General features: G+C 35.2%; 8 protein-coding genes across 14 annotated transcripts; 2 read left to right on the top strand and 6 right to left on the bottom strand.

Annotated features, from left to right (window-relative positions):
• Window positions 1-11,794: 11,794 nt before the first annotated feature.
• On the bottom strand, window positions 11,795-28,650 carry LOC115971124 (signal peptide peptidase). 2 transcript variants are annotated; one of them, XM_031090819.1, is made up of 12 exons: window positions 28,421-28,633; window positions 28,123-28,248; window positions 26,472-26,587; window positions 26,217-26,368; window positions 26,027-26,112; window positions 25,035-25,162; window positions 15,689-15,739; window positions 14,757-14,843; window positions 14,542-14,611; window positions 13,429-13,565; window positions 13,239-13,316; window positions 11,795-12,178 (listed from the first exon to the last, which is right to left on the bottom strand). In XM_031090819.1, the coding sequence occupies exons 2-12, from the start codon at window positions 28,160-28,162 to the stop codon at window positions 12,092-12,094; spliced, it is 1,032 nt and encodes a 343-aa protein (XP_030946679.1). In that variant the 5' UTR covers window positions 28,163-28,248; window positions 28,421-28,633; the 3' UTR covers window positions 11,795-12,091. The 2 variants fall into 2 exon arrangements, with proteins under 2 accessions (XP_030946679.1, XP_030946680.1); XM_031090820.1 differs by lacking the exon at window positions 13,239-13,316 and having other exon boundaries at window positions 11,803-12,178; window positions 28,421-28,650.
• Window positions 28,651-30,303: 1,653 nt separating this feature from the next.
• LOC115970764 (rhomboid-like protein 11, chloroplastic) lies at window positions 30,304-32,701 on the top strand. Its single transcript, XM_031090367.1, has 7 exons — window positions 30,304-30,670; window positions 31,091-31,215; window positions 31,457-31,542; window positions 31,647-31,687; window positions 31,788-31,954; window positions 32,041-32,103; window positions 32,434-32,701. Exons 1-7 carry the CDS (start codon window positions 30,427-30,429, stop codon window positions 32,632-32,634), a joined length of 927 nt encoding a protein of 308 aa, XP_030946227.1. The 5' UTR covers window positions 30,304-30,426; the 3' UTR covers window positions 32,635-32,701.
• Window positions 32,702-34,192: 1,491 nt separating this feature from the next.
• On the bottom strand, window positions 34,193-40,084 carry LOC115970788 (pentatricopeptide repeat-containing protein At5g25630). Of its 5 annotated transcripts, none has more exons than XM_031090397.1 (5): window positions 39,863-40,084; window positions 39,351-39,461; window positions 38,238-38,476; window positions 36,674-37,585; window positions 34,193-35,314 (listed from the first exon to the last, which is right to left on the bottom strand). In XM_031090397.1, exons 3-5 carry the CDS (start codon window positions 38,340-38,342, stop codon window positions 34,418-34,420), a joined length of 1,914 nt encoding a protein of 637 aa, XP_030946257.1. In that variant the 5' UTR covers window positions 38,343-38,476; window positions 39,351-39,461; window positions 39,863-40,084; the 3' UTR covers window positions 34,193-34,417. The 5 variants fall into 5 exon arrangements, with proteins under 5 accessions (XP_030946257.1, XP_030946256.1, XP_030946259.1 ...); XM_031090396.1 differs by having other exon boundaries at window positions 38,238-38,461; XM_031090399.1 differs by lacking the exon at window positions 39,351-39,461 and having other exon boundaries at window positions 38,238-38,461; window positions 39,846-40,084.
• A 1,026-nt stretch (window positions 40,085-41,110) lies between these two features.
• On the top strand, window positions 41,111-45,932 carry LOC115971457 (protein Mpv17). The gene is made up of 3 exons (XM_031091386.1): window positions 41,111-41,472; window positions 44,378-44,469; window positions 45,326-45,932. The coding sequence occupies exons 1-3, from the start codon at window positions 41,323-41,325 to the stop codon at window positions 45,732-45,734; spliced, it is 651 nt and encodes a 216-aa protein (XP_030947246.1). The 5' UTR covers window positions 41,111-41,322; the 3' UTR covers window positions 45,735-45,932.
• Window positions 45,933-47,249: 1,317 nt separating this feature from the next.
• LOC115972342 (proline-rich receptor-like protein kinase PERK1) lies at window positions 47,250-53,976 on the bottom strand. 2 transcript variants are annotated; one of them, XM_031092605.1, is made up of 8 exons: window positions 53,293-53,976; window positions 51,091-51,573; window positions 50,895-50,981; window positions 49,685-49,755; window positions 49,300-49,385; window positions 48,793-48,940; window positions 48,100-48,261; window positions 47,420-47,713 (listed from the first exon to the last, which is right to left on the bottom strand). In XM_031092605.1, exons 1-8 carry the CDS (start codon window positions 53,948-53,950, stop codon window positions 47,510-47,512), a joined length of 1,899 nt encoding a protein of 632 aa, XP_030948465.1. In that variant the 5' UTR covers window positions 53,951-53,976; the 3' UTR covers window positions 47,420-47,509. The 2 variants fall into 2 exon arrangements, with proteins under 2 accessions (XP_030948466.1, XP_030948465.1); XM_031092606.1 differs by lacking the exon at window positions 48,100-48,261 and having other exon boundaries at window positions 47,250-47,713.
• Window positions 53,977-58,092: 4,116 nt separating this feature from the next.
• On the bottom strand, window positions 58,093-65,608 carry LOC115970942. Its single transcript, XM_031090580.1, has 8 exons — window positions 65,397-65,608; window positions 61,438-61,645; window positions 60,971-61,061; window positions 60,541-60,879; window positions 60,339-60,431; window positions 60,136-60,240; window positions 58,906-59,250; window positions 58,093-58,228 (listed from the first exon to the last, which is right to left on the bottom strand). The coding sequence occupies exons 4-8, from the start codon at window positions 60,559-60,561 to the stop codon at window positions 58,142-58,144; spliced, it is 651 nt and encodes a 216-aa protein (XP_030946440.1). The 5' UTR covers window positions 60,562-60,879; window positions 60,971-61,061; window positions 61,438-61,645; window positions 65,397-65,608; the 3' UTR covers window positions 58,093-58,141.
• LOC115970452 lies at window positions 62,476-63,708 on the bottom strand. The gene is made up of 3 exons (XM_031090085.1): window positions 63,496-63,708; window positions 63,354-63,445; window positions 62,476-63,265 (listed from the first exon to the last, which is right to left on the bottom strand). The coding sequence occupies exons 1-3, from the start codon at window positions 63,706-63,708 to the stop codon at window positions 62,617-62,619; spliced, it is 954 nt and encodes a 317-aa protein (XP_030945945.1). The 3' UTR covers window positions 62,476-62,616.
• On the bottom strand, window positions 63,784-65,148 carry LOC115970451. Its single transcript, XM_031090084.1, has 2 exons — window positions 65,111-65,148; window positions 63,784-64,979 (listed from the first exon to the last, which is right to left on the bottom strand). Exon 2 carries the CDS (start codon window positions 64,951-64,953, stop codon window positions 63,784-63,786), a length of 1,170 nt encoding a protein of 389 aa, XP_030945944.1. The 5' UTR covers window positions 64,954-64,979; window positions 65,111-65,148.
• Window positions 65,609-69,846: the final 4,238 nt, after the last annotated feature.

Genomic DNA, 69,846 nt, shown 5'->3' with positions numbered 1-69,846 from the left:
TAGGCTTACATTTATTTCTATATATTAAAAAAGCACAAATGCGCAAATGCGCAAATCCATAGTAGTTACAGTGTTTTTTTGGTTTGTTCAATTGGTATTGTAACTACAGTAGCTATATGGTCCATTTGGATTGAACTTATTGTTGCTAAAATTGAAAACTGAAACTGAAAATTGAAAACACTGTAGCAAAATAATTTTTAAATGTGTGAAAAGTACTGTGGGACCCTTTTTAATATTTTTAAATGCATGAACAGTGCTGCTACAATACGTGAACAGTGATTTTTGTCTCTGCACAGTTATTCACTGTTCATGCGCTGAAAAAAAAAAAGGGAAGGAAACATGAAATGAAAACGTAGACGCAGGTTTCAGTCATATCCAAACACATACATAGATTTTTTGTTTTTGTTTTTGTTTTTTTTTTTTTTTTTTTTTTTTTTTTTTGTTTTTTTTTTTTTTTTTTTTTTTTTTTTTTTTTTTTCAATCATCAGTTTCTACTTATTTTTTCTTTTAAATATTTATATGAGCTAACATATATATTGTTATACTGACACAACAAATTTCACAATTATTGAGGTGTCAATTTCTTATAAATCAAAATATAATAATAAAATATGAGACTGTGATCAACTACAACTAAAAATAAATGTATTGTAAAAATGTTGTAACACTTGTTATGTGAATGTATAAGAGCTACAGTATTTTTGGGTTAGTTCAATATGCACTGTTCATCACTTCATTGGCTTTTTTTTTTTCTTCAGTCATTGGTTTGCTTTTTTATTTTTTATTTTTTTTATAATATTTATATGAACTGGCATATATATTGTTATACTGATACAACAAATTTCACAATATTTTCATAATTATTAAGGAGTCAATTTCTTATAAGTCGAAATAAAATAATAAAATATGAGACTGTGACCAACCACAACTGAAAATAAATATTTTGTGAAAATGTTGTAACACTTGTTATTATCACAATTGTTGAAATCTTGGTTTCTTATAGATCAAATAAAAAAAAATGCTAAGTCCACAACATTTTCTTATTAATTTCACAACAAATCATAGGTAAGTTACTATTGATGGATAAAAAAGTGATATCAGTCGTGGATCCATTTTGAAATCAATAACAACTTGTCATCTATAATTTGTTATGAATATATTATGGAGATATCATTTCTACAAAATAAATAATAATATATCAGACTGAAACTTACCACGGCTGAAAATAAAGATATTGTGAAAATATTGTGACATTTTATTGTATTCCTAGACTTCTTTTTTGGTTTAGTCAAATTTAGTGAGCAAAAATTCACTGTTTCACGGACAATTTTCTTCTGCTGGTTTTTTGTTTGTTGTTTTTTTTTAATGCATAGTTTAAAGTGGTTGTCCTAATTAAAAACCAATAATAATTCACTACATAGGATTTGTTGTAAAAATATTGTGGATGTAGTATTACTCTAAAATAAAATTATAAAATATCACACTAGGGCCCATCATAGCTAAAATAAAGGTATTGAGAAAATATTGTGATATTTATTGTGTTCCTAACTTTTTTTTTTAGCCAATTTGTTGAGCCAAAATTCATAATTTTATGGACAATTTTCTTGAGTTGGCTTTTTTTTTTTTTTTTTTTAATTTTTAAAATTTTTTAAACACATTGTTTAAAAAAAAAAAAAACACATAGTTTTACCAACAAAAAAGAATTATGGAAAAAAAGTACTTTTCCCCTTTATGTTTGGGATAGTTTCACCACCCCCAACTTTAAAGTTGAATAATTTTCTCATTTATATTTTGTAGACAGGTATATAGTCTCTGTTGTTACTCTCTTAGTCAAACCCTAACAAACTCTTCTGATTCTTAGAATATTTCATTGTGCAATATTTAAAATGCCTCACTAAATTTTAATGTCCCAAAAATGTTCTTCGTATATTTTGAGTTTTATGTGTTAGTCATACTTAGAAAGTAAAAATGGTGATGTGTGATATTCTATTTGTTACCTAGAGAACACTAATTTATTAGTGGTTTAAATCTTCTAAATTTATAATTTTATCTAATAGAAACTTCAATGACATATGTCTTTTGTTTGTTTTTCTTGTTTTGTTTTTTTTTTTTCTTAAAAAGGTATTCATTAAAAATTAAGTAGGCTAAGCATCGTAGTTAGGCTTATAAAATAAAATGATAAAGAAGGAAGTATAAATAACAAAATATTCATTGCAAATGGTTGTAGGTATTTAATTTGATGAAGAGTTTTAATTGTAACATATGTCATCATTTATTGCAAAAATTTAAATATTGTAACACTGTTTTATTAAAACTTAGTTATTTATTATTGGAAGATGACGACATTTGTTGTCATTCTTAGTAGAATCTTTAAGTGAGTAGATACTGTCTTTAATAAATAGGTTCTAAGAAATGAAAAAGTATTTTGTATCAAATGATACTATGTTATCCATATCAAAATCCAATAAATGAGAGATATGTGTGCAAAAATAACTATCCACTAACACATGTCTTTCAATTAGTAGTGGATTAGTTATTTTTTACTGATATGTTTCACACTTATTGGATTTTGATACCGCTGACATGGTATCATTTGATATCGAATACTTTTTCCTAACAAACTATCATACTAAATAGATAGTCATATGCTAAATAACTATTCTAAATTTAAATACATGGTTTGATACTACTTTAGGGTTTGATTCTACTTCAATATATATATATATATATATATATCTTAAATCTTCTCACTCAAGTGGTAGCACGCTTCTTGCACGTGGAACCCTTACCAGTAAAATATAAAATGTAGAAGTTTGGTTTGGTTTGTACTTAATTCCAGAGTTAAAGCTATATGTATCCCTTGAGTTTAGGGTTTAACTTGTTACGTTTTTTAAACTTCAAGATTCAATCAATTACTTCTTAAACTATACGATTTATTTAATTCATAAGTTATAACACACCCTCAAACTATTGGGTTTTTTTATTTTTAAGTTACAAGCTTCTACCTTTGTAGATGGCAATAGATAAAAAGAAATCATCCTTCATTTGGAGCCTACCCTTCTCATATAAATTAAGGTAAACCCACTCAGGGGTCTCACATATTGAATACACCCTAATGTGAAAGGGAATTGGAGGGGGAGGACTTCAACACAATGTAATAATTTCTTGTACTTCGAAAGAAATGGTTAAGATCAATGCACATCCAAATGCTGTTATTTTTATAGGATTTTCAAACATTTGATTAGTTGCTCTCTTTTTATAAAGAGTATTAAGATCTAAATTATCATTCATCATTGTTGTAACTATTGAATTATTGGAAAAAAAGAAGAAGAATATTTAGATACTCCATAAATAATTTAGATTTGTAAACACCATGATGGACTTAGTTTAATACAACTTAAATGAATCTCAATCCATTCAATGGCTTCTTAAAGCAATAATAAAATTACCAACGTTTTTAGCTTTATCAGGATCAAAATGTGAAGTAATGATAGCTAGTTAGTTTTCACATGAATCATGCCGGGAATGTTTAATGACAATTTGATACCATCTTGAGTGATCACCAATATCCATCATTGCTAAATTAACCATGAGACAAAAGAAAAATGTTAGCCACATCTGCGCTGTACCTCAAAATGACTAGTCACAATTGAGGCTCCTTGTAGTTGTTAATAAAGCCTAGTTCAACCCAGTAAATACCTGATGTGAGACTCATCACACACCCACACACATCAAACAATCAATCAAATTGGGGCATCACAATAATTGTGTTCAAAGTCAAAGATTTCAACTTTCGGCTGCACTTTTAGACTCTACTCTGCGTGTGTTCAAATTGTGCCATCCACTCCGCCATTGATTGTCCATAAAATAATAATGTAGTGTATATATATATATATATATATATTTTGCTTATTAAAACGTGGTCAGTAAAAATAAAAAGATTGTTTACATCTCCTAATAACATTTTATTTTTTTTTTAATAAATAAAAAATATCATCATTGGATTATATATCCTTTATGTTCTATACAAATTTTATGTCAATCTAACTACGTTTATTATTTAATCTATATACTCATCTTTGATGCATATTTAAACTATTAAACCTTGAACTTTAAAACATTTAATTGATTATATAGTTATTGACTTTTGATTGTCTTGAAATTTTGCAAGCATAGAAAATATTTGAACATAATATAATCCAATGATGAATTTGTTAAAATTTTCCTTCAATATATTTAAACCATTTCTATAAGTATATATATGCACCTATTCTAACTCCCCCTCCCCCCCAAAAAAAGGTAGGTTTGTTCGTGTAGGGACACGACTTTTACGACCCTGACGTTGGGCTCGTATGTAATGGGCCCTAACAATATGATTTGTAGAGAGTGGGCTTGAAAGGCAGGACCTTGGGCACAGGTGAGCGGTCTGGTCGTAGTTCTTATAGAAGCTTATACATGGGCGGACTTGGTTTGACTAGCTAAGCCCTCCATTAGTGCGGGTTGTAAGATTTTAGTCCTCGGACGCTGTCCGAGGAGCATTGTCTCCTTCCTTTTCTCCCTTTTTCAGGATTTTTCCTCCACCTGGGGCCTTCTTTCCCCTTCGCTTTCTTTCCCTTTTATACTAGTGTTCCTTTCCCCCTTTAGGGTCCACGTGTAAGTTTTACTTTCTAGGGTGCAAACCTGTCCTGTCAACCCATACCTAGAGTGGTTAGGGGTCGTTGGAAAAGTTAAATGGTTTAGAGTATGGACTTGTCAGATACAGGGTTCTGTATTACGATGTTGGCAGCTTTCTCTCTTGTTCTGCCCCTATACTGAGTTTGCCGCTTTCTTCAGGCATTTTGTGAGGTGCTGAGCATGAGGTCGTCCTCGGCAATAGCTTTCCTCGGCTTAGGCCTTGGGCCCTAATGTAGAGTGGGCCTGAGCCATGAATTCTCTGGCCCCACAATAACCCCTCAAAATCCTGCTGCCCGACTTTTTAGTTAGAGATGAGGGTTTTGGTGATGTTGGGCCCACATCATGGCTCGCTCAAATTTTGTACTCTACTAATATTTGTGTTTTTCTATTTACATGGGAGACGTGCCAAATTAAGAGGCATTCCTTTATTTTTCACTCACGCGGAGTCCTTTAACGTTTCGGTACTCGAGGCGCGCCTTCACGAGGATCTTCAGATCTTACTGTTGCAGATGGTGTTGGAAATTGAGCCAAATCTGCCTTGTTCGTAGCATTCCTTGGAAAGCTGCACAAATTAAATGCCACCACCTTACCCTTTATATAAGTAGGATAGGAGGTTATTCTCCTTATATACAAACCCTTTGGCTCTCTTCAAAATCATAATCCTTCAGCTATAATCACAGTCTCTATATCCAGTGCTATCCACCCTTAATGCAATATGTTTGAGACATGGGCAGGGGTAAAGGAACTACACCTGCCACAGAGGCGCCGGGTCCTTCCGAGACTCAAGGTGGTGTGGTCTGGACAGGGGAGGTACAGATTCAAGATAATCTTCCGTTTTGACAAGGGGGAAATGGTATTCCTCCCTCTTTCAGTCAAAATCCGAAGCAGGTACTGGTCGCATCAGATTCTTGATGCGTCAGAAGTAAGGTTTTCCACCATCAGCGCCGTCTGCTCTATCGCAGGCGTGGTTACGTGGAGGCTCATCAACTTCCGGCTCCCTGCACCTTTTCTTCAACGGTGCTAGCCTCAAGTTGGGCTCCCTGCACCTTTTCTTCAACGGTGCTAGCCCGAAGTTGGGCTCTCTGCACCTTTTCTTCAACGGTGCAAGCCCCAAGTTGGGCTCTTTTGCTGCCTGAATTATAGGCATGTAAAAGTATTAAGGAATGGTTTCCTTAGACAACATTTTGGAACAGCAGCACCCCTCTTCTCTGCACCTCTTCTTCGGCTTTTTCTTCACTCTCTTGTATCTTTTCTTTTCGCTTATGTAGTCAGTTTCAGTATGAGCTTATTTAAGCTCTTTCATTGTACGCTGTACTGTTTCTTTGTCTTAATAAGAAATGGATTTGCTTCCTCTTAAATACTTTTCTTTTCTGCAACAACTACTTTGTGAATGGGATATTACATGTGTATTTTCCTTTAATGATGCTTAGAGCAGGAAAAACCTTGAAACAGAATCCTACAAATTTGAACTTATCGACATTATCAAGTATAACAATGATAATTCCCAGTAGATTAAACTCATGAAACTAACCGAGATAACGGCTGAGTGCTTCGTAATGCATGCGAGGCGACCGTCCGAGAACGATAAACTCTAAATAATCCATCCGAGAGGGTCGCCGAGCAGTGAGGGACTTTGACCGTGTTTTTGATAACATCTGACCCTATAACTGTCGCATCAGTTCCCTTGGTATTGAGGATCCGAGGGTGGACCGGGGATTCCATTCAGTCTAGGGATTAACCCAACTATCAATGGGTAACTCTTCTCCGGGGTAAATTCTAAGGGCCATATAACGTCCAGGTTGTGTCCAAACCCCGTATCGTCTCTTCTAAGTAGTTGGTTTCCCCAGAGACTTGAGTCCGAGGACCATACAAGGCTTTGGTTCTGTCCAAAACTTGTAGTTTTTCTTCTAAGTAGTTGGTTTCCCCAGAGGCTTGAGTCCGAGGACCATACAAGGCCTTGGTTCTGTCCAAAACTTATAGTTTTTCTTCTAAGTAGTTGGTTTCCCCAGAGGCTTGAGTCCGAGGACCATACAAGGCCTTGGTTCTGTCCAAAACTTGTAGTTTTTCTTCTAAGTAGTTGGTTTTCCCAGAGGCTTGAGTCCGAGGACCATACAAGGTCTTGGTTCTGTCCAAAACTTGTAGTTTTTCTTCTAAGTAGTTGGTTTCCCCAGAGGCTTGAGTTCAAGGACCATACAAGACCTTGGTTCTGTCCAAAACTTGTAATTTTTCTTCTAAGCAGTTGGTTTCCCCAAAGGCTTGAGTCCGAGGACCATACAAGGCCTTGGTTCTGTCCAAAACTTGTATTCGTTCATTTATTTATTTATTTTCCGAAGGTTAGCCCCTCGACCAAGGTGGGGGGAGTTAGCTTGATGTTAGAAGTCCCTAGAATTGCCCGTGCCATTGGCACTGTGAGGCGTAGCCCCTAGTGGAAATTTATGTCAGAGCAACAACATGTCGCTGGGAATGGAGGAACCTTCACAGACCTTTGCTTGACAAAGGCTCAACTCCACCACCACCTGCGCCAACGAGCAAGCCTTCCCCACAGACGGCGCCAATTGTAGGGACACGACTTTTACGACCCAAGAATGATGTTGGGCTCGTATGTAATGGGCCCTAACAATATGATTTGTAAAGAGTGGGTTTGAAAGGCAGGACCTTGGGCACAGGTGAGCGGTCTGGTCGTAGTTCTTACAGAAGCTTATACATGGGCGGACTTGGTTTGATTAGCTAAGCCCTCCATTAGTGCGGGTTGTAAGATTTTAGTGCATTGTCTCCTTCCTTTTCTCCCTTTTTCAGGATTTTCCCTCCCCCTGGGGCCTTCTTTCCCCTTCGCTTTCTTTCCCTTTTATACTAGTGTTCCTTTCCCCCTTTAGGGTCCACGTGTAAGTTTTACTTTCTGAGGTGCAGACCTGTCCTGTCAACCCATACCTAGAGTGGTTAGGGGTCGTTGGAAAAGTTAAATGGCATGATTTAGAGTATGGGCTTGTCAGATACAGGGTTCTGTATTACGATGTTAGCAGCTTTCTCTCTTGTCCTGCCCCTATACTGAGTTTGCCGCTTTCTTCAGGCATTTTGTGAGGTGCTGAGCATGAGGTCGTCCTCGGCAATAGCTCTCCTCGGCTTAGGCCTTGAGCCCTAATGTAAAGTGGGCCTGGGCCATGAATTCTCTGGCCCCACAGTTCGTATTTCTTGTTGCAAAACTCACTTATAATTAAAAAAATAAGTGAATAATAATTAGTATTATTTACTTTTAAAGTTGGCATGCCATTTGAAAATAAGAGTAGTATTCTGTATTCCTTCTTTTCCAGCAAAAAAAACGAGAAAAAGAAAAAAAAAAAAAAAAAAAGAACAGTACTATTCCTCTGGTAAGATACACAATAGGTACATTAGAAATTTTTTTTCCCCTTTTTTAAAAGGGAGGACTTTATCAGTTTCGGATAAGAGATTATCTAAAATGTGTTATTATGAAATGGTAGTGTGATTCTCTTAGCAATGATGATTGTTGTTTGCTTTCATCTAATGATTTATAGAATAAATTTTAATAATTAATTTCCCTTACACTTTATAGTAGAGGATCGTTTCTAGTTCTTTTCTCTCTCTATCAGATGGTTGGCTAGCTCATGCCACACGGTCTTTAAAAAAAAAATTTTTAAAAAAAAATTTCTTAAGATAAAATTTATGTTAAAAATTATTTTATAAATTTTTTGGTATTTCATGTGGCTAAAATTATTTAGAGAAAAAAAAATATTTTATCTAATTAGCATAGAAGTAAAAATAAACCCAGAAATAAGAAGTTAACGGTCTTCAATTAAAATTTCATTTTATTTCTATTTTAAGGTAGTTCCTTGCTCTTGTATGCATATGCATGTGTACCATTTTTCTATATCAATATATTTCATATTAGTTCTTTTTTCCTCAAATTTTTGAAGAAGATGGTACTAGATTCAAAGCGCACACATACTTTTTATTCATCATTTTTTATATTGAATTATGGGCAGGATTTGTAGGAACTAAACTGTTAATTAACCTACCAAATTTATTTATAGACTAGTCATATACACTTATTCTTACTCTTCCAATTTTTACTACAAGTCTACAACTATGCTATAAATATTTTCAACTGACAATATGATCAAAATTAGGTTCTCAACAAAAATTAAAATAAAATTTTAAAGGACTTTTTGATGTGGTACATTGAAAATGAAATTGCTAGGAAATTTAGTAAATAAATTAATCTTATATGATTTTAAAGATTTGGATCCAGCATTTACATGGCGCTGTGTGTCACAAAAATGAATGCCAAAATTCCAAAAAAGAAGTTGTCTTGACAAAATGGCTGCATAAAGTATTTATATTGCATCTTTATAAAGTCTTCTTCTAGAGGGTACAGTGCAAATAAGGTCCTTAATCAAAGAAGTTATATCACTGTCATTACATTTGTATATTCTTATTTTTAGCTAAGTTTTTGTACAGCAAAAGCTCTCGCACATGTCTTTCAACATTTCTAAAAAATAAAAAAATTTCTCTTCCCCTACTAAAGCTCATTGCTTTTACTTTTTAGATTTCCACGAGATTGAGAAGGAATTCAGGTACAGAAATGGCAGTAATTAATCTTTATGTGCTTGTGATCGTAATGGGTGTAAAATAGAACAAATTTATCAACCTAAACTTTAGCTAAGATCAGTTTGCATTAAGATTGTTTTTATAGGCCTCAACTCTCAACTAAACTCTTAGATTTAGAACATTTTTGTTATCATTGTTTAAACAACAGTTTTCAGTGTTTAAACAACATTACACATTTTTTTACCTACATATATTTAAGTTTTAATTTGCATTCTTAGAACAAAATTACCAAACAGACTCTTAGACATGAAGTTCATGCAAAGGCCGAAGTGTAAGCTTTAAATATGTTCTTTTTAAACTTCAAGCGCAAAGCTGAGCTTAGCATGAGTTAAAAAATGACACAATTCTACTGATCAATGGGAACATGCATTTAAAAAAGTACCCCTCTTATATATTTAAAAATTATTTTTTTGGCTCATGGACTGAATCGAGAGTCATCTTAAAGCTGTAGGTAATGCTGTCACAGAATAACGTATCTTCTATGATTAGATAGTGCCTGGCAAAAGTCATGAAAAAGGTGTTCAAAATTGGGGTCAGCTTTAGTGGGTTTTGCTTTTAGTCCCTATTAAAAAATGAAGAAGATGAATGTATTTCTGTTTTTTTGGGAATGAATAGGTGCTTAGCTCAAAAAGTATTTTCTCTTTTTAATCGAACGATCTGGATATTGGAAATTGAATATATTCTCTCTCTCTCTCTCTCTCTCTCTCTCTCTCTCTCTCTCTCTCTCCCTTTTTGGCAGAGCAAGTCATGTGGTGAAATGCCTAGACCCAAAATGATAAAGCAGAGCTTTTGGCAGAGCAAGTCAAGTGAGATCAGGCTTTTCTGATAAAAATAAAAAAAAAAATTAAAAAAAAAAGAAGAAGAAGAAGAAGAAGAAGAGAGAGATAAGAGCAATTGTATCTGTAAAAAAATTTTCATTTTGTACATCTAAAACTCACTTTTTCTATTTTATACTATCATTTTTATAAAATACCCACATCAGTTTGTCTATCATACACCTTTATTCAAATAAAATATTTTTTTTTTACCATTTTTTATTATTTTCTTCATTGCCTCTCTATCCCTCTCAGACCCAACCACCATCATATTGGCGAACCACTCAAGATCAAACTAACCCAAGATTAGAAACCATTCAAGATTAAACCAACCCAAGATCATAAATCCATTTAGGCTGAAACTCACTCAATCTGAAAGCCAAATCATCACCCACCTAACCCGAAACCCACTGATCAAACAATGAGAAATCAGTGAGTTGATCGGCGGTGATTTGATCAGGCTTCGTGTGACAGTGGTTTGATGTTGATCAACAATAGTGGTTTGATCTTGATCAGCAGCAATGGTTTGATCTTGATCAAATGAGAAAAACGGAGAGCGAGGAAAGAGTGATCGACGGCGATTTGATCAGGCAGTGTGTGGTTTGATGTTGATCGGCGGCAGTGGTGTGATGTTAATCAGGCGAGTTCTTCGTGCAGCAGTGGTGTGATGTTGATCACGAAGAGTGAGGCGAGAGGGTGAGTGAGGTGAGAGCAATAGAGACAAAGCGAGAGAAAAAATTACTAAAATATTTATGCAAGTGCTATAGTAACCGTACATATATTGAACATAAATGTACAATTTTACACCCATTGATATGGGTAGTTTTTTGGACCAAAATGTGTAAAAAGAATACCTTTTTCTATTTTGCAAAACTTTCTACCAGTTGACAATTTGAAACGATCACTCACAAATCACAAATATAGTAACCTGATTAGCTGGTTGCAGCCTTGCAGGTTTCACTTTCACTAATTCCAAACTGCTCATTCACAAATAATTTGGGTGTAATTATAACATTCAAAATCACACATACTTCTTTTTCTTTGTATTGCCTTGAGTCCTAGACCAAAATGAGTTGATCGCGGTAAAAGAAAGTGTGAAGTTTTGTTTGTTTGTTTATTTATTAATATTATTATTATTATTATTATTTATGTTTGAGATTATTTTTATTTTAAATTATTGAGGATTTTTTTTTTTTTTTTTTTGAGAAGATCAATTATATGAAGTGATTATAGAGGTTGAATATCTTTTGTTTAGTTTTTGAATTGATTGATTATGGATTAACATTGATTATTTGACTTTTTATGTTTAGAGGCCTAGAAGCAGAATTTTACTACAATATATTAGAATAGATTATTAAAAATAAATAAAAATTACAGACTGTAAATAGGTCATCGCATTCAACATCTTAAGGTCAATTTTACTTATGTTGTGCAGCCTTTTGTCCTTTATCCTTCCATCCTTTGTCAGTCTTTTTTTCTTTTTCTTTTTTGAGTAGAATTGTAATTTGTCATGTGCTACACTTTAAACAAATATGAATCCATGAAAACCGAAACCTTTTTCCTTTCACAAAACATATCACCAGAAAGTGTAACTTCATGAAGGCTTAAGAGAAAAAGAGGGTTGGGAAATAAGATTTAAAAAGAAAAAGAAGTATGCAATAAAAATTGGGTGATGTTAACTCTTTAACTCTTAAGATCCCCAAACGGGGCAGTAAGAAAAGATATTATTGAAAAAAAAAAACAGTTGTATTGGGCCCCTTAATGAAAGAACTTAAAAAAACGGCTGTATTAGGTTATAAAAGGCTAAAATATTATTTCTTCCTAAAGAACTTAATCCCAAAATCTGTTACAGCGGTGTGAAGTTGAATAAGTTAGCCATGACTAAGCTTTAAATGCGTTTGGGGGCCTCAGAGAAGATAAGAGAAGAGAAGTATTTCTTTCCTTGAGGTGGAAAACTCCAGAGTCCAGGGCTCTGCAACTTATTCCTCCTTCTTGCTAGAATTAGCATCGCTTTCACTACTTTCTTCGGATGAATTAGCAGCCTTAGACTCGTCAAACGCCAACAACTACATAGTATGACAAAGAAAACAGTACATTAATCAACCAAGTATGGCCATATAACAAAATAAAGATTGACAAGCTTTGCATGGTCAACATGAGCAATTACATATTGTGACTTTCATATTTTAGAAAACCAAACCATTCTAAGCAGTATGATTTCAACTATTCTTTAGGATAACATAATAAACAGCATTCTGTTGGCCATGTTTTGCAACTTAGTAGCAATACTTGAGATTTTGCTAGCGATCTCAACTCATACATTACCATTTACACAGCTAGAAGAAAGGTTGAGAACAACTCTGTTAAATTGATAATGATCTTATTCCCCAAAAAAAGATAATGATCATGTGTTTCTAACAACAATGGTCGCTAAACTTTTGACAAAAATATGAAGACAAATTATCAACAATAAAACTCTGATCATTTTTAAAACCTTGAGCTCTTGTTCTTAGTAAGTTACACACGCACTCAATGAGTTTTGAAGAAAGCTGCAACCTCACCTTGCATCCATTCTTATGAGGGAAGGAAGTGCCATTTGAGCTAAAAGCTAATTGGCAAGACCAAGACCCCTAATTGTTACCTTCACTAAATTATTTTTTTCAGGCTTGAAGTATACATGAATTTCATTTTTCATTTCTAAACTTCAAAAGGTTTGTTTTTTGTCCCTAAACTACAAAAATGTAACACTTTCTGTTATTAAACTTTGAAAAGTATCTTTTTTTCATCTCTAAACTATTGAAAAAAAGTTCTTTTTGGTCCCTATTTTTTGCCTCTAGGAAACTCGTTTTTTAGAGAAAAAAACGAACTTTTAAAAATTTAAGGATGAAAAACGAAATTCATGCAAACATTGAGGGATAGAAATAAGAGACTGGCATATCATTGGCTTAGATCTCTGTTGGCCATGCATAGTTCTTTGTTTGTCACTGGCTATACCACAGATTTTATAGGACAAGTTTCTAATTCTATTTTATGCATATGTAATTATAAAAAATTAATTGAGTAGATTAAAATGAGACAATCTGTGCAGATAGCAGAGACTAATTAATATAGGGGTGATGAACAAACCGGTTTGACTTCACCATTCCATATGCAATGAGCCGCCAAAAATCCAATGACACAAGGTACAATATACAATAGAGCAGGCTGGAAGGTATAGTTAAAACAAAAAACCATCAGAATCAAGCAGTAAAGTGAGGGAACATTCCCGAAAAGTAGAATATAGAGATGAATACAATAAAGAACATGCAATAGTCACCTGTGCAGCCTGGAACCAGTTCATGACAACAATTGTAAGCACCAAACCAACAGAATATCCCAGAAATGCACTCCTAAAGTACTGGCTGTGTTTCCCTCTAGACACATCAAATCGCAAAGCCAATGCTACAAAAATACCTAAGGGGAAAATAAATACAAAACCATGTGTAAGTTTATAAAAAAATGACTTGAATGAGGCACACATTAAACACATTGGCAAGCTATAAACTGAAGAAATTCACATTTAAATGACTGCCCAAAGACTTAACATAACATCCGATACATAGATGAGGTAGCTGTGGCATAGGAGTAATTTTCAGTGCTCATTTTGCTTCCTAAGGGTGAAGATGCGTCCAAACAGTTTTGTTGAACCAGAGAGAACATTGATCACTTGATCAGTTTAATTTGCATCAAAATTTACTAGAACTGCCTTACCATAGTAAAAAGGAAATTTTTTTATTGATATATTTACCTAAAAGGTAGATATGCTCAACTTCTCACGTTGGAGCGAATGCAGATTGATTCTAGATTATAAATTATAATTAAGGGCAAGAGAATTTTTCAAAAAATCCTCAGATGAAAACAGAGGTTGAAAATTTTCTTCTGGACAACTTCCATCCACCACCCAAAGAATAAATTGAGAGAGAGAGAGAGAGAGAGAGCAAAAATAAAGCCAACCTAGGTAATGCAGGGTAGAAATGGGTCCTAGAACACATGCTCTCAAGTGGAAGGTGCTCGCAAATTTTATAAATGTGCCATAAAAAGCATAACAAAGACATTTCTGGCCAGTTCAAACAAAAAGTTCCCCATGTGCCTTGAACATAAAGTCTCAACACAACACTAGAAGTGATGTTAGCTGCAAATGATGCACAAGATTTTGAAAAATTAATCCCAGAAGCAAGGGAAGCTATTCATGTCAAGACAATGCACCACTGGATATAGACAACATCTGCAGTAATGGTTTTAAAAAAACGTTCAAGGTCTGCAACAGCCATGAATGTATCCCACTTATTTCGCATAATCCAACACTCAAGACCCAAGTGACTTTAGTAACAAAATCACAAACTTCAAACCATACGTAACCTTCACAGACCACTTAAAGGCTCAACCTTACCAGGGATTACGATGTCACCAAGTCCAAGCATCGAATATGGTCGAGCGGTATCTGCTGTAGGGAACAAAAGCTGCAGAGAAATTGAATAACATGGTAATTAGAATGATAGGCAGCATCAACTACGGATATGAAGCAGTGGAACACATGTAGAATTCAAAAGACTAAAAAGAATTTTAATAGGGTACATGTACATTTCAATTAAGTGGATTACTAACCTTAATAGGAGCATCAAAAGATTTTGCAACACTAACCATCACTGGAGTGAAGAAAACCCAGAAAATATCATACACAAAAAGTCCAGCCTGCAATAGATGAGAAAGGGAAAAGTTACATATACACAGAAAGATGATCTGAGCATGGTAATTGCATTTTAAGGTATAGGTATACAACATCTCAACAGTGTCAGACAATCTGCAACAGGAAGCATATTCTTAATGTATTACATCTGAAAATTCCAAAATATTTCAAGAAGCTAACATTAAATGTATAACTTAAGAGATAGGAAGATTATCAAAAGGGGAAAACTACAGTTAACACATAAACATGAAGCACAACTTGACAATAGTCTAAACAAGTAATGTAAGATTAATTACAGCAAGCTTTAGTTTGTTATCTATCTTATGGATCTGTAACCAAGCTTAGTTCACACTATAAGTCCATGTATTTTCATGCTTCACTTGTTTTTTTATGAGCCTGGAAAAGGGTGACAATACAGGCTTAGTTCATAAGCATGCTGAGCCAAGCCCCTGATGAGCTGCACCAAACAGCTCAGCTAATTGGCAGACCCCTAACAGCAACAGATCTTAGGAACAAGATATTCGCAAAAAAGAACAACCCATAGAGATATTTTTTTGATAATTCAGTACTTAGGGAAAGAGGAGGGGGGGGGGGGGGGGGGTGTGTTGTGGGGGGTTTAAACTCTGGACGTCTAAGTTGAAAACACCAAAAGGTGAGAATTGAGCTACAAGGCTATTAGCCACAACCCATAGAGATATAAGATATATATGAATACACACACACACAGTACATGTTTCTTTTTGGTACATTTTGCACCAAGGGGGAAAGCACAATATACATTAGACAATGTATAAAGTCAAAGTAACACTAATTAGTAGGAAATAACTAAACCCAAAGTCCCACATCTTACCAAAAGAATGGCGCCAGTCTTGAAAGACCCAAGAGAAAGCATCTCGATTCCCTGCAAATGATAAAAAATGAAATCTATCAAATCATCATACCCAGTCGGTAACTATAATTTACATGAAACAAAAATGGATCTAAAATTGTTCATAACAATATTGACTAAATAAAGCTTCCTATTTGGGTGGTGATCATGCTTGGAATCCTCAGTTAAGCAGTCACCTTAAGCTTGGGAATTGAAGTTTGTGGGTAACTTCTTTGATCTATTGAACTCGAATTCCCTACTAGACTAGAGGAGGATTGAGTACTAGGTTTGACTGAAGGAGGATTGTATAGCTTGAAAACCAGCAAAAGCAGGGAAGTTAGATGTTTGCTCTTATTGAGTTTTGAGAGGTGCCATAAGGGCTAATTCTCCATTGAAAAGTATCTGGAGTGATAAGGTGCCTAGAAAGGTGGCATTCTTTGCAGGGACAACATCATTAGATAGAACTCTAACACTCAATAGTCTACGGAAGCAAAACACGTTGATTACCGATTGACGTTCTATGTGCAAGAGTAACAGGGACTCAGCTGAGCACTTTCTACCTCATTGTATGGAGGCTAGAGATATTTGGTCTTTTGTGTAAACAGCTTTATTTGGAACTTCTTGGGTTATGTTGGAAAGAGAGTTTTTCGACATAGTTTTTTTTTTTTTTGATAAATAAGAGAGATGTATATTCAAGAAACTACCCCATGAAAACATAAGGTAGGGCAAAGAGTACAGAGAAAGAAACAAAAAGAAGAAGAAAAAGACTAGAAAACAAACGGAAAACAACAAAGAGCTAAATACAAAGAAGAGAACTAAGAAACAAAGGGAGAGAGTCACTAGAGGTGAGTCCCCAAGCCCTAGACCAATCAAAGAGAGAACCACAAAAATAAGCAAGCAATTGGTCATCAGATTTGTCCATGTCCTCAAAAGTCCGCCAATTTCGCTCCTTCCAAATACACCACATTAGGCACATCGGAGCTAAATTCCAAATGCTAGAGGAGTGCTTTCCAAACCAATTCCACCAACTGAAAAGCATATCTGCAACCGATCTAGGCAAGACCCAAGAAATCCCAAAGGATCTAAACACCAAACTCCACAACTGATAAGCTTTTTCACAATGGAGAAGCAAATGATTCACCGTCTCCCCATTACAACGACACATAATGCACCAGTCAACAAAATCAAAGCCTCTACTTCGCAGAATGTCTCCTGTAAGAATCTTCTCCCAAGTTGCAGTCCAAACAAAGAAAGAGACGCGCGTAGGAGCCTTAAGCTTCCAAATACCTTTCCAAGGAAAGATAATAGGCAAGGGGCTTCGAAGCCTATCGTAGAACGAGCGTATGTTAAAATCTCCTTTCTTCGACAATTTCCATATCATACGGTCACCTTGTTCAGATTGAGGTAAGCTAGAAGCCAAGGTGTGAAGGAAATCATCCACATCTCCCACCTCCCAATCATTAGGATCCCTAAGTAAAAGAACCTTCCAGCTTCTTCGTGCCTCGGTCCCCAACCGTTCGAGAGACAATGCCACAGAAGCCTCTCTATTAGTGGCAATCCCATACACTACCGGGAAGGATAGGTGGAGAGGTAAGTCCCCACACTACTGATCTGTCCAAAACTTCACTCTATTCCCTTCCCCTACCTCAAACCGGATATATTTGCTAAAAACCTCCCAACCTTTTCGGATACTTCTCCATAGACCACATCCATGAACACCCCTACCTAACTTAGAAGACCATCCCCCCCACTCTTCCCCAAACTTCGAAGCTACGACCCTCCTCCAAAGACGAGTCTCCTCAACCCCATACCGCCATAACCATTTTCCTAATAAGGCTCTATTAAAAGTAGTTAACTTCCTTATCCCCAAACCTCCATTCGCCTTAGGAGCACACACCTTATCCCACCCCACCAAATGAACCTTCGAATCCCCCCACAAGAAGTCCCTCTGGATCTTCTCAATCTTATTAGCCACATGCGAGGGGATAGTAAAAAGAGATAAATAGTAAGTAGGAAGACTAGAGAGCATACTCTTAAGAAGCGTTAGTCTACCTCCTTTAGACAAATACAACTTCTTCCACCCGGCCAACTTCCTATTAATTTTCTCCAAGATAGGATTCCAAATAGAAGGGGACTTATGGGAAGCCCCCAACGGCATACCAAGGTAGGTCATAGGCAAAGACCCAATCCGACAACCAAGAATCTCTGCCAAGGTGTGAACATTATTAACCTCCCCTATTGGAACCATCTCACTCTTCAAGGCATTAACCTTCAAACCTGTCACAGCCTAAAAACAAAGGAGAAGCATCCGCACATGAAGGATCTGCTCTATTTCCGCATCACAGAACAGGATAGTATCATCCGCAAATAGAAGATGCGAGACACAGTCCCCTTCACCCCGTCTCCCAACAGCCTTAAAACCCCTGATCAAGCCAGCACCTTCAACTTTTTTTAACATCCTACTTAAGACCTCCATCATGACCAAAAACAACATTGGAGAAAGAGGGTCTCCTTGTCTCAATCCCCTCGAACTCCCAAAAAAATCAGCTGGAGCCCCATTAATCAAAATAGAAAACTGGACAGTAGAAATACAAGTGCGAATCCATCTACACCACTTCTCCCCAAAGCCCATTCTCTTCAAAAGATCTAGAAGGGCCTCCCAATTCACATGATCGTAAGCTTTCTCAATGTCTAGCTTACAAATCACCCCCGGGATCTTACTCTTTACTCAACTTTCAACACACTCATTGGCAATAAGAACTGAGTCAAGAATCTGTCTACCTCCCACAAAACTATTCTGAGACTCATAAATCAATTGATCTAAAACCCGTTTCAAACGATTAGCCAAAACCTTAGACAAGATCTTGTACAAGCTCCCCACCAAGCTAATAGGCCTGAAATCTCGAATATTAGAAGCATCATTCTTCTTAGGAATAAGGGCTAAAAAGGTAGCGTTCAAAGATTTCTCAAACTTACTATGATGATAGAACTCCTCAAAAACTGCTAGAACATCACTTTCCACCACTCTCCAACAATGATGGAAAAAAGCCATAGAAAAACCATCTGGACCTGGAGCTTTATCTCCAGCCAACTCATTCACAGTTAGAAGAATCTCCTCCTTCTCAAATCTCCTTTCAAGCCAACCCCTCTCCGACCCATCTATCTGATCAAACTCCAAACCTTCCACAAAAGGCCTCCATTCCTCTGTCTCTTGATACAAATTTTTATAAAAGTTTACTACTTGGGCAGCCACCTCGGATTCCTCTTCATAAATCACCCCATCCACCTCCAAAAAACTCAGATGATTAAACCTTCTACGGGAATTAGCCACCTTATGGAAAAATTTAGTATTATTATCTCCTTCCTTAATCCATAGCATCCTAGATTTCTGTCTCCAAGAAATTTCCTCCAAGGAGAGAAGTTTCTCAACTTCAGATCTCACCGCAACTCTCTCACATGACTCAGCATCAGAGAGGCCAAACTCCCCTTCCTTGGCGTCTAATAACTTCAAAGCCTCTAATAGCTGAGTCTTTTTGCGTCCGACATGACCAAACTCCAACCGATTCCACTGAACGATGTCTTCTTTCAAAGCCTTTAGTTTTCTGGCAATGAAAACTATTTTATTAGTTGGGGAATTCAAGTCTTTATGAATTTAAAAATTCTTTCTTGGAATGTTAGGGGTCTGAATGACTTTCGAAAACGTTCGATAGTGAAAAATTTACTGCGTAATTGGAAGTGTGATGTTATCTGCCTTCAAGAAACTAAGCTCTCTGGTATGGACAGACAGATGGTTGGCAGCCTATGGAGTTGTCCTTTTGTGGATTGGGTGGCTTTAGATGCAGTCCAGACGGCTGGTGTGGTGTTGTTGATGTGGGATAGTAGGGTTTTAGAGAGGCTGGAGTTTTTGGTGGGTTCTTTTTCTGTGTCTGTTCGGTGGCAAGGGTTGGGAGACGGCCTCATTTGGGCGTGTTCTGGGGTCTATGGCCCAGTTGATAACAATGCGAGGGGCCTAATGTGGGACGAGTTGGTCGGTGTTCATCATTTCTGGAACGTCCCTTGGTGTTGTATCGGGGATTTTAATATTGTTCGTTTCCCTAGCGAACGGTTGGGAAATTCTTGTCTTACTCCGGCTATGGAATTGTTTTCAGAGTTCATTCAGGATCTTAATTTGATAGACTTGCCTTTGGAGGGAGGGAGCTATACTTGGTCTAGCGGATCGAATCAGTCCTCGATGTCTAGGTTAGACAGAGTTTTGGTGTCTCCCGATTGGGAGGAACGTTATCCGGATGTGACTCAACGGATTTTACCTCGCCCTATTTCAGACCATTTCCCTATTCTAGTGGAGATGGGGGGAATGGCGAGGGGGAAAAGCCCTTTTCGGTTTGAGAACATGTGGCTAAAGTCGGAAGGGTTCATTGATAGAGTGCATTCTTGGTGGAATCGGCATTCTTTCTCTGGTACTCCTAGTTTTGTGTTTGCCAGAAAACTAAAGGCTTTGAAAGAAGACATCGTTCAGTGGAATCGGTTGGAGTTTGGTCATGTTGGACGCAAAAAGACTCAGCTATTAGAGGCTTTGAAGTTATTAGACGCCAAGGAAAGGGAGTTTGGCCTCTCTGATGCTGAGTCATGTGAGAGAGTTGCGGTGAGATCTGAAGTTGAGAAACTTCTCTCCTTGGAGGAAATTTCTTGGAGACAGAAATCTAGGATGCTATGGATTAAGGAAGGAGATAATAATACTAAATTTTTCCATAAGGTGGCTAATTCCCGTAGAAGGTTTAATCATCTGAGTTTTTTGGAGGTGGATGGGGTGATTTATGAAGAGGAATCCGAGGTGGCTGCCCAAGTAGTAAACTTTTATAAAAATTTGTATCAAGAGACAGAGGAATGGAGGCCTTTTGTGGAAGGTTTGGAGTTTGATCAGATAGATGGGTCGGAGAGGGGTTGGCTTGAAAGGAGATTTGAGAAGGAGGAGATTCTTCTAGCTGTGAATGAGTTGGCTGGAGATAAAGCTCCAGGTCCAGATGGTTTTTCTATGGCTTTTTTTCATCATTGTTGGAGAGTGGTGGAAAGTGATGTTCTAGCAGTTTTTGAGGAGTTCTATCATCATAGTAAGTTTGAGAAATCTTTGAACGCTACCTTTTTAGCCCTTATTCCTAAGAAGAATGATGCTTCTAATATTCGAGATTTCAGGCCTATTAGCTTGGTGGGGAGCTTGTACAAGATCTTGTCTAAGGTTTTGGCTAATCGTTTGAAACGGGTTTTAGATCAATTGATTTCTGAGTCTCAGAATAGTTTTGTGGGAGGTAGACAGATTCTTGACTCAGTTCTTATTGCCAATGAGTGTGTTGACAGTCGAGTAAAGAGTAAGATCCCGGGGGTGATTTGTAAGCTAGACATTGAGAAAGCTTACGATCATGTGAATTGGGAGGCCCTTCTAGATCTTTTGAAGAGAATGAGCTTTGGGGAGAAGTGGTGTAGATGGATTCGCACTTGTATTTCTACTGTCCAGTTTTCTATTTTGATTAATGGGGTTCCAGCTGATTTTTTTGGGAGTTCGAGGGGATTGAGACAAGGAGACCCACTTTCTCCAATGTTGTTTTTGGTCATGATGGAGGTCTTAAGTAGGATGTTGAAAAAAGTTGAAGGTGCTGGCTTGATCAGGGGTTTTAAGGCTGTTGGGAGACGGGGTGAAGGGGAATGTGTCTCGCATCTTCTATTTGCGGATGATACTATCCTGTTCTGTGATGCGGAAATAGAGCAGATCCTTCATGTGCGGATGCTTCTCCTTTGTTTTCAGGCTGTGACAGGTTTGAAGGTTAATGCCTTGAAGAGTGAGATGGTTCCAATAGGGGAGGTTAATAATGTTCACACCTTGGCAGAGATTCTTGGTTGTCGGATTGGGTCTTTGCCTATGACCTACCTTGGTATGCCGTTGGGGGCTTCCCATAAGTCCCCTTCTATTTGGAATCCTATCTTGGAGAAAATTAATAGGAAGTTGGCCGGGTGGAAGAAGTTGTATTTGTCTAAAGGAGGTAGACTAACGCTTCTTAAGAGTACGCTCTCTAGTCTTCCTACTTACTATTTATCTCTTTTTACTATCCCCTCGCATGTGGCTAATAAGATTGAGAAGATCCAGAGGGACTTCTTGTGGGGGGATTCGAAGGTTCATTTGGTGGGGTGGGACAAGGTGTGTGCTCCTAAGGCGAATGGAGGTTTGGGGATAAGGAAGTTAACTACTTTTAATAGAGCCTTATTAGGAAAATGGTTATGGCGGTATGGGGTTGAGGAGACTCGTCTTTGGAGGAGGGTCGTAGCTTCGAAGTTTGGGGAAGAGTGGGGGGGATGGTCTTCTAAGCTAGGTAGGGGTGTTCATGGATGTGGTCTATGGAGAAGTATCCGAAAAGGTTGGGAGGTTTTTAGCAAATATATCCGGTTTGATGTAGGGGAAGGGAATAGAGTGAAGTTTTGGACAGATCAGTGGTGTGGGGACTTACCTCTCCACCTATCCTTCCCGGTAGTGTATGGGATTGCCACTAATAGAGAGGCTTCTGTGGCATCGTCTCTCGAACGGTTGGGGACCGAGGCACGAAGAAGCTGGAAGGTTCGTTTACTTAGGGATCCTAATGATTGGGAGGTGGGAGATGTGGATGATTTCCTTCACACCTTGGCTTCTAGCTTACCTCAATCTGAACAAGGTGACTGTATGATATGGAAATTGTCGAAGAAAGGAGATTTTAACATACGCTCGTTCTACGATAGGCTTCGAAGCCCCTTGCCTATTATCTTTCCTTGGAAAGGTATTTGGAAGCTTAAGGCTCCTACGCGCGTCTCTTTCTTTGTTTGGACTGCAACTTGGGAGAAGATTCTTACAGGAGACATTCTGCGAAGTAGAGGCTTTGATTTTGTTGACTGGTGCATTATGTGTCGTTGTAATGGGGAGACGGTGAATCATTTGCTTCTCCATTGTGAAAAAGCTTATCAGTTGTGGAGTTTGGTGTTTAGATCCTTTGGGATTTCTTGGGTCTTGCCTAGATCGGTTGCAGATATGCTTTTCAGTTGGTGGAATTGGTTTGGAAAGCACTCCTCTAGCATTTGGAATTTAGCTCCGATGTGCCTAATGTGGTGTATTTGGAAGGAGCGAAATTGGTAAAGATATTTTAGTTTTCGACATAGTTTTCGACATAGTTTTCATTGCTAAAGATATTTTAAAGCCTGGAATGCGGTTCCTTTATGTGTCTAGTGAACAATTTGGCATGAGTGAAATAGTATAATGTTTGATGGAGGTTAATGGCCAATCCACATGATCAAACAATTAATACTACAATGTTTGTCTGATTGGATGAAATACTTACTCATTTCCTTTTCTAGCATTTTTAGATAATCCCAGAAGTTCAGGATGTTTTGTGTACTTTATTAATCTCTTTGTTAAATAACACAAAGAATCCAAAAAAGTATCTCAACGAGATTATTTTCGTACACCAGTTGGAGTTAATGATTGAATATAAAACACACGTGGACATATCAGGATGACGAAGCACCGTGCCATTGTTACAAATATGATACCATTAAATTAAATGCCTTATGTCAATGGGAAAGTGATGAGAAATAATCAAACAAAATGCTTAAAGAGCATCAGTTTCTAAAGAAATTATAAAAAGTAGAGCGCATGCCAGATGCTCCCTGAACAGGAGCATGTGCCAGATGCTCCCTCTCTTTTCGGTGATTTATTATTTCCTTTTCAGATATAAATATCATGGCAGGAACTTGATATATGTCTCACCCAACTATAACTACCTTGATTTGTTCCTAAAGAATACTAGAAGTGTAAATGATGCAAACAAAGCACCAAAAAATTACATTGACCAAGCATTATTAGTTACTTGATATCAAGAAATGATGGTGAATTAAGCAGGAGTATAACTAAATTGCTTGCAAGTAAAACTTATAGTCATAGTTTTAAAAACCGGACCGGACCAGCCGGTTCAACCGGGAACTGGACCTTAGTCCGGTCCGGTTATTATTAAAAACCGAAAATGAAGAAAAAACGGAAAAACTGCCGGTTTAACCGAAAAACCGGAAACCGGTACGGTTAAACCGGTTTTAAGCTTGTTCATTAACCCTTCAGCCACTGTGTTTCTGACCAAAAAATAAATAAATAAATAAGAGATTTTGTTTCAGATTGAAGAAGAAGAGAGATTTTGGCTTTGAAAATGCTGTTAAGTCTAAAGCTGTGAAGCCTAAGATGCCCACATTGACACCAAAAATATCAGATTTACTATTTATGACTTGACACAATTGAAAAGAACTGAGGAAACCTAAACCAAAGAGATGCAGCCACGCAGGTACAATCTGTCCGCTTCAGTTTAAGAGCTTTTCTTTCTGCTCTTTTTTTTTTTTTGGCTGAATAAAAAGAACGAGAAAAATCTTGCTGCTGCTGCTCTTGGAGACTTGCATATGCACTGATGCACATATATTGACGAGAGAGAGAGCATTGAAGGCAAAGAGATGAGAAATTAGAAAAAAGTAAAAGAAGAAAGTACGGAGCTTTTAATTATCCAAGGTGTGGATGTAAGATTTCAAAATATGTGGTAGGTGGAGTATCAACGTGTAAAGGACTAAAGGTAGGATATGTGGTGGAAAAGAAATGGGCAATGATATTGTCACTCAATGGTGAATTTTTGTTATTTGAAAAATGAAAGAATAACTAAAATAATTTTTGTATTGAGCTTGAGTTTGGTTGTCTAATATATAAATAAAAAGAGATGTTATATTTACAATATTTTTACAACAAATTATAGGTGGTTAATTGTTATTGGTTTAAATTTGAACTTAATACTAAGATTACTTTTTTGCCTTAACAATAACAACTAGTAACAACTTGTCACTTAAAATTTGTTGTAAAAATGTTGTGGACATATCATTTCTTATAAATTAAAGTTAAGGTTGAATGTTTTACTGTTATTTAATTTAATTTTTAGTTAAAATATTAGTTATAAAATTATTTATTTATTTATTTATATTTTATAATTATTAATTAATTATTTATGACATCATCGGTTCGACCATCGATCCGACCCCAGTCCGACCATAAAACCGAGAACCACTCTCTATTCCGGTTCTTTGACCGTACCGGTTTTTAAAACCATACTCATAGTTATGACATGAAATATAAGACATTATGATACATGAAATTATCCATCATAATTCATAAAATACTATAGGAAATTTTCAAAAAAACTAAAGATTCAAATAAGTAATGGCAAGGTGATTCTTATTGAATACAGACACTAGCAACACACAGGTTTATTTTAAGAGGATGCTAACAAACCTGAATGCAGAAGGAAAGTCCCAGTATATTGTTAGCTAGCCAATGCTTCTGTGAAGCATACCATGCACAGAAAAAGGTTCCAGGGATTGCAGCAACAATCTGAGACCTTGTGAACTCAACGTCCAAAGCTGTGTAAGAAAGGTGAAGGAAAAATATCATTCTGCATAATACAAGCAAGATAAAGTCAACCGGATCAAATGAAAACTCAGCAGAGTGGAAGACCAATAAGAATGCTTTAACATCATGACAGACATCAAAGAGGATAAATTATCATGCACTAGACCAAGATTGGCATATAGAAGCTAAAACACTGACTTATAAAAAAATATGTTAAAACAGAGTGTCCAAAGAAGAAGCTGTTTAGACTCTAACTAATTGAGCACATACGACAAGGGGCATTAATGAAACTATGTAATAAACAAAACACAGCACACACACACAGACAGTATCTCCCTCTGTGTCCCTCGCTTTCGGCCCTCAATTCCTTTCTTATTTCAAGATGCAGAATGACTCCATTATATTCAAAGAGTACAAAAAAAATATATGGAAAGATTAGCATGGCCCATAGGAATGCATACACAACGTGAAATTCACATTGTATACTTTTTTCTTTTTTTTAGAAAAAGTTAAGTAGATGTCAATATACTTTGTCCTTAAATTTATACTCACAAACTTGCCATCTCAGAACAAAGTTCAAAGCCAAACTAAATAAATATTGAGAAGGTAATTGAGAAAACAAATACAATCCATTACCAAACCAAAGAACAGTTATGGCCCAATTAAATCTCTGAACATACTGCAGAATAACAATATATAGAGCAGTACCATATTTGCATAGTCTATCAAATATTTACTTAAAAAAGATATTAGCATCAATTTACTAGTGATTTTAAGACTTGTGCAGATATGAAAAAATATGATTGGATTCCAACTATCACAAGAATATTCACAATAACAATTATAAGATAATAAAAACCATGGACAATACATACAACGGAAGTAAGGAAAACGCCAGCTAATAACGTCCTGATTCCAATGCGTCGGTAAATAACGTTTAATTGCAGGTAAAAGTGTTGCCCTGACAAATTAAAAGAGAGACTATGTAAGATAAAGAAGCATACAAGTAGCGGATAATATTTCAATTATTATAAATAATAATAGTCTCATATGGAAGGAACATACGAAAGGGCAACGATCCCAAGCACAAAGAAGTAGCATGTCAAAACGGCATTGACCAAGTCCTTTGATAGAAACTTAAAAAGCAAAAATAGTGATAACAGCATCGCACTCCCAACAAAAGGGAAACGCATGGCATGCTCATTAGACATTGTCTCCTGCATAAATATAACATATTTCACAAAGCTTGATCCGGAGATGTAAAAAAACAAACGTTGTGTAAGATGTCAAGATGATGAATATTAGTGCCGCTGTACTTACAGAAGGTGGAGTTGGCTTGACAGATCTGTAGCAACCCACAAAAACTGTGAGGGACGCAGTCAAAATAACATTTAAGTTTGGATCTACCTTCATAACAAGTGGTGCTAAAGTTAAACCTGCATTAAGAAAACAGCATATAAGTTGCATAAGGTCAGGTTCCATAATTTCCAGGACATTTTTATAAGGCAAATATAAGTACAACTCATGCACCCATACAGGATTGACCCATGCCCAGCCTCCACCCATGTTAATAGAGAGGAGATTCCATTTGGTCTAAAAACCACAGGCTCGACTATCTCAAGGACATGAGAAATACACTACAGAGTTTTTAACAAAATAAAAATTTTGCAGCAGCATCTCAGGGACAATGGGCTGCAACATAGAGTCATTTGAAACACACATAACCAATTTCAGAATACCTGTTGCACTTGACTCAAAAAAAAAAAAAAACAAAAAAACATGGGAGGTTTTCAGAAGTTTCTTGAAAGATTAATGCCTACCAAATACTACCAAAACAGCCAGCCAGGAAGTGAATGCAGAAACAGATAGCTTCACCACTATTTTTGAACACACTTTTGCAATTTTTTTAATTAGTAAGATAAACACACAAGTCACTGGGTTTCAAACCCAAGACCTCACCCTTCATCCCATTATTGTGGGAAGAGGTGGTGTCATTTGAGCTAGAACTCACTGGCACAAATTTTCTTGGGTTTTCTTTTTCACCATACCAAAACTAAGGGTCTAAGAGGGTAAACTCACAAAGACAAGTGGAAGAAAAAACCTAACAAGCAAATTAATCACTCATCCAGACAAATATATAGTAAACATATAAATGAACAAGCAAGGTTATACAAACATGAAGACAGAATTCTGTGTAATATTCAATTTTGTAAGACAGCCACTTTATCTAAAAGTGGACAAAGCAGCCCAGAGCCATGAATTAAATAAAACTTAACAAACAGCCAAAAATATAAATTGATTGCATGTATAAAATAATCTAGACCAGGGTAAAAATTTCAATTGCTGAATTTTTTTTTTCTTAATAAATATTGGTTTCAATTGGTGATATTATAAGGAAAAAACAAAAAGAAAATTAGTAAATTTATGCACACTAATGGTCCGTTTGGATTGAGGGGGAAGTAGGGTAGAGTAGACTAGATTTAACACAAAATTAACTTATTTTTAGCCAACTCTACTCTACTCCCCTCCTTCCCCCTCCATCCAAACAGGCCATAAATGCAAGACTTCGAAGGTCCACTTAACAAAAGGTGTTGCTTTGAAGTAATTCATGGAAATGACAAAAAGTCATAGCTGAACCCCCATAGCTGAGCTTCAAATTTTTTTTTTTTTTTTTAATTTGAAATTCAAGCCAGTGTATGCATGTTCTTACACATAAACCCAATTTTAACAACAACGCAATACCCATTTTCTTATGAAAAGAAAAGTATTCAATCCAAGAACCACAAGAATTTTCAATCTTTACCCAATAAACAATCAGCCTCAAGAACCTATATTCCATTGCAGTTTGAACAATACCATAAAGTCTCACTCTTTAAATAAAAGCAATTGATAATTACACACAAAACCGAATCTCAGCAATAACACACCAAAAAAAAAAAAAAAAAAAAAAAAAAAGTAAAAAAAAACCAACCTGCTAAAGCTACATTCGCAATTCGCTCAACGCTTTTCATCGTTATCTTATTCTAAAATCGAAAAATTTGACTGAAATTTCCGATCAGATTAAAAAACCAAAACCTTTCCTCTGCGATCACAAAACCTACAAAAAACAAATCAAATCGAAACGCCTTAGAATTACAAAGATTCATATGAATTGCGCTCGAAAACCTAATTGAATTTCGCTTTCGCATCAAAGAAACCCAAATTTCAATATCTGAAACAAAAAATAACATAAAATGTCGAAATTGAAATGAGATTAGAAATGGCCGTACTGTTTCGTCGTCGTCGGCGGCTCAGATTTCTTCTAGCGTCTTGCTTTTTCTCGCAGATCGGAGAGACCACCGAGGAGAGAGAGAAAGAGAGAGAGAGAGATTCAGATTTTGATGAAATGAAACGAAGAGATTAGGGTTTTACCAAAGAAGGAAACGGAAATTTGAGCATGTTAAAAGAGCTGGTTAAACAGTTGGGGGATTTAGATTAACGACGAGTGGACATTTCGGTTACGTCGAATTTGGTGACAGCCAATTAGAATTGTAATTTTGTGAAAAGTTGGAAAATTTTGAATTGAGATTCAAAACGTGGCGAAATTCTATTGGTTTTAGTGACGAGCATAGTGTGGTGAACGTGCTGTGAGCATAGTATTTTTGGTAGTAAGTAGTAGTAGTAAATATATATATATATTTTTTATAGATAAAGTAGTAAGTATTTTTTTTTTTTTTGGATAATGGGTAAAATATGGGAATGTGTAATAGACGCGAGATTTGGCTCCCTTTTAAGAGATCCACGTAATGGGAGGTCTATTGTCCAATCAAATTTAACCACGTCAGACTTTAAAATACACTTCTCCAAGTCTTACCGTGCTCGTGGCGTCTAAAATGAACGAATTTGCAAAAGTTTGTGCAGTGCAGTGCAGTGCACATCCTCCTTATCCTGTTATCCATAGATTAAGAAAGAATCTTTTATCGGAAAAAAATAATAATAATAAAGAATCTTAAATTATTTTTTAATGTGTTCAAAACGAAATTGTTTTAACATAGATTTATTTTAGAAGTTGTTTCAACTTTCAACATAGATTTTTTTTTTAACTGTTTCAACATAGATTTGAATTTAGTTGGAATTGTCTAATAATTATAACATATAGTCTCTTGTCCCATCTGATTTAAGGCAAAAATATAATTTTATTCATGTTATTTTATAATTTGTGTTTTAAAAACATGATTTCATATTTATATATCTCTAATACAAAATCTCAATAATATTGTGTCTTAAAACACAATTTCAATTCATACAGAAGTTTGGATATAGGCATCCACCTTTAAGGAAAAAAGAAATACAATTTTATTCATGTTATACAAAAATCATGTCTTAGAAGTTAGAAACACTATTTTAATTTAACATCAAAACTTAAATAGCGTAACATTGTGAATGCTTAGGGGAAAATGATGGTGAAGTTGAAAGATTGTTTCATCGTATCAATATAGATTTTCTCGTTCAATTTCCCTTTAAAAAAACCAAGAACACCCAAAATTCAATTGTCCATTTTCAATTTTCCCATTGCATTCTCTTAAGCTAGAAGCTCGACTAGACCATAATAGTCCATCTTTTTAAAAGCTCAATTGGACCCTTGGGAGAAGGAGACGGTTGTGTCTTTGGCTAAGCCAACCTCTTCCATTATAACTAGAGCCTACCCGTGTTCTTCAAGAACATAGCTAACCTCCATTACCCATATGCTCTTCAAGTGTTAGGTCATGTAAGTGTTAGGTCATTTGATTGGCTTATTTCCAGATAATATGAAAAATGCTTACTTAGCTAATTGTATCATATTTTACTATTTTATTTAGCCGTGTGGCCTTTGTGTGTACCCATGTGTATATTTTAGTGTGTGAATAAACACCACTCATGTCAAAATAGAGTAATATTATGTACACATAAAAATGCATAATTTTGTGCCACAACTTATCACGTGGTAAGTTGTGATTGATGAATGTGTGATGATGGGCCATATGAGGATATAATTTCACCGCTCACAGCTCACAACGTGATGAGTTATTGCACAAAATTATTCATTTTTATGTGCGCCTAGCGTTACTAGTAAAAAAAAACTCCGAGGATGCCTTCTTGTTAAAGTCAGGACGTGGAGTGAGATGGGCATTCTTGAGGTGGAGAAGAGTTCTACGTTTACCGAGACCTACACGCGTGTTTGTCTGTACTCTCTATATATAAAACGAGACTTGTCTACGGTTAAGACTTCTCACAGTTCCCTCCAAAATCCACAACAATGGGACAGTTACAGTTTCAGCAACTCCCACTCCGAACTCTCGGCCTCGGACCCTATAATTCTTATTCATGTAAACTCATGCCCTTGGCTTCTTTTCCTCGTCCAACCAAATCTCCAACCTTTGCTTCTCATCCTCTCTCTTACACTCATCAAACTCTCACCAAACCCAATCAAATCCTTCATTTTCACCCTCTCTCCTCTGCCGCTCCATCTCGCAGCTTACTATGCAAGATGAATGGATCAGGTAAATCGCCTCCCCTCTTATTGAAATAATTTCATTAACTGCTTTTGCTTCTCTTAGGACTTTTTACAAACACTTGGTGTGGTGGGTATTTTAAGTACTTAAAAAAGTATGAAAAGTTAGTAAGTGCTTATTGTGATACATAATTGAAGTATACTTTTTTCTTCCAAAGCATATTTGGGGTATTTTTCTTCCTTTTGATGAAAACTTGAAAGCAAAAAAGCGATTTGTAAGTTCTAACCGAAGGTCCAAAGTTTATGATGTGATTTTTATGAATTTGTTAATGGGGGGAATTTAGAGCTTCACCTTAATGCTCGTGGGGATTGTGGTTTTTGTCATTGCCTTCCTGCTGGATTTAAGTTCATGCAGTTTCATATGTAGGGAATAGAACTGTTTAAGCAACCTTGTAATTATGTTTGTTAGATATGATATCACAGCTGGAACTCGGGAAGCCAGAGGAGAGACGAAAGCCTGAGAAACAAGTAAACGGGATATTCTGGATCATACTTCTTAATATTGGAATATATGTGGCAGATCACTTGTTTCAGGTACTGATTTCTTCTGGCTTCTAGCCATGGATTTATTTGTATTTTTAGCAGATTTATTAAATTTTGGTACGTTTGGAGGCTGTTTCTTCAACTCTTGTAGGATGTTATGATACCAAATGGATATACTTATGTCCTCAGGGGAAATTTTTTTTATATCTGTTTTAGTTCTATGATTCATTGCTAGTTTTCTTGTATAATATAATTCAGACAGTCAATCTGACACAATTTTTTTTTTTGCTAGGTTCGTGGCATTAGAAGTCTATATTTGTACCACAATTGGCCTGCTTGGTATCAGTTCGTGACTGCAACGTTTTGTCATGCCAATTGGTGAGAACTATATGTTTTTGAAGGTTGCATGAAAGACAGATTTTGCCTATTGTCCTGTCCTCTTACTTTAGCCCTTTTACTCTATTGCCATGTGTCATTTTCAGGAATCATCTTTCGAGCAACCTTTTCTTCTTGTATATTTTTGGTGAGGGTCTTAATTTCTCTTTTTTCTAGTTAGTGATTGTTGACAAGGGTGCTCTAGAATGATAAATCAAAATTTGACAGTCACGTATTTCCTCAAATAGGAAAGCTCGTTGAAGAAGAGGAAGGGAATTTTGCATTGTGGCTTTCTTATATTCTTACGGGTGTTGGAGCAAACCTTGTCTCTTGGCTAATTCTACCAAGGAATACAGTATCTGTTGGGGCATCTGGTGCTGTTTTTGGGTTATTTACAATAAGTGTCCTTGTAAAGGTATTCCAAATTGTATGATTTGTAAACCACATCATGAAATTAAATTAATTCACATATAGTCTTCAACCATCCTATGCTTGCTGTAGATGTCCTGGGACTGGAGGAAGATCCTTGAGGTGCTTATATTGGGCCAATTTGTTATAGAAAAGGTGAGCACTTGTTGTTCTCTTATATAAATTGAAAGGGTAAAATTCATCAGAAAAAGGTGCTCATACTCACTGATTTTGTTCTTATGGAAAGTTGGAGTGGGGGAAAAGCTGTGTTTTACTTTGTGTGTGTTGGTCTGACATGTATACATTTCATTAAGTTTTTGCGGTGGACAAATCCATGTCAATAGTTGTAAATTTGTATTGTATTTTATCAACTAGCTTTGTAACAATATGTCATCTCTCATGTGATGACGCTGTTTTTCATTTTTTTAGTTTTCTTGGGTACCTAAACCATAATTCTCCTTAATATGCTTTTCTTGGACACAATAGGTTATGGAAGCAGCCCAAGCTTCAACGGCTTTATCAGGCACCTTTCGTGGAGGCAATTCATTGCAAAGCGTCAACCACATTGCACATCTGTCTGGTGCTCTTGTTGGTGTAGTCCTTGTATGGCTTCTCAGCAGGGTTCCTTCTCAACCTCCTAATGGAGAAGTATCAAATTCGCATAGGAAAAAGGATAGAACTCTATAATTAATTTAAACAATTCTTTTTTGTATGGTGCATTATATTTATATTCAAAGAGTTAAATTCACGATTATATTTGCACTATTCTGTTATTCTTGGTCTTGCATAAATATTTATGGCCTGATTTTTAATTATTTAACTAAAGAAAATGGAAAATTTCGTATTTTCAAGAAACCTTGAGGAGTCCCATAAATGTGCATAGCGCGCAACTTGGATGTAGAGGTTATTGTCACTAAAGAATGTCTCAGAGAATTCTGAAGTAGCAGTTCCGTGCATAGCATTCTCAGAGAACAATTCCCAAGTAATGTCTGCCTGCATATGGGGGAAAAGTTTCATTGGTAGCAGTACCATTCAAATGCGTATTAGGATGGCTTCTGAAATCACCATTCACCAGCAGGCAGCAGCTTTTATGGTATCCACAATAAGACATCTAAATATTCTTACACTCTTTGAATAATCTTGTAGGACTCTACCTTCTTTTCTTTCTTTTTTTTCTTTTTTTTTTTTTATTTTTTTTTATTTTTTACAAGATAGAATTTTACTCTAACCTAATCGAAGTGTATATATGTGTGAGTCTCCCTTCTGGAGACTTGAACACCGGTCCTTGCCCCCCACACCTCACAAATACTAATACTTGTGGAGTGACCATCACACTTGTGCGGTGGTGACTCTACCAAAATTTTGATATGGAAACTTTTGAGAACATACTAAAGAGCTCATTTATTGAATTTCCGTTTTTCCACCCTTATTAAAGAGTTTAAAGGACGTTTCCTCTCTCTCTCCACATAAATTGTTATTTATTAATCATTTAATGCTAGCCATTACTTATATGATAAGAACATTCTTATTAGTCTCTACAAGGTTTTAGCCAAACTAACCTAAAAAACTTATATGTTGCTATTTTAACAAATAGACACTTACATCAGCCTTAATATTTTTTTCTCTATCCATATAAATATTATTTTTCTCTCTCCTATCTCTACTCAATTTTTGGCCAAAAAACACAACACCGGGTTGCACTAACCAGCCCAAACCACTGCCCACACTAGCCACCACAAACCACCCCAAAGAGCCACCTACCACCCAAACTGCCACCCACACAAACCATTACAAACCAAAATCTCCTCAACCACCTGGAATGAGAATTTTCTTCACATTTATCATTTTTCCTGAGATATAAGATAGGAAAAAAAAAAAAAACAACAACTGAAATTTAAATCCACAATCATTGACACAAAGTGGTGGCTGTGATGATCTTTAAATATCCAATTGCCCTCCTATTTCTGGTAATCTCCACATACCCATTTTGTAAAATCCATCATCATTAATTTGCGCTGGTCCACCACATCTAACCCTAAAAGCAAACTAACAAGAACTTCTAAACTAGTATGGATATAAAAGCTCTATGGTCAATGTTCTACTAGTCATTCCTTATTGGCTTTGATGAATGGCAAACTGGTTGAAACTTGAAAGAATAATGCTCCACGGCCAAGTGCTGGATACTCATATTTCAAGAGAGAGGGAGCAAGTATTTTATTCTTTAATTGAAGAGAGAGAGAGAGAGCAGAACATTTTACAAGAATGAGCATAAAAGTTTCATGAACATTTGATGGGTTGTAAAAAAAAAATACATGTTAATTTATATTGACTTTGCATATTCGGCAGTGCTCAAACAAAATGAAATGAAGCAGCTTTCTTAGCTATTGACAACATTTATAAGTTGAATTTCTCTGGGAAGGCTTCGTGGATGCAAATACATCAACAGGCATAATTGATTTCTGTATTTCCTTCAGTTCAAGAATCCAACCGTACATGAAAGTGCAAGCGGAGCATACGTTCCAAGCTGCCCTTGTGACTGTTTCCGGCATATGATTGGTGATCTATCCCCAAATTTACAAGTATGAGTAAGATACACAGTTTTAGTAGCAAGGCATGAACTCTCTAATGAAAAATCACCATCTCTTAACACCATTCGACTTTTTTTAGTTGCTGCAGCTGATCCTTTTTGATCGCTGGTAAATATTGCTGGTATCTGTAACAAATTGGAATAAGAGGCGCCCGTAGGCTGCCTCTGGTAAATTTTCTCTAAGCTCTCCTCTTGTATCTCTTCTTCTGTTGGTATTAGACGTGTCATTCCCTTACCTTTCATAGTACCCAGTATCCGATTTGCCTCTTTTGTTAACCCAGTGGCACGCCAAGCTTCTGCAACAAGCAAGATAGTGGATTTCTCTGGCTGAATGCCAAATTCTTTCATAATCTGGAGCATTTCTTCTGCTTTCCATGGCTGCTTTGCTTCTCCATATCCCCAAATCAGGGTCTCAAATGTCTTCAGATTGGGAGAAACCTTGTATTCACACATCTCATTGAAAACCTTGATTGCGTGATCCATTTTGCCAGAACTGCACCAACCACTGATGATAGTTGTGAAAATCACAACATTTGGACGGACTCCAGATTTAATCATTGCTGTCAATAGTTCTTTGGCTTTCTCTGGTTCTTGTGCACGCACATATCCTTTAGCAAGAATGCTGTAGGCATGTGCATCAGGTTCTATTCCAGCCTTCATCATGTCATCAAAGATTTCCCTGCACTTCTCCATAAACCCTGCTGTGCTCCATGCATTCATGATGGTACTATATGTTATCACATCTGGTTTGACCCCAAATTCAGCCATCAATGTCATAACCTGCATATTAATGCTTCCCATGCATTATACTATTACTGGCAGGTGAGATTTTCTCTCTTTTATTTTTTTTGGGGGATGGGGGTGAATCTTAGTATGTAACGTACCAAATATTAACTTCTTTCCCTACCAAATACAGAATCAATTAAAAGGATACTAGATAGAGAAGAAAAGAAATGCTCTTAATCATGCAAACTAATGTACTAAGAACATGTCAACAGAGCAACAACTTGCAAATTGCAATGAACTCAGGAAAGCAGTACTGGACAGTTTAACAAGTTCATAAAATTTTCTGTTTGGCTTGGAGGGATGTTAAGTTCTAAAACAAATAGAAGAACTGTTTTGAAAAAAATAATTATACAGATTAACACTGGGATTAAGTGAAAATGCCCAAATAATACCACCTCTGAGTTCTCAAGGTTACCATATAAGTTGTACTGAATGAGTTATGATGCTGGTGATTTTATAAACAGCCTTTCCATATACCACCCATTTGATCACATGTAAGTATTTAAAAACCATAGGCATATCATAATATAATATTATATTATATAATGAAGGGAGGGGGGTGGGGGGAAGAAAATCAACCAATTGGGAAAAAAAAATAAATATATATATATATATATTAAATATTGTGAATTTCTTCATAAAGCAAAAGAAGAAGATGAAAAGATGAAACCAACTGATTAAAGAAACCACTGGGGCCATTGTATTCTGTTTCTAATGATTTTAGTTAGATGGCTAACCAAAACCAAAGAAAAAAACATATATGGGGACTTTTCTTTCTTTGTTTTTTTATTAAGAGAGAGAGAGAGAGAGAGCACGAGCTTCTAGCCAAGTGGACCCATTGACTTTATTTTCCAGTGAATTTAGTTAGATGGGCAGCCACAACCCCCCCTCCCCCCAGAAAAAACACAACATAATCAATTTGAATGCTTGCTAATGAAAAAAAGATAAGCGTGGGGGCATATTACCTGATGCACTAGTACTTTTCTAAAAAAAACATAGGATTTTTGTCCAAAAAAAAGTTTTGAACTTTCATATATAGTATAGATTTATGTCACTACATCAATCAGAATTTGATTTGTATATATAGTGGGTTTGATGCTAGAGTTGTAAAGCTTATTATCGATTTTTACTTTTAAGGTTGCTGAGATCTTTACTAATCCCTTTAGGATCACTTATAACACATTATATGTGGATTTTGATAATTGTAACAGGAGGACTTAATAGTGAATATATTGAACTGCTAATACGGTTTTGGCTAAACAATCAAAACAATATGCCATGCAATAATGAGAAGAATTTGTGGGAAGAAAAAGATAAGAACTAGAAGGCCAGACTATCATAGTTCAAACTCACCTCATCCGCCCCATCTCTGTCCATAATTTCCACAAATCCTTTGATCAATGAGTTAAAAATGACAAGGTTAGGGTGCACCCCAAGATCCTTCATCCTATGCACAAACCTCAAGGCCTCCTTTAATTTACCTTCCTTACAATACCCACTTATGATGATGCCACAAGTTCGCTCATTGGGCTGCACTTTGTTGTTCTGCATCTCTAAAATCATCCTTTCAGCCCGATCTGTCTCTCCATTTTGAGCATAAGCTGTTGATATTGTGTTGTATGTAACTGCATCAGGTTGCATCCCAGAATCTACCATCTTACATACCACATTCCAAGCCTCTGTGATGTTGTTCTTCTTACACCATGCTCTGACAAGCATATTATAAGTCCTGAGATTGGGCTTTACATTTCCCTCTTGGGACATCAAGTCTAGCAGCTTCAGAGATTCTGTAGGCTTACCGGCAATCCCATAACCTTTAATTAATGTGTTATAAGTGCAAGTAGTGGGTTTTAGTCCATTCTCCTTCATTTTCCAAAAGGTTTCCATGGCTTCCTCTATGTTCCCAGATTCAGAGAAAGCATTTATAACAGCATTAAAAAATATTGAGTCAGGCTTCATTTCATTTTCTTCCACCTGTGAGATAATCAAATGTATGGACTCGAAGCGCTTCTGGATGGTCAAGGCAGCCAAAAGGGTTGTGTACGTTACAAGGGATGGCCTGTGCCCTCCTTCAATCAAACTGTCAAATATGGACTCGACTTCCTGGGGTTTCCCTCTTTCTATCAAAATGTTCATTAACTTTGTTCTTGAGCGCACTGTTCTGCAACTATTTTTGGTCTTGCAGATGATGCAGTAGGGTTGATTTTTTGAATTTGTAGACTTTGATGTCGGATATAATTGATTCTTGTCATTAAGGGAATGCTCCTGATAAGTTAAAGGCTCAAGAAGCATTAATTTTTGGACAACACAAACTTCAAACTTCCATCAAAGCAGCATTCATATAAACTACATATGATTAATACACACAAGTTGGGTCCACAAGGCAAAAATCATTAAGACTTTACATTTAATAGATCTTTAATTATTCCAAACCAAAGAATCATCATAATTTTACCTTTTTTTTTTTTAGGGGGGGAGGAGGGGATGAAGGGTTTGATGATGACAAGATAATGTTTTTAACACACAAGTTCTCCATTCACTTTTCTATATAGTACTATTTTTCACATACAGTTTACGATAGGCTTGAACTGCTATTCTTGGATTGTTACTTATAGCAGGAAAAGCTACATATAATATTAATTCATTCTTCTTGCGATTCTTTAGAAAACTTTTGTGTATATACACTGTGTACATAAAGCTCTTCCTCTTCTCAATACTTATTACTTATCCAAAATAAAAAGACTGGTGGAGTAAAAAGGAATATCCAGAGATCGAAACCATGGTAGCTAGATCTTAATCTCAAGTCCCTTAACAATGATACGTTCTCAGACTCAAATTGAGGCCAGTCAAAGTAAACAGCAGAAGAAGTAAAATGACACAGCCCAAATGTTCAGAAAAAAGTTATTGTTGAACTTACCTTGATTGGTAATGCTTGAACCCATCCTTTCTTGATAGTGGTAGTCCTCACTTGATGTTTTCTGGTGGTTTTGGAAATAGCCTTCTCATTGCCAGATTCTCCCATATGGTCCTCTTGTCTTTTCCAATTTTAAAGTCTTCAGCTGGAGATAACTTTACAAGAGCACCCACCAACGCCAAGACTCAAATTTCTATTTCGTTTTCACATTCCTTCGTAGGAAGTTCCTAAAGAAAAAATACCTGTAAGTCCCAAGTATTAAATTTATTATGTCTTATAACTGAACCCCAATGAGCCAACCATGTCATCGTGATTGATGCAGGATATAGCCACTAGAGCTTTACCATAAATTTCTTTTTCTTAAGAGAGATATAGAGGAAGGATGCTATTAGCATATGGATTGAAACATTGGAAAGCTGATGGTTATAAATGATTCCAGAGTCTAAACTATATGTCTCGTGATATGACAAAAACAACGATCAACATGCATTAGACAGATATCTGTAGCTCAACAGTGTATTGGCTCCTGCCAAATTTAATATGCATCTTGTCTTAACAAGGGTCTTCCATCAATTTTATTCCTGCTTAATTAAAGAGAAGGAAAACAAAAGCATGAAATTTCAAACTTCTACAGAAGTAATGAGATTGCTTCCCCAGCCGATACCAAAAGGGCAAAACAAACTCACATGATTGCATAAGGGGAAGAAAAAAAATAACTATAAGTGCCCATTCTTGTTCTCAATTTGCAATCCTTAAAATCAATAGTAAAATTTTCATGAAAAATAGTTCTAACAAAAAGGGCTGTCTTTTGTCTCATTTAACTAGTCACATTTTCTAGAATATTGAGAACATCAACAACATAGAGAAAAATTATTGAGATTGACAACCATGAATGTTATTCTGAACATATATTCTACTTTCTATCCATTCACTTCTGTTAAAAAAAAGTTTGGAAATAAAACTTAGGCAAGTATTTCATGACAAGTTTCCAAAAGTTAAACGAAAAGAATAGTCTTGAAAATCAAGAACTGGAAATAAACCTCAACATGGGGTTTTCAGAAAACTATTCTCACACAAATAAAGGGTCCTGTCATGAATTTAATTATAGGGACTTACTATTTTGTGAGAGCAGGGAGCAAGTAGTTAATAATTACTCGGGCTTTTCACCAAATATGTTCTCCATATCTATAGCAAAATTCAACCAAAGGGTCCAAGCATTGTGACAAACTAATCAAAAATCCAAACCTGGGTGTCAGAATTTGCATCATTTCATCACTGAAACCAATTGCTATAACAAATGAAATTCCACAACTTTATAGATTGTATCAACCATATCCACTATGCATATCAACCAATAAGCCTAACAAAGACTCTACAACATCAAAATCCATCAAAAAAGGAAACTTGAGTTCCAAAACAAGCAAATATCAACATATTTAGCCGAAGAAAAAAAAAGTAAAAACCCAAAGAAATAAATATATTAGTGGTACTGAGCAATTTAATTAGTGCAAGACAGAAACTTTCTTTGTGCAACAGGAGTTAGAACCTAAAGCATCAAAGAGTAATGAAGTTGTTGATGATTAAAAAGATGCTATGTGAGTGTGGGGTTACTTGCATAGTTGTTGTACCTGTCTGGGCTCAGCTCAGGAACTGTAGACTTGGAAGCAGAGAGGAAAAAAAAAAAAATGGATTTTGCAATTGTTTGTGGAGTTTATGCTAGTTTATCATGAATGGAGTCCTGTCCCATAATATCCAATGGAGAATATTATCCACAAATATTATCATAATGGAGAAGAGTGGCTGACAGAAGAAAAAAACAGATAAAGGGTGGGGCTGAAAGCATGGCTCTGAAATGTCTCACTGGTTGCTATTTATCCTTTTCTCCGATTTTTATTTTTATTTTATCGGGGCAGCATAAAATCTCATTGCATCAAATGAGGTATCAATCAACTCACAATAGGTTTTAAAAAAAATAAAAATAAATACTAAGACTCATCACGAGCCAAAATAAAGGGTTTTGTAATCCAGAATTGACAAATCTTGATGTTTTAAACGGAGATATATAAAATGTGATTTTTCCCTTTATTGTAACTATTAAATTATAAAATTAAAAACAAAGTGTTGTAAGATTTTGTTAAAAAAAAAATTGCCTTTAGGCAGATTATATATCTAAAAAATAAATGTTGTGGCAATTAAACTAACCATAAATTAGTTTTTGGAAAAATGAGCATAAATAATATAAGTGCGGTTTGTGCTTTGGAGATAAATAGGATATTTTTGAAAAGTTTGGATAGTGCTTAGTATTAATACTTTTTTAATTAATACTTTCTTAAAGCATAAGGTCGAATTTGAAACTACTAATAGAATTATGTAATTTGCTTGTTTTTTATTAATATCTTAATATGATATAGATTTTTAATATTTCTAATTATTGAAAAGTAATATAACCCGAGTGTGAGCCCTAATGATTAAGCACTTCACCTACCTCATTATAGCGCTTGGGTTCTGAGGAGTGCGAGACTCATTAATTAGCAATATACTAATTCAAATATATATTAATTAGATTCATTATACACGCATGCAATGAAACTCTTTTTTATTTTTTATTTTGGGTTTAGTGGGATAATGTTTATAAGTAAGATAGAAATAATGTCCTAAGTTTTAAAATATTTGAGCTGATAAAAGTTTGAAAGTCTAAAACTTAGCAACTTAAAAAAAATAGTAAATTACTTAAAAAAAAAATACAAACAATACAAATACCTATAGTTTTGGGTCAACCTTCCTACAATAGAGATTACTCTTTTCATTTGAACACTTTCTAGAAATGACACTATTTTTTTTTTTTTTTTTTGATAAACTAGAAATCACACTATTTCATGCACTTGGGAAAAGTACTAAAATCAAAGATTAGATCAAAGGTGCATCTGAATATTCAGGCCTTCGCCAAAACGAAAGCCCAAAAGGCCATGACCGTCCAAAACCCATAATTCTCGTTTCTTTCTTTATATCACTTTCTCTGTCTATCTTCCATTTTTTTTTCTTTTCTGGAATTTCTTTCTCTCTTGTGTATATACATACTTTTGGGAAAATGTTGAAGTTGTGGAAATGGTACCAGAATTGCTTGGCTGTCCACCCAGTTAAAACTCAGGTCATCAGCTCAGCTATCATATGGGGTGTTGGAGATATTGCTGCCCAAACCATCACCTATTCCACTGCCAAGAACAAGCGTCAAATTCAGGTTAATAACCATAAAGAAAACCCTATTGTTGATTAAAAAAAAATGACTTTGCTATTTTTTTTCAATGTTTTGGCATATGGGTTTCTCTCATTTTGCTTCTATTTCATCCTTTTGCCATTCTTTCTTTGTTTACATGTAAGCATGTGTATATATTCACTGTTTGGTCAATTGGGTATCTGTCATTTTCTTGCTATCTGCTTAATTTCATTTTTTTGGGATTCATTATTCTTATTTGCTATCTGTAATTAGCTTCTTGTTGTTGTTCATTTTATTCCCTTAAGATGTAGTGGATTATGAGGTTCTAATGGAGAAATGAAGAAAGTACATATTGTTAAGAGATTCCGATGAATTACTGATGGGATATTATGCCTAAATTGTAGGTTGCAAAAGGCAAAAAGTGGAGCTTTTGGCATGTACTCTACAGGCCTACTAAGTTCTGGCTTTAAGAGGTCAAGTACGCAGAGGAACTTTCCTCACTAGGATTCTACAATGAATACACTTTTGTATTCAAATAATTTCAATTTTGTCAAATGGCGGTTTAGGTTTATCTTTAGATATTTGTTAGTGTTGGATTTGACTTTAGATTCCTGACAATTTCCCTGTGCTTTACAAGATCAAGGTAAACTTTTCTTTTTTTGGATTGAGATTTGAGAGTAAAATTATTGATGCTGAAGCCAACGTAGTATAATGGTGATGGCGCAGCGTTGAAAGAGGAGAGTGTAAATAGGGGTGGGATTATGTTATGAACTGGAAAATTAAAAAGATAACTTAGTCGATTCGAGGTGACTAGCCTCCTGAACTTGAGAGGGATAATAGAGTTTTTGGTTTAATTTCTGCTCCCTTCATTCATAATTCCTACGTACATAAATACTAGTGAAGAGATAATCCTCATCACCACAAATTCCTAAAACATAGGACCCAACTCCTATTTGAATTGAAATACAAATATTAATCCTAATCCTAATTCTAATCCTAATTTATTGCAGAAATTCTCATCCTAATCTACTGCAGAAGCTTATTTGAATTCAACTTGAAAACCATCATCCTAATCTTCTTATATTGTTATCCACGTGCAATGCAATCTCCTTTTGGTGTTGTCTGAACCATAGCAGATTACTCTATACAAATATGATTAACAGCGAAGATATCCAACTCTGTGATTAAATTATCTGACTCTCTATGTCGGTACTCCACTTAGGTGCTCCTGTCCAACGTGCAGCGCTTGTGTATGTTCTGAATATTGTGAGAGAAATCCATGCCATAAGGTGATGAAGATTTGTGAGTGCTTGATGCCAGAAAGATATGAAAACTTGTCTACGGTTGATTAACCAGTGGCATAGTGTTAGTTGAAATTACTATTTTATTGTTGGGATTGTAAAACAATAGGCCTAGGATTTGTAGAATAATTAGGGGTTCAATAGGCTTTAAGTGCCTTCCACCCAAAGCGGCATGTCAAAGGTTTTAGTCTAAAAATCAACCTCTTCAAAAAAATTGGGGATGAGGCTACCTACCAATCACTTCTCCCAGACTCTGCAAAAGTGGGAGTTTTGTGCACTAGTTACGACCTTTTTATAGCCTCAAAGTTTAATGGGAAAACGGCTGAACATTAAAACATCTGATTGTTATCATTTAGTTTAAATCAGATGATGTGGGAAATGTTCCTACAAGTTACACAAAGTACTTTGGATTGTGGCTCGCAATTTCAATACTCTTGAGATCACTATGATAGTGTCTGTCTAGCTACTTACTTTTTAAATTTATTTTATAAAGTAGATAGTGGGGGAAGGGGAGGTGGGGTTCGAACCACAGACATGGGGCAACACAAAGGATGCCATTACTATTGGGCTATCACTTGTACCCCATCTAGCTACTTACTTGATTGTTCAGAGTTTGTAGTCTTCATTGTTTTACTTCTATGCTGGTGCTTGAGGGTTTGGCTTTCTCATTGAACACAAACTTCTGGATTTTTTTTTCTTTTGTTTAAAGACCATCTAAAATTTTCTGAACCATATTTTCTTCTATCTATGATTATCTTCATCGTGAAATTGACCAGTGTAGATCATGTCTATATCTGTTCATGGATGGTATTTTTGATATTTCCTTCTTCTGGGCAAGGTTTGATTAAGGCTTCTTTATGGTTATAATGGTCAGTGTTTCTGCAATTTTCATGTTTACAAGGGTTATAATGTTTATATCAGCAACATTATGTTTGGAGAGGATTTTTCTAATTACTGCAGCCTTGAAAAATAATAAGAAGAGATGAAAATTAGAATGGGTGACATCATCCTCATGATATATGTTTAAGTGCCAAACATGTTCCAGCTTCTTTTGAACTGTGTTTACTCAAATTAGGAATTTGATTCTACCCATTGAATAGAAAGTGAAAATAAAGGAGAACAATAAATAAATCAGTCACTTGTTTTTTGGCCAATATGTTTATTTATAAAAGAAAATATTCACTGGTAGTACCAAAAATCCTGATAGCCCCTTTTGCAAGGGAACAGTTTCTAATTATCACTGTAATCATGGACCTATCAGTCACAATATGGCAATTGACACCTATTTCATTTTATGACAATGCAAGACAAAAAGACTGAAGTATCCTTTGTTTTCTCTGTGGAACGAGTCAGCAGTGATGACTGGTCAAATGCCAGTGATTGTGCAGATTATTGTGGAGCCACTGGCTGCCCTTTCTGCACAAATTCTCAAATTTATGTATTTTTATGCTTTCTAGTTTCTTCTTTATTTGTTTTAAATAGATTATTCATATGATACAAACACAGGCATTTTGCAATTGTTAAAAAATTTATGTGACTCTTCTTTTTGGCCTAATTACATGTTACGAAAGCTTTAAGCACTACTTTTATGTTTTATTCGAATGACCAACCTATCTTGCATGCACCAGGGTAAAGATAAGGAGCTGAAAATCAATTGGAAACGAGTGGCTGCAACCAGTTTGTTTGGGTTTGGATTTGTTGGGCCAGTAGGCCACTTCTGGTAAGTTTAATTATTTATTTTATTTTATTTTTTATAGAAAATAACCTTCTATGACAGATTGGGTCTATTGATTGATATAAAATGGGGTATTTATATAAGTATTTGTGTTGAAATTCTTTTGACAAAAATCTGTCTCTTAAGGGAAGCTAAAAGAAACTTGCCAAAAATCATTCTGAAAGCATATAACATAATTTAATTTACTTTTGTAATCTGTTGCTCTTCTTGCTATAAGAATAAGGCTATGAAGTGTGCACCCCCATACAAGTATCGAAGTCTCTTTCAGTCACATAATTTTTTGAATATTTACTTGATACATGTGCCTGACCTGTTTCTAGAGTAAAATTTAAGGTATTCATTAAAAATCCCTGTTCAATGCATTTTCTTTCAATCAAACACATGGGTGGGTTCTCCGTTTTGCTGAAGTTGTTAATTCCTGCCTCTTTCACTTTGTCTTTTGTATGTAAACAATCCTGAAAAAAAAATTGAAGTTGGAAGTTTGTTGGTGAGTTTAACATGTGGTTGCACACATCAGAGTATTGCTTCAAATTTTCAATTAGAGGAGGCAGGCTTATCATAGGCATCTTAGGCCACATGCTAGTCCTGATTTAAAATATTGTGGTATTCAATGGAATTTGGAGGTCCTGTAGATTAAACTGTTTTAACGTTTTAAAGCCTCCTGCCCGGATAAAAAGAAATGTAAAAGAAAACAAAGGGACCATCAAACAGAGGTATAGGGAGAGAGGGAGGTGTTTTTTTTTTTTTTTTTTTTTTTTGAGTTTTTCACACACACAAGAAAATAGTGTATATCTTTCCATTAGTATACCAAACTATTTCGTATTATTCATTTCATTTGTAGGTATGAAGGTTTGGACCGATTTATAAAGTTTCGACTTCTAATGCAACCCAAATCCTTTCGGTTCGTTGCTACTAAAGTTGCTCTTGATGGGGTCATTTTCGGCCCATTGGATCTACTCGTTTTTTTCACTTACATGGGATTTACAAATGGAAAGAGTGTCCCTCAAATCAAGGAAGATGTGAAGAGGGATTTTCTCCCAGCCTTGATTTTGGAAGGAGGCATATGGCCAATTCTTCAAGTTGCAAATTTCCGATACATACCTGTGAGGTATCAGCTTCTTTATGTCAACTTCTTCTGCTTGGTGGATAGCTGTTTTTTGTCATGGGTTGAGCAACAACAGGATGCTCCTTGGAAGCAATGGTTGAAATCTTTGCTACCTTTGAAGGACCAAAAAGGCCAGGGTGGGTGATGGCTCTTCAACAGCTATTTCATCTTTCATCCCTGACCTTGCTCATCATAGTGAAGATACATGTCAGAAAAGGTAAAGAGTTCACTGTGAACCCACCAAAAAGACCAATTTAGCTTTTTAAAGTTGGGATGTGGGAAGTAATGAAATTGTTCTCACACTGACCTGGTTTTCACTTGTAATACCCAAAAAAAAAAAAAATTTGACATTACGTGTTATTCTATCATCTTTAATCAATAAAGATTTTAATTTTCTTTGATATTGGTTTTTGGATTTGGCTTGGTGTTGTATCACATTGGCTATGATCTCTTACATTATGTTAAGGGTTTGGTTTACCGTTTACTTCTAATACTTTTTTAACTAGAACCTCCAATTGTTTTAATGAAAAACTGTCATATCACTCACTAACTAAATAAAATGTGGAGATTAAAACCCACTATCACTTGTCATTGTATATTTAAAATAACAAGAGATATCTAGTTAAAAAAGTACTAGAGGTAAGTCAAACCTTCTGCTAAAATACTTCCTCATAAATGCATAGTGATGAAAAAGATTATAACACATGAGATTTGAGCTGTGATCCTTTGTTCAATTCATTTTGTAACAAGTGCTGAATCAAGAAACTTTTGATTGTTAATGTCGGTTAGAGGATCACTTGTCTCCAAAATATCTAATTGAACTTCTGTTAGTAAAAGGAAACTTTTACAAAAAGATTGGGAAAATGGTTCAAAATGGATCGAAATGGTGCATTTTGCCTTAAAAATGCAGTGAAGAGGAGGAAATAAAAGGTAAAGATCGATAATCAGCAGCTAAATGGAAATCCAATTAGCACTGGAGCTCCAGGATGTTCATATTACATACGAACTTCTTTAGAATGCATAAGCTATGATGGAAATCAGCCCTGCTCAGGTTTGTCGTTGCACCAACACTTGTTCAACGTTTCTAACCTTTTGGAGACATGACCACCTCATGCAGCTTTGTGAAAATGGGTAATCAATGGGGACTGGGGAGGAAACAAAGCTGAGGGTGGATAACATTGAATGGGCTATGAAAGAGTATGAAGAACAATCAGGATGATTTTTGGAACTGATGAAAGCAGCTGTTTGACGAGCCTGCATGGTTGGGTAAAGCCTGACCGAGCCAATTATGCAGCTGCTGGCTGCCACAAAGTCTGCTTACTGCAAAGTGAGCAAAGTTGGCGGCTAAAGAAGAAAAGCATGAATGGAAAAAGCCCACATTGTTTGGGCAGTGAATTGTTTTTTTTTTGGATAGGAAGGCAGTGAATGGTGCGCATAAAGCAAAACACAAAAAGTGAGAAATAGGATTTGTATTTGATATTTATACTTCAGACTTTAGAGCACACTACGGATTGACACATAAATTATAGCCTATGATTGCTGAAATACACTTTTATCACTTTTACCATAAGGGCCAGCCATTTATGGCATTGCATGGTAAATATGTAAGGGGAGATTTAGGATCCTCTTTGTTTCTTGTATTTAATCATGCAGTGGCTAAGCTGCAATGATAAGCATCATCACCTATCATGCTTCCACGATCAACTTTAAATGCAACCACATATAACAGATATTGAACAGACCTGAGTAAGAAAATTTAAGCAATTTTAGTACCCCCTGCCTCCCCATTTTTTATCTCAAGGAAATGAAGTAAATAAAATCCAATAGGAAATCCCCCAGAAAGAAAAAGCAAGTGTTCCAAGGGACAAAAATGAGCATTCCATATATTGGCCCTCCATCCTCATCTCTGCCATCTTAATCTCAGTTTGTTTGGTGGGACTCACTGCTTGAGCTAGATGGGTAACGACCAAACTCACTGGTGTTTCCACTATCGTACTTACTGGTGCCATATCCATGACCTTCAAATATCGACTTCATGTTTTTCATGTATGTATTGCCATGCTCCGGTTGCATTTCCTCACCAAGAGACGTCAGAGAAACATGTCCTTCTAAAGCATGAACTATCTGCTTGGTTTCAAACAAATTTATTTAAAAAAAAAAAAAAAATTAGTTACAGACAATGAATAAATATTTCTTATTTTGCACTTGGTTTTTTAGATATTCAGAAGAATACTATCAGGGGTCAATAAAACTTAACAATATACCATTCCAACTAGGGGGGACTTGGACAGTGGAGGAGGCCATGTGAGTAGGGGGTGCTAAAGAATATACAAGTCGCCTGAATACACACACACGACTTCTTCTTTTTTCATTATTGAATAAAGAAAAAGCTTTTCTTAGTTTTCTAGTAATATTTGAACTCTCTATATTTTCCAAATTAGTGGGGTCTCCTACTCTTCTTACTACTTGCTCAAAGAAAAAACAAACAGGGAAAAGAAAAAAAGGATTACTTGGCTCATTGGTGGACGATTGCATGCTGTATAGCGCACACAAGCAGCAGCACAAGCTACCATTTTAGTCATCTCATTGGGGTCGTAATTACCCAGCAATCTTGGATCAACTAGAGCATCGAAATTGCTAACCATTCGTGCTTTAGAGAGCAAAGGCCTAGCCTATAATGTCAAGGCAAATAAATGTGGTTAAATCAAATGAAGACTCATAGTTCTGCAGCTGCACTCAAGAATTTTTGAAGTTCAAAAGAAATACTTTTACCAAATGATTCAAATGGTTCTCTTGTACCATATATTTGATCTCATATTGCTAAATTGACAACAAACATACTTGGTCTTGCATGAAAGCATATATAAATGTTGACTAACATGACTAACACTGAATTTGATAAAATAAAAATGTTGCAACCATATGAAAATAACTTGAATCTTCAGTTTCAAACCAATGATTTGGTGGTTTCTAAACCACTATTAGATGCTATTAAATTACCCCATCATCTCAGTTCTTCAAACCATATGGAAATAACTTGAATAAAAATGTTGCATTCATATAGAAATAACTTGTATATTGAGTTTCAAACCAATGATTTGGTGGTTTCTAAACCACTATTAGGTGCTATTAAATTACCCCATCATCTCAGTTCATCAAACCATCTAAAGGAGATGTTATAGTAGTGATGCAAGAGAACTCACAAATTCAGCCAGGCCTATATTTGTTGATGACTGTGCTTGGCTGATAGGTAATCGTCCAGTTATGAGTTCTAAGAGCATGACTCCATACGAATAAACATCTGATTTATCTGTTACTTTACCACTTGATGCATACTCTGGAGCCAGGTACCTGAAAGAAATAAGCACTTACGTTGGTTGAAAACATGTATCACTCAATGCTATTCATGGCTATGGTTATCCTAATGAATTTGTAAATGACAAGTTAATCATGCTAAAGAACATGAGCAGTTCACAAAACTCAAAAATAGAGAGAGAGAGAAAGGTCAACTTATTTAAGTCAAGTTAGACTTAGATCCAATGCTTGAGGATTACTCAAAGCAGCACTAGATAAAAAGTAAACTTAGTTGATCACATAAAAGATGGAATTGTGAGAATGACTAAGTTCATATTAATATTTATCCAATAATTATATACAGAAGTAATGTACACTGATCTAGTATTGTAATATAAGAACATGAATGATCTTACCCAAAGGTTCCCACCACTCGAGTAGAGATGTGAGTAATGTCAGCAGTGGTATCTGAAAATATTTTGGCCAGTCCAAAGTCGGCAACCTGAAAATAATATTTTTGATTATTAATATTTAACATAATATATGTAGAGATTCTTGTTTTTCATTACACATCATGTATAGATCATTAAACGAGTGGATGAATTATCAACTTATCATCAAAAAAAAAAAAAAAAATCTAAAAAGAGTGTCTTGAAGTTACTTCAACTTACGAGTGGATGAGTTTTATCAATCAAATATCTGGTTTAATGAAACAGATTTCCGGAAATAAACTTCATTTGAAGATCTAAAACATTTTCTGAACTAAAACAAATACAAACACAAAAAGGAGAAGAGTCCCACCTTTGCCTCAAACTTAGAGTTAAGAAGAATATTCGATGCCTTGATATCACGATGAATGATTTTTGGATTACCTGCAGGAATGAATAGCTTTAATTAGACTCTGATACTTTTATTCTCAAGCAAGTGACGTTCTTATGAGTAACTATACTTATCACAAACACGTGGGATGAATGGGATTCATAAAAATAATGAGACAATAATCTATTATTGTACACAAAACACATATACTAACACAAATTTGTCAAAAAAAAAAAAAAATACTACATCAGCCCAAAACATAATTGAATTGATTAACATAATAATATTGATAATATTTTGAAAAACCTATCAAAAGAGAAACAAAAAAGAAAAAATTGCGCGTACTAAGCAGATGATGGAGAGACTCCTCTATAAATTTTAACCTTTGCATGGAATGGAAGGGGGAGAGAGATGCAAAGGGAGTATTAACCAAATTTATATAGAAACAAACTCCTCGGCTGCAAATTACACCGACAGCGAACTTGATGTTTTTGCTTTTCGGTCTTTAATATACATTTTCTTATTTTTTTCTTGGTTTCGTGGAGCTGTAGGCCACTGTGCCTGGCTGTTTTTGACCTTTATGTAATACAGCTCCGGTCCAAGGTCTTTTCTTTGTAATTTTCCATTTCATACATTAATATACTTCTATCTTTGACGTAAACAAAAAAGAAAAAAAAAATTTAACTATAAAATATAAGAAGACGTAAAGGAGATAATTGAATAAGGCTTTAAACGAAATGAATTTGGAAAAAATGTTAATGATGCGGTGCAAAAAGAGTTTTGGAAAATTAAATGCAACACTTTTTTTTTTGAGATAGAATGCATACTTCTGTTATTATATATGGTATAAATTTAATAAGAAGTCGAGCGTTGTTGTTAAGGAGATGGTAAGCTAATACAATTAGACTAGGAATTCACTTTATAATGTTATACATTAACATAACAGATGATTTGAAGAGGAAATAGACAATAAGTTCAACACGAGTAATGTGGTAGATGGATATGTGAGCCTGTGTGATTTTAAGAAAAAAGTTAAAAAACTTACACTTTACCACTACATCAGACAGAAGTTATAGATTAATTGTTCAACACCAAAGCATATCTACCAAAGTTATTGTTACTGTCATGCACAAGAATTTCGTCATTCTTTTAGTATATTGAGAGAGAGACATAGCAAGTGTGAAAAACTTACAATCTTCATGAAGATATGCTAGTCCTTTTGCAGACCCAACAGCGATTTTCATTCTATATGCCCAGTTCATCACAGGTTGCTCTTCTCCTGCAGTGCATTAATGTATTTTTTTTTCCAGTGACACTAACACCATATATGAAAGATAGAAAATTGTATTGGTTATATATCAGAAACATCATGCAGATAATAGGCTTACCATGTAAGTGGAATGCCAAGGTTTTGTTTGAAACAAACTCATAAACAAGCAACCTCTCAGCCCCAGTAATGCAGTACCCAACTAATGAAACAAGATGTTTGTGGTGAACCCTACTAATGGTCTCCACCTCAGCCTGAAATTCTCTCTCCCCTTGATGGCTATCTATCTTTAATTGCTTGACTGCAACTTCTTGCCCACCTGGAAGGACACCCTTGTGTACGTACCCGAAGCCGCCTTGTCCAAGAAGGTTGGCCTCAGAGAAACCATTGGTGGCTAACATTAATTGATCATATGTGAAAACTACACATGAAAAACCCAAGGCAGCACCAGGGCGTGGAGATGGAATTTCAGACATTGGACTAAGTAAACCAGAACGTCCTTTGCTGCTCATGTGAGAAGGTTGGGGAAATGGATTTGGTAACACCTTGAGAAAATGTGCCCTTGATCGTAGAACATTCTTTTGTGAATAATGTTGGGGTAGTACTGCAACATAACATTTATCAATAAGACCAACCACCCAAAAAAAAAGGGGTTTATTAGCAGATTAGATTCAATAATTACGACTATGAATTAATGCATGTGTCTTAAATTAAACATGAAAAAGAATTACTATAAAAATTATTCGGAAAATCATAAGCATGTAACTGCGAGGGAAATTCCAAATTTAGACTACAAAATCTAAAATAATAATTAAATGATAGTTTCATCATTTGTGGTGTACTTTTGTGTTAAAACATTTTTTTCCTCTCTCTTGTATGTGTATTTGTTTTTCAAAAAAAAAAAAAAAAATGATAGTTTCATCATGACAAAGCCTAAGAAGCCAACCGGGGTGGTTCAACCATAGAATATAATTAAAAAAAGTAAGGCCTCTCATCAAGGGGGAAAAAAAAGACAGCTTCTATTAGCCAATCGAATGCCTTATTTATTGGTCTGTAAAAAATTTAATTAAGGCCAAAAAATGTAAGGGATAAAAATTATTTTTAAAAATATTATATTATTTTTGAATATTGTGCATTCTATTAATACATTTTTATTAAGTTTACGATAGTTTAAGATAGTAAAAATTTGCAATCCCTAAAAAATTTTACTCTTCCTTTCTCATTTTATCAAAATTAAAATTAATATTTTTCCGGCCAAATTCATTATTAAAATCCATTGTTCAATACCTTAAGTGTAATATATAGTGCCATTGGAGACAATGACAATCACAGACAAGATATTTATTATGATATTGATTATTTAGATTGATTTTTATAATTAAAATTTTTATAAATAGAAGCAAATAGTCTAATTAACATATTAAGTTAAGTAATAAGGCTAGGCTAGATTAACTTATAAAATATTAATTGACAATGCATCTTACATTTGTGTATGCAGAAAGAAGTTATCCAAAAAATTAAAATTAATAAAATCCAATTTAAGATAGAATATGTCATAAGAAAGATTAAGTGAATTAGCAATATTACCAATTGAAAATGAAATCTTAGCAGAAATTTGAAAACCCAAAAACATAATTAGTAATAATCTTACATCTTAAAAGACAAGAAAAATAGATTTTTAAATAAAAAATATCAAAAAAAAAATTATTCAATTAATATTTAAAATACGAGAAGTTTCTCCTAAAAAGTATTAGGTTTGAAATGAATCCATTTGAAGTGGATTTTGAGCAAGTTTTCAAATAGATTATTGAGGTATTTGATATAAACCACACCATTTAGAATTTATAAGTTTTTTTTTTTTTAAATATATATTTTAAAATGCTTTACGCATAAATCCTAATAGTAATAATGGGGCCATCGCATGAAAGGCATTTAAGGAATATTAGATTTGAAGAAATGTCAGATCAATTGTTGAAAGTGAATTTTGTTTGTTATCATAAACATTAATTTTATGATAATGGCTCAAATTATGAATGTGAAAGTAAAACTAGTCCCTAGTCTGTTTTTGTTTATCTTTGTTTTGTTTTGCGCCGAAAAATAAGTGATATTGGTTGTAAAATTTCAAAGAGTAAATTTTTCTGATGTGGTGGAATGTGTTAATTTTCAATATTTTTCTTTTTCTTTAACATGGTAGCATCTTAATGAATTTCCATCAAATTCCCATTAAATACAAAATAAAGATATTAATGAAGAATTTGCATCAATGTTTTGTAGAAAACTTTGCCAAACATAAAACACAAAACAAACATTTAAGATCTCTCACCTTTTGAGGCCACGAAATAGTAATCCTCATTCTTTTCGTGCTTATTTTTTCTCCGGCAAAAAACAAAATATATGCCAATCACAATAGCCAGAATACCAATGAAACATCCTACTACAATCCCGGTTGATACATGTGGTGGCAGAGGTGGAGATGTGATGGGACTGTTTGTAGCCTGAGGAGATGGCGGAGACAATGCTAAAGGCGATAGTGACCCACTAGGAGTTGTAGGAGTAGTTCTTGTCAGTGATGGAGAGGCTGGTGGGGTTGGTGGAGGAATAGTGTGTGGTGAGGGTCTCGCAGATGGAGGATTTGGAGGTAATGAAGGTGTAGGAATAGGAGGAGGAGGAGAAGTACTGTGTGGTGGTTTTAAAGGCTGAGAAGGCAGTGATGGTGGTGGAGGTGGTGGTGGAGAAATAGTGTGTGGTGAGGGTCTCGCAGATGGAGGATTTGGAGGTAATGAAGGTGTAGGAATAGGAGGAGAAGTACTGTGTGGTGGTTTTAAAGGCTGAGAAGGCAGTGGTGGTGGTGGTGGTGGTGGAGGTGGAGTTGGTGGTGGAGAAGGAGGAGAAGTTAGAGGAGTTTGTGATTGATTTGTTGGAGCAGGAGAAGAAGCAGGTGGAAGAGACAATGATAATGGTGATGTTTGTGGACTAGCCATTGTTTGCAAAACAGGTGGTGATAGAGAAGAAGAAATTAAACATGGGATGTGATTTGATTTGTTTGTATGTAAAGGGTTATTATGGGTGTGAACACATTAGTTTCGACCAATTCAAAACAATGAATTCTAGTTATTTCAAATTTCGAGATATATATTACTGTTATCACGGGTGGATTTCGAATGGGATTTTTATCTATCTAGCTTCTACTGCAACGATATCAAAATGAATTTCGATCATTTTGGAATTTGGATATCCAAAATCAATATTAGTCTCGCACTATTACTGATTGTTGGAAAATTAAAAATTAAAGTTAATTACAATAAATATTAAATTTTATTTTAAATTTCTTCAAATTTTACTAATTAAAATTTAGTTCAAGTAGAATTTTGAATTTCATGAAATTTAGATGATAAAGTTTTATCTAAATTGAGTTATTCTAATAATTAAAATAAAATCATATAATTAGATGAGTTAAAGTATAATTTTTAACCATCGTGTAATCTTTGGCGTGATGGTCACTCTATAAGTATAAGTGCTTGTGTAGTGTGGAAAGCTCAAGTAGAATTTTGAATTTCATGAAATTTAGATGATAAAGTTTTATCTAATTTTTTTTTTGAAAACAAGTTTTATCTAAATTGAACTATTCTAATAATTAAAATAAAATCATATAATTAGATGAGTTAAAGTATAATTTTTAACCATCTTGCATTCTTGGCACGATAGTCACTTCACAAATATAAGTACTTGTGTGGGGTGGAAGGCAAGAGCCAAAATTCAAGTTTCTAGGAAGGAGCTTCACACACATATACATGATTTAGATTTAGCTAGAGTAAAATTTCTATTTTGTGAAAAAAAAAAAGTATAAATTTTGATTCTTTAAAACTTTGTTTTTGATAATTTAATATTTAATTTAAAAAGGGAGATATATATATATTTTTTTTGTGAAACTTTAGGTAATAAAATTTTTGCTAAATTAATCTATCCTAATAAGAATAATATATAAAAAAATAAATTTAATAATGAATGACAATGTTTAGGGATGGCAATTTTTCCCCGTCCCGCTTGACCCGCCCCTCCCCGCTTCGCCCCGTGCGGGTTTTCCTCGCCCCGCAAAGGTGGTGGGGCGGGGATGGGGCAAGATTTTAGACCCACACCACGGGGCGGGGTGGGGATGGGTTTACACTTTTTAGACCCACCCCACCCCGCATTAATAAGGGTTAAATTGTAATTTTATTGTACCCTAAAACCCTACTATTTAAACAAAAATATCATTAGCTTATTTTATTCTACCTAGCGTGGCTCTACCTTTTTTTTTCTCTCTATCAAAGTTGGAAATAAGGTACCAATTTTAACTTTTTTCTTTTTTTTTGTCTTTATTGGAAACAAATTTATATACTATTGAATTGATGATTTCATTCATGATTCATATGGTCTTTCTCAACTTACTTTTCATCATGAACATAATATATATTTTTTTAATGAGTTACGGGTCTGTGGCTCTAAATATGTGTCTGTGTCATTGTTTTTTAATTTTGTGTGGGCATTTGGCTGCTTAACAACACTGTTTCTTTAAGCTTGTTAAAATTTTATTTTATCATGTTATGAGATTTTTGTTGTGATATTGTCTTGTTAAACATTTAGATAATATTATTTAGCTTTTGCTAAAAATTAGTTTGATTTGATAGGATAAATTTATTTATAATTTCAAGTATATTTTATTATTGAAACATGTCATTTTATTTGAAAAAATGGTAATAGTTGTAGGGAAAATTAACAAGAAATAAAGTTTTACGGTGTAGGGCGGGGCTTCGCGGGTCTTCGCGGGGCCTTAAGGGGCGGGGATGGGGCAAGAAATTTTCCCCGTCATGCGGGGCGGGGCGGGGATGGGGTAAGAAAAATCCATGCGGGGCGGGGGCGAAGATCTCATCCTTCGGCCCCGCCCCGCCCCATTGCCATCCCTAACAATGTTGCCACTTGCCTAGAGGGAAAATAGACTCATGATACAGTCACAATTTTTAATATGCAATTTTTATTATATAGTATAAAATGAAAAAGAGGAACTGCCATAAAAAGATTAAGGAACATTGTAGATGACTTTTTATTTAGTCTCGACTCTCAACAAGTCCAACGTAACAAATGCCAGAAAAATATAGATTCTTCTTTTTATTTATTTTACTCTTTCATGTGGCCAAGCCATTAAACTCCGATAAGAGGAGGAGTACTGGCCTTGGAAGGTAGAGGGATAAGTTTTGGGAAACGATGGACGTGGCACTCATGCACATTGACACCTTCATGCACTACCAAAAAAAAAAAAAAAATCTTATAGCTGCGTTTTATAACTCTTGAAAACATGACTATAGGTCAATTCAGCTTATAGCACGTTTTTTTTAGCTGCATTTTTAGTCGTGGCCTAAAACCTGTAACTATAGCCTTAGGACATACTCTAGCCGCATTTATAAAGAGCGACTATAGGGGACAGCTATAGTCGCATTTTATAAACATGACTATAAGTCTTATCTTTAGGCCGCATTTTTAAACCGCGGCTATAGGTTATATATTACCCGCCTATAGAACATGTTTTAGCTACGTGTGAGAGACATATTTTAACTTATTTGTCTTCATTTTTTTATGTAGTAATATTAAATACATGTTAGGAATATTGTTGAAGTATAGAAAATTTAACCCAAAAAAAAAAAATTTATATTCCAATCATATATATAAAATTTACAATATGTTAACCTACCAAACCTACAATTGCCATTGTCATTTAGAAAACCCATACCACTTCCACAAATATTTATTTTCTTTGAAAGGAAGGACAATGCAAATGTGCTAGTGGTATTTATATATGGCTTTGCATGTGCGGTGCATCAAAGAAGCAAATTCTGAAGGAAACAGATGGATTTACACATTGAACAACTTTTGCATAATATTATAATCTATACCTTAATTTGGATCCCATCTTTCAAACAATGAATTAACTAAAGTAGTGTATCTAAGTAAACACAACACATTATTCATATTGTTCTTAAGTAAGCACAATACAATAATTATTAAAAGAAAAGTTAGTGCTTGATCCACTATACGAAAAGAGTCTACTAGCAAGGCTCAAATACCCTCGCAAAAATTCAAATATCATTGCAAAAGGTTATTAGCGAGGGCATATGACCCTCGAAGATTGTCGTATTTGCTCTTGTTGCTAAAAGAGATTTTGCGACTATACCTTCGCAAATAAATAATTTATGAGAACAATCCACCATCGATACTGAACAAATTCGCCCTTACAAATATATTACCAAACGACGAGAAAAGTCGACGACTTATTTTTAGCGAGGGGAAACAATCGTTATTAACAACTATTTGTGAGGACCTTTATACCCTCGCAATTAGTTATTTGCGAATTCCAAATTGACGACATACTTTTTAGTGACAAATAATGGCATCGCTAAAATTTATTTGTGAGAGCTTTTAACCCCTCGCAACTTATTTTTAGCAAGAGAAAGCAGTCGACGTTAACAACTATCTGTGAGGACCTTTTTACCCTCACAATTAGTTATTTGCGAATTCCAAATTGACGGAATACTTTTTAGTGACAAACAATGGCATCGCTAAAATTTATTTATGAGGGCTTTTAACCCCTTGCAACTTATTTTTAGCGAGGGGAAGCAGTCGTCGTTAATAACTATTTGTGAAGACCTTTATACCGTCGCAATTAGTTATTTGCAAATTTCAAATTAACGACGAGACAAATAATGACGTCGCTAAAATTTATTTGCAAAGGATTTTAACCCCCTCGCAATTAGTTAGGAATAATAGTGACGACAATAAACTGTAACTTAAAACATTTTTGCAAGAGGTTAAGGAGTGTCGCTATTCTATTAATTGCGAGGGACTTTGTCGTCACTATAAAGTTATTTATGACCAAATTTTTATGTCATCAGTGGTAATATTTTATATAATTTTTGAAATATTTTATTATTTATTTATTTTTAATTTATTTTATATCATTTTTGTTTAACTAGTATAGTAATTACTAAAAATTGATACAATAGTCCAATAATTACTAAAAATTGATCCATCGAAAGATAAAAATTCATATAAGTTCAAACTTTAAAATTAAAATATACAAATAAATCCTGAATTTAAACCTTATTTTAAAACTTAAACAACTAGAATTATGACAAGATCTATTAGTCTTCTTCTGAGTCACCCTCCAAGTTGTTTTCAACCTCTATGTTATTGGTTGAGTTGTCCTCTTCATCTCTGCTAGTACCATCCTAAAAAAAAAAAAAAAAAAAAAAAAAAAAAAAAAAACCATTAAACAATTAAAGTGAATTTGTATTTGTATCAATGCTTCAATAGATAAGAACACATATACCATATCAAATCTAATCACATAATAATATATCATAAACAATAGTAAACTCCTTATGGTCTCGGATAAGCTATAAGCAAGAAAGCTGTATTGCAACTTACCTTTTCAGTAAAGAGGTTTTGAGACTGGTTAAAAAGTTAGGTTTGCTATTCACTGCTTTGTATTTAAAACAGTGTGCAACATCCCTACAGATTGCTTATGGAGGCATAAAGCGACCACATGAGCAATTACCAGTTCCAGTATCCCTAGACCGCTTAGGGTAACTTTTTTTTTTTTTAAATTTAACAATAACAATAACTTGATTTGATTACTTAAACCACTATCACAATTAAATATAAATTTAAATAATATAACAATTGTGAAAAACATAAACCACAAAACACATATGATATACAAAATTAAATACAAAACCTATACATAGTTGTCAAAACAGTAGATAGTGTCATAGTCCTATTATCATTTATCAAAACTAAATATAAAATAATATAATATTATAATAGATGCAAGCTATCAACCACAAAAAAACCAATAGAAAGTTGTAGAAGATTCAAGAGGCAAAACATAAGTTTGAGATTGTACTATGGTAGCTAGATCTATGTCAGATTGTTGTGGTATGCCCATCGACTGCAACTTTTGTGCAAACTTCTCCTCAAGCTTCTCCACAACTTTTGCAAGTTTGGAATCCATTTCCTCTTTAAGACGTGCCTCCAAATCTTCTTTTTCTTTTGTAAAATCTTCTCTGTAACGTTTGCTACAACCTTTACTAGATGAAGTTAAGCCGTACACATCCTTAGCCTTAATACCTATTCCCATGCCAAGAACACGACCATGACTTGGTTCACCAACCACTTCATGAAAGATCTGATAATCATTTGTCTTAGTACCTTCAAAAACAACTTTGGCCTTTATGGCATCCATTTTTTCCTACACATAAATAAAAACTACGTGGATAATCAAAACCACAAAAAAACTAAAGTTGATAACTGTAGGGACTCAATTTGTATCGATCCCAAATTGGTATTGGGTTCGAACGTTAAAGGCCCAAATAATAAATTTGTAGAGAGTGAGCTAAAAGGCTAGACCTTGGTGAACGAACAATCATTAGTCATGGTGTTCATGATGATCGCACAGGGGTGAACTGAACTTATCTAAGAAGACTTTCTCCTCGGCTCGGCCTGAGTGGCTTCGGTCCTTAGACCTCGTCCAAGGAGCTTAATGTTCTTATTATTCTTTTTTTTACGCTCAGTTACAATGGTCCTAGAGACGATACATAATGCATTTTTTTTTACCCTCCCTCATTTTTTGGCGAATTCTTACATTATATAGCCCTTCTCAGTTGATCCTGACCTTCCATCTGTTGATCAGACAGGTAACTACTCAAGTGCTTGTCCCATCAGTCGCCTTCCCCCACTTTCTGTTAGTTGCAATAACCGAAGCCACACTGTTCAGGGGTCTTTTCCCATTAATGTGGCCAGGATGCTTGTTGGTGCATTCAATGCGGAGGTGATAGCTTTTTCTTGAACCGCTCCCACACTGTACTCCCGTGCGAGTCCTACTGTACTCGTCCTTTCTTCTGGGAGCGCTTTGGGGGCTGCATTTGATGGCGTGCCATTCTTCCCTTCTAAGTTTTGGGATTCCGAGGACAAGATTGTCCTTGGTTGCATTTCTAAGCCATTTGGACTTTCGCTGCATGTCCTCGGCAACATCTCTCCTCGGCGCGAGCCTTGGGCCTTACGGTAAAGTGGGCCAGGGTCACAAATTCTCTGGCCCCACAATAACAAAATTAAAATTTTGGTATAAGTTGCATACATATAATGTCTTAGCATGATCAGTTGCCCATTCTTTGCCATCCTTCTTTGTGTGAAATTTCTTAAAGCAATCAATAGGGCTAGGCTCAGAGCCCGTCTCAAGATACTGCAATATTTAAAAGAATAAAAAAAACATTGGTAAAGTTATTAAACTATGTAAATACACAATAAAATGTAAAACTATTTGATGATAATATAATATACCATTTCATATCTGTACTTGGCCATTGGTACAGAACCTGTAATGGAGAAAATTTTAAACTTATTTTTGTTTTCCTTATTTGTCAAACTTGTCTCCTGCATGCATAATTCATACACTAGAACATTAGTTTCTATGAAAATATTAACAAATAATGGTTACAGAGAGAGTGAGAGAATTTATGACATGTATTTCATTTATACTCACCCCCAATCTCCCTCCATCCATTTATCCACTATCTCTTTCCAAAAAGGTGTAGGAATGAAGGAAGGATCATTCTTGTAACGATCTTCTTTTGCTTCATACATATGAAAAATAGGATTTCTAATGCGAAACATCCAATCAAAATAGCGGTGTTTCACTGATTCTATAAATGCCTTCTTGACTTCCTCATTAGGTTGCTTATGCTTAAAGAGTTGAGCTCTATATCGAGCATATAAAGTCTCTAGCTTAGAATTTGAGTTTTCTGTAAAAGTTGTCCAAGCTCCATTAAGTTTTTGGTGAAAAAGAATGGTAATCTCTTGAGTGGCTTTTGGTGTAATAATTCTGAAAATAGAAATCAAACATGTTAACAATATCATATAGCTATGATACCATAATTAATTTCAATAAACCAGCATAGCAAGAAGTCACTCACTTGCCATCATAAATCTCAACCTCTATTTCACCATCTTTAGCATTGATGCCTTTAGCCTTTCTTCGACCCCTCTTTTTTCCAGCATTAGTACCTGTTGATAAAACAAATAATAATAAAAATTTGATAAAGAACGTGTATCTATTGACATAATTATCTAGAATTATGTCATTTCATCCTCTTTGATACATCATTTACCTCGGTCATCTTAATTCTTTGAATAAATCAATAGTTTTATCATCAATTGGATCACTATTATGAAATTCAAACTTCTAACAAAGAAATGTGTAAGATCATCACAATATTCTCAACCAGCCATTTGCAATGATGCTATAGAAATATGATGGATTTGGAACTGTTATGCATGATGCAGATCCTTGGTGGAAGTGCGATAATGAAGGTGCAACCAAATCACAACATAAATTATGAATATAAGTAAATGGGATAAAAAAAGGTATATAATGTAATACTACTTATTATAATGGAATTAGAGGCCTGATGTGCTCCTTCATCAGTTTGAGGCTTAGATGATTGACATAGAATTTGTGAGAGCTCCTGCTCAGAAACTTCATTATGATCAAAGGAAGGCCTAGTTGACTGAGTTTCTTGTAGTTGAGAGTCTTGAGACTCACTAATGCCTTTACCTTTCCTCTTACCTTTCCTTGCCATGCATACCTACTATTAGAAAAACTAATATTTATAAATGAAAGGAGAATATAAATATGTTAATGTAGTCACAAAAAATAAAGAACACTAGCAGTTATGAATATTAATGTGAAATTACACATGAAACACAATTTTACTTCAATGACATTACTGTGAAAAAAAATATAACAAACAATTTTTTCAAAACTAAATACATGCTCATCATCCTATCACATTGATAAATTGAAACAAAAATTTTTAATTGACCACTATAAAAGGTGCAACTGAGGAACAACCTCAGAACAAATGCCATACCACCATATTAACAAATATATAAATAAATGGTGATATTGACATTAAATTTTAGATACAATTTGTATAAACTATTGAAAAAGAGAACAAACTTAAATCATTGCATAGTTGCTGCACAAGGATAGTTTATTTATGAAATCACCTTGTTAATAAATTCATTACAATATAAAAAGATATCACAGAATTCAAAAAATTATATACCAATAAAATAAACCAAACGTACTATTCTATCACATCAATTTTAAGATTGATTATGTAAAGCTAGTTATCCTTGTAAAATTAGTTTATTCAAAGTTAAAGTAGGTCTTATTCATAGAGATGGTAAAATATTATTTTAGACTATGAAGCACGGGTGCGTTTCGGGACTCGGGTGCGGGTGCGAGTGCGGGTGCGGGACTCGGCAATTTTTGAAAAAGGTGGGTGCGGGTGCGGCAGGACTCGGCGATTAAAAAATTATTAAAAATATTTTTACAATATATGTTTAATATATTGCTAAGCATACTTTTACTTTTTCACATTATATAAACAAATACCAAATTTAAGAGTAATAGTAGATAACAACTAAAACATAATGTTCATAATTTAAATATAATCCACAAGATTGAAACTAAAACATTCCATGATGTTTGGAAATTAGAATACAACTCATAAGTTTGAAACTAAAGCAAAATAAAAGATAATCAACAAGACAATCAAACACAAATATCATCATCCTCAAGATCAATAGCTTCACTTCGAACTTCACTTTCACTAGTAATAGCACTAGTGTTAACATTCCCAATAACTATAGCCTCCAACTCTGGCTCATCAAGTGTAAGAGCTGCATTCTTAAGAATTCCAGCTCCTCCATGCATGTCGCTCTCATTCCAAGAGTCTCCTGCAATATCCCACATCTTTGTTGCGGTATGTATGTACTCTTCATTGCGCCTTGACAAGAGTCGAAGATTAGAATGCACATATACCAAATCCTCAACGCGTGCAGGAGCCATTTTGTTTCTTTTTAAGGAATGAATGAATTTGTACGTGCTCCAATTTCTCTCAGCACATGAGGATGAGCAAGGTTGTCTAAGAAGTTTAAGGGTAAGGGTTTGAAGAGTTGGAAATGCGAAGCCATGGTATTGCCACCAAACCAAAGGTAGTAAGGTCCACCTATCCGTCAAGGCACTTGGTGAAGGAAACCTCCCTCCTGAAAATTTAGCAAACTCATACTTCACCACCGTTAAGTCATTCTCATCTTCAAAGTATTGCTCCAAACACTTGCTTCTTTCCATAGAAATTTCATGATCCCTATGTGGAGGGATGCGTTTTGGATTCTCCGAAATCCATTCAATAGAGTAATACCTAGTTAGAGATTAAAAAACAAATATAGATCAAACGTGTGTTTTACTAAAAGGGTGAACTAAGGAAAATAGATAATAAATGTATTTACTTAGGATTTAAGGAATGAGCCAAGCAATGTAGTGGTGTAGAATTTTTAGTCCACCGATCAATGAGTATATCATACACCACACCCAAAATGAGCTATATTGATCATCTTCCAAGCCTTCATGCCGATATATCACTGCTTTCACCTTCTCTATCATGGAATCCCACATCTTATACACAAGATGAAGACAAGGCTTATCTGTGTCAGCTATTCGTAGCATATCATAAATGGGTGCTATGAATTCAAGGATATAATCAATATTATCCCACCAAAGATCACTTAGAATCATATCTTTCACCTTTTGAGCTTTTCCAACGTCATCCTCCCTATAAGAAGCCCATTGGTCACTAATAGCCATGGCTTGAAGACATCTTTTTATCAACTTCAACCTTTTCAACGTTACAACCACCGAAGCAAATTTAGTATCAGCAACTTAGAGAAATTTTAATGGACAAAATTCATTAAACATTGCCAACCTCATAGAATGGTTCATGATAAAAACACGTATGAAGGATGCATCATCAGCAACACGTGTAATCCAACTACATTCCTCATATGTAACTTCATTCTTTTCAGTGTTTTTTGCTGCACAAATATTCTTCAAAGCTAGATTGAGAGTGTGGACAACACAAGGTGTCCAAAATATTTTAGGATACTCACCCTCAATAAGAGCTCCAGCAGCCTTCATCACATTTGCATTATCAGTGATGACTTGGACAACTTTTTCATGTCCAATCTCTTTTATAGCATCCTTCAACACCCCAGCAATGTAATGCTTATCTTTGAACTCACCTGACCCATCAATTGCCTTTATAAACACTGGACCCCCATCTGATACAGCCATAATATTAATAAGAGGCCTCCTTTGTGGATCTGACCATCCATCAGAAACTATACTTACACCATTTTCAAGCCAAGAGTCCTTAATTGGTTTCAAGAGTCTTTCAACATGAGCTCTTTCCTTTTGCAAAAGTGTTGTTCTCAAAGCATTGTATCCAGGAGGAAGATAACCCGGAATGCTATGAGTAGCAGCAAATGCATAGGAACTACGATAATGTGGGTTCCTTGCAAAGTTAAACGGAAGCCCACCGGTGTAAAACATCCTAGCAATTCTACTATCTAAATCATGTCTAGCATTATTCTGAAATGCTTTCTCCAAAGTAGTATTCATAGTCACCTTCCTCCTCTTAGCATCAACCGGATTTGTACTATGACTACTATCACTCCCTTCTTGTCTCCGAAATGGGGAAATAGGTATCCCACGGCCTGGGGGAGGTGGGGGTAAGGGAATATGACTTCTCTGTTCTTGCTCTAACTTATTAGCCTCAACTTGATCATGCATTCGCTGCATTTCCAACCTATGGCTCTTTGACACATTACGACATGCTCTAATACCTTTGCCAGAAATTTGTAATAAATGAGCCTTAACCCTAGAATAGGATCCCATAAAAACATTATCACAATAGTTGCACTTAAAATATGTGTTTCCACCAGATTTCACAGATGCACCAGCTGGTTTTTCTACTTTAGTCACATACTGCCAAAGAGGGGATTCAGCATTTGACACTTCTTGTGAACTTTCTGTGCTATTAACTTCGTCCATTGTAAATTCAATAGATTCAATTTAACCTACAAATTAATGATAAATCAAACCAAGTTCACAGCAACAAAACACAGCAGCCAGGTTCACACTGTGAACTTCACAGCAAAAAAACACAAAACCACAAAACCAAAAAAACCCTTTAACTCCCACAAATAACCTACAAATAATAACTATTAACTAAATAAATTAATGATAAATCAAACCAAGTTCACAGTAAAAAAAACACAGCAACCAGGTTCACAGCAAAAAAAACACAGAACCCTTTAACTCCCACAAACCACAAATCACAAATCATAGGTTAACAAAACCCTTTAACTCCCACAAGAATTGAAAAAACAAGTAAAAAAACACAGCAAACAATCAAGGACATAAATTTTCAGATTCAGAGAGAAATCATAAAGAACAAAGAATAAAATTTCAAGAAAAGAGCAGAGAGAGCACACTTGAAGGCTAAAGTAGTGCAGTGTGCACACAGCACTCACAGTGAGCTCAAAACACAGAGAAGAGAGATGAGGGACGGAGCACAGTGACAGCACACAGAGAAGGGAGATGAGGGACGGAGTGAGAGAGGGCCTTTGGGAGTTTTGGATGAAGTGTGAGGGTCTGAGGGGGTCTGGGTATTTAGGTTAAGTCATACAGTGCATTTTGCACCTTTTTTTTTTGGCCGATACAGGCCGATACGGACCGAGTCGGCCCGATTTTGGCAGAGTCGGCGCCAATTTCGGCCACGTCGGTGCCGATTTGAGCCGCGTCGGCTCGATTAGGGAACGGCCACGTGGCACGACGCGGGGCTACGCGGCACGGACGCGCGGTTTGCGGCGTCCCTCCCGCGTTGCCTCGTCGGACGCGGGTGCGCTGGCCTGGGAGCCGCGTCCGTGCATCCCAGATTTTAGATGTGTACCTTTGGCTGATGGATCACCTAAAGCTGTAAAAGATTGAGCAAATTTGCTAATAGAAAACAGAAATATGAAATTAGGAAGAGAGAGAGAGAGAGAGAGAGAGAGAGAGATAAATTAGAGGCGCAAAGAATAAAATTGAAGGGGATAAATCAGTACCTGGCACCCTTGTCTTTGGTTTCATTCTCTAGCCTTTCTGTGATGAACTGGAGGTGTAGCAAAAAACAAGAAATATATAGTAGAATTTGTGCGGGAAATTTTAGCAAAAAGTAGCGGCAAAGAGTGAAAAAATTATGTGAAGTAGCGGCAAAGAGAAAAATAAAAAATAAATAAAAATCAAAGTGGGAAATATTTTAGGAAACATCTGAAAGCTTATTCAAAGATCCTATAACCATATACAAAACCCATTAAAAATAAAATATAAACCATAAATTAGATATTGAAAAAAAAAAATACTAAGAGCATCTCAAGTACAAACAATTGAGTACAAAGTCATTTTTGGGAGAGCAAACCCCAAAAATCAACTCCTTTCCTCTTTCTTCACTCTCTCCCTTCTCAACTGAACTCATTTCTCTCTCTCAAGTGTAATGGTAACACAATCTAAAATTAGAAAAAATTTAATTAGAACAACAAATCTAAAATCAGAACAACAACAACAACAACAGATCAAGAACATGGAAAAAGACAAATTTAATTAGAACAAAAAATCTAAAACCGATCTAAGTTGGCTAATCTTCAAGAGGCAGCAGAAAAGAGGCGGTAGTGATCGAGCGGTGGTGAAGAGGCGGCAGTGGATGGACTATTTCTCTTCTCTCCTCCGTGTCTGACTATAATGAAACCAAGAAGGGGGTTTCATATTATAAATCTTTGGGTTTACTTGATTTTAACTTTTGATTTCCATAACAAATGAAAGTATGAAACCAACGACACTAACAAAAAAAGTAAGATCAAAGAAATAGAGTAGTACTGACACCGGTAGTAGCTATGGAGAGAGGAGTGGACAACGGCAGCGGCGGCAGCTAGGCATTGGAGGCAGCTAGGGTTTGGATTTGGAGAATCGGTTTGAGGATTGAGACTGTGAGAGTTTGAGAGAGGCAAGTAGAGAATTAAGACTAAGTCCCATGACCACGGACACGGAGCATTCAATCTGACCTTTGAGACTGAGTCCGAAGTGAAAAGTGAAGAAAGTCAAGAGAGTGAAGAGAGCCATTAGAGATATGGAGAGATATTATGATCTATAGAGTGTAATTGTCACCGTTAGATTGGGTCTGATATTTTTGGATTATAAGTTTATAACTGTTGATTCAATTTTGGGTTATTGTATTTGTGCCACACGTGACGCGGCCCACACTGCCACTGAAATCAATCTTCAGTGTTCAGTCATATCACTGAATGGAGTGCTCAGTTTTTACTCTCATCAAAACCGTTGATTTGAATATTAAGTTGAGTTAACGGTTGATATGGGTATTGGGAATTTGTGTGAGAAAAAGTTAGTTGTTGTTTTGGTTTACACGTGGGTTGGCTGGCACTGCTGGGCTGCTCCTGTTGGTTGCTAGCATGTCAATCACTGTACATGACAGATTTGTATCCCAGAGCAGACATGTAACAAGCAAGTACAAGCACGATAAGCTCAAACCAGTCAGTTATGCCATTCTAAATAATTACAGCTGAAATGGGAAAAATTAAATCTGAATTCCTTCTTTTTTCTAGATTTCTCAATTATTGGATATCTGATCTGAGTTCTCCTAATCAACAAATTTAAGTAGTGGTCTATCATAAACATAAAGCTGACCTTGAATCAATTTTAAGTATTAATATTTTCTTTATAATATTCTTGTTGTTGATGTCACTCACTCACTCACGGTTGTTTCTTTTCTTATATTAATATTAATATTAAAAAGTGGAATTGAAATTAGAAAATACCAACCAAAGATGCTCCCAGCAAGTTCTCTATATGTAATGTGCTTCTTTCCATTCCATTTCCATAATGACACAATCAGAATGCTAGAATACCAAGTTGGCAATGTTCCGCTCGCTAAACTAGTCACACCTGGGCAGAGGGAGTTGCAACTTAATTCTAACAACATATCCACAATAAAAGTTTTTTTTTTTTTTTTTTTGGTATAGGTAAAAGCTAAAATAGATTTCATATTAAAAAAAAAAAATCATCAAAAAAAAGGTAGAAGATAAAATAGAGAGAACTAACCAAATAATTAAAATTAGACAAGAAAACTAAAATTAGTAGTTTAATTTAAAGCATTAATATAGGCAATTAAAAAAAAATTCATACATATTAACCCGAATTAAGTTAGCTGTATGGAGTATGATTTTCATATATTATAAGGCCTAGCTAGGAATTAATAGGATATATAGTAAAATTATCATTATCATCAACAATAACAATATTATAGTATAATGCGAAATTGCAAATTAAGTTTAGCTCAGTTTAGACATACTTTCTTTCTCCTATAGAAAATCAAGTAGCGCATTTGTAACCAAATTATTAGTATCATCAAGATCAACAATATTATTATTATAGTATAATATTTTGCTAATAGAAGCTGAATATTTTACTAATATATATATAATAATAGATGAAGCTGAGAGAAGCTGAATGTATCAATCACTGTACATGTCAATCACTGCACATTACATGTCATTTATTGCAACACCGATCCTACAAAAATCTGCCACTTCCTTCGTTGGACTACAATATTTGAACATGGTTATAAGCATTAGTTGATGGGTACAATACATACAATTATACACAAAAGCGTTTCTTCTTTGAGGCATTGCACAATGCACAAGGAAAAATTCCTCATATTGAAGATTTGTTAGGATTGTTGATGCCCTCTCTTTGACAGTCATGAATTGAAGAAACATGTCACAATGTTATGAAGGAATCACAGTCCACAAGTAATCTACGTGTTATTTACTTTCTAACAAGAAAGCTTTATTGAAAATTTAACAATTTTGGTATTTCATCATGAGTAGGTGTGTGCAAGTTAACCAATGCACGCTTTGTGGACAGTAAAGAGAGATGACACGTATGGACAGCGGCCTCAGCCTCAAGTCTCAAACCTTTTTTTTTTTTTTTTTTTTGGATTGTGGACCATTATACCAAATACTAACCCTTGTCATCATTTTAACATAGTTATTTATTTCTGATTTAAAAAAAAAAAAAAAAGATTTCTTAGTCATATCTAATTAATTGTTGATCCCATTATTTAAATACCGCCTCTCTTGATTTTTCATCTATTATCTTTTTCTTTTTTTCTTCCTTTTTTTTTTTTGGTTTCAAATCCTAGCTTTATAATTAATTATTATTTTTAATTATTCTTAAAAATTATGTGGAGATGGAAGCTACCACCACATTTATTGCACGCCACCAAACCCTCTGGCTGCATTTATGTGGAGAAGACCCCTGAACAGTGCTGTCTAGGTAACCGCAACTCATGGAAGGTTTGGGGAAATGTCTGATGAGACAAGCACTCGAGTAGTGGCCTACGTGATCAACAAATGGAGGGCCAAGATCAACGAAAAGAAGCTATATAACATAAGAAACCCTCCAGAGGAAAGGGAGGATCTGAGAATCGGTGGAGAAAACACTATAGCAACAAAAACTGAAATTGTAATCAAGTCTAGAGAGAATATATTCGAGAACTACTCTCCTTGGATTTTTCCGAGGAAGGATTTCTTTGCATGAAGCTTGTTTTTCCTTATTATCTTCCCACCTTTAATCCGTTGTAAGTGTCGTTCAATTCATTAAAGCCCAATTTTTGGTCCACTCTCTACGAATTCATTGTGTTGGGCTATTTGGGTCTTTTTGGCCCAAACCGCACCCTTACACATGTGCTTAGATATAAATGGTTTTGATTTTAGAGGGGGAAAATGTCCTTACTTTAAATTCTTTTTAAAAAACCCATGACTAGCGGGGGTTAATGTCGAGATAAAATAAAAATCTCAATGTGTAAGGGCTACCTTGGTCACTCTTATG

This window comes from Quercus lobata, chromosome 12, assembly GCF_001633185.2.
Source record: "Quercus lobata isolate SW786 chromosome 12, ValleyOak3.0 Primary Assembly, whole genome shotgun sequence".
NCBI lineage: Eukaryota > Viridiplantae > Streptophyta > Magnoliopsida > Fagales > Fagaceae > Quercus > Quercus lobata.
This window is presented reverse-complemented; position numbering and strand designations above follow the sequence as displayed.

Coding starts and splice junctions, on each gene's coding strand:
- LOC115972342 (XM_031092605.1), bottom strand. CDS start 53,950: ATGGCTAGTCCACAAACATCACCATTATCATTGTCTCTTCCACCTGCT. Junction 49,756..50,894: donor AGCATATCTTCATGAAGATT/GTAAGTTTTTCA, acceptor TCATTCCTGCAG/GTAATCCAAAAATCATTCAT. Junction 48,941..49,299: donor CGAGTGGTGGGAACCTTTGG/GTAAGATCATTC, acceptor TATTTCTTTCAG/GTACCTGGCTCCAGAGTATG.
- LOC115971457 (XM_031091386.1), top strand. CDS start 41,323: ATGTTGAAGTTGTGGAAATGGTACCAGAATTGCTTGGCTGTCCACCCA. Junction 41,473..44,377: donor AGAACAAGCGTCAAATTCAG/GTTAATAACCAT, acceptor TGCATGCACCAG/GGTAAAGATAAGGAGCTGAA. Junction 44,470..45,325: donor GGGCCAGTAGGCCACTTCTG/GTAAGTTTAATT, acceptor TTTCATTTGTAG/GTATGAAGGTTTGGACCGAT.
- LOC115970788 (XM_031090399.1), bottom strand. CDS start 38,342: ATGGGAGAATCTGGCAATGAGAAGGCTATTTCCAAAACCACCAGAAAA. Junction 37,586..38,237: donor TTCAAGCATTACCAATCAAG/GTAAGTTCAACA, acceptor TTAACTTATCAG/GAGCATTCCCTTAATGACAA. Junction 35,315..36,673: donor ACAGAGATGGGGCGGATGAG/GTGAGTTTGAAC, acceptor ATTAATATGCAG/GTTATGACATTGATGGCTGA.
- LOC115971124 (XM_031090819.1), bottom strand. CDS start 28,162: ATGAAAAGCGTTGAGCGAATTGCGAATGTAGCTTTAGCAG. Junction 13,566..14,541: donor TGGTGACATCGTAATCCCTG/GTAAGGTTGAGC, acceptor TTTTCCCCTTAG/GTATTTTTGTAGCATTGGCT. Junction 12,179..13,238: donor GGAATGGTGAAGTCAAACCG/GTTTGTTCATCA, acceptor CATACTATGTAG/TTGTTGGCGTTTGACGAGTC.
- LOC115970451 (XM_031090084.1), bottom strand. CDS start 64,953: ATGGACGAAGTTAATAGCACAGAAAGTTCACAAGAAGTGTCAAATGCT.
- LOC115970764 (XM_031090367.1), top strand. CDS start 30,427: ATGGGACAGTTACAGTTTCAGCAACTCCCACTCCGAACTCTCGGCCTC. Junction 30,671..31,090: donor ATGCAAGATGAATGGATCAG/GTAAATCGCCTC, acceptor TATGTTTGTTAG/ATATGATATCACAGCTGGAA. Junction 31,688..31,787: donor TTTCTTCTTGTATATTTTTG/GTGAGGGTCTTA, acceptor TTCCTCAAATAG/GAAAGCTCGTTGAAGAAGAG.
- LOC115970942 (XM_031090580.1), bottom strand. CDS start 60,561: ATGGATGGAGGGAGATTGGGG. Junction 60,432..60,540: donor TGGATGGAGGGAGATTGGGG/GTGAGTATAAAT, acceptor TTATGCATGCAG/GAGACAAGTTTGACAAATAA. Junction 59,251..60,135: donor ATCATGCTAAGACATTATAT/GTATGCAACTTA, acceptor ATTTATGTGTAG/GAAAAAATGGATGCCATAAA.
- LOC115970452 (XM_031090085.1), bottom strand. CDS start 63,708: ATGGCTATTAGTGACCAATGGGCTTCTTATAGGGAGGATGACGTTGGA. Junction 63,446..63,495: donor GGGATTCCATGATAGAGAAG/GTGAAAGCAGTG, acceptor TGATCAATATAG/CTCATTTTGGGTGTGGTGTA. Junction 63,266..63,353: donor GCTCATTCCTTAAATCCTAA/GTAAATACATTT, acceptor ATCTCTAACTAG/GTATTACTCTATTGAATGGA.